Source organism: Oncorhynchus mykiss, chromosome 27 (genome assembly GCF_057628025.1).
Source record: "Oncorhynchus mykiss isolate SJ-2025 chromosome 27, ASM5762802v1, whole genome shotgun sequence".
Classification (NCBI taxonomy): Eukaryota; Metazoa; Chordata; class Actinopteri; order Salmoniformes; family Salmonidae; genus Oncorhynchus; species Oncorhynchus mykiss.
The window spans coordinates 38,477,060-38,549,148 of NC_143048.1; the positions used below are offsets into that span (position 1 = coordinate 38,477,060).

Here is a 72,089-nt window from a genome sequence, read left to right on the forward strand (position 1 = left end):
GTTCGAAAGCCATGCGTCCTCCGAAACACAACCCAACCGAGCCTTTTAACTGCTTCTTAACACAGCGCGCATCCAACCCGGAAGCCAGCCGCACCAATGTGTCGGAGGAAACGCCGTGCACCTGGCGACGTTGGTTAGCGTGCACTGCGCCCAGCTCGCCACAGGAGTCGCTAGATGAGACAAGGATATCCCTACTGGCCAAACCTTCCCTAACCAGGACGACGCTAGGCCAATTGTGCGTCGCCCCACGGACCTCCTGGTCGCGGCCGGTTGCGACAGAGCCTGGGCGCGAACCCAGAGTCTCTGGTGGCACAGCTAGCGCTGTGATGCAGTGCCCTAGACCACTGCGCCACCCGGGAGGCCAAAACAACAACCTTTGATGCTTCAGGGATATGATCAAATGGGGTCCTGTACAAATATATCCAAAGTTTAGCCTTTTCTCATTCCCTCCTTGAGTGCAGCACTGACATGGAGGGATTTTCACACTGGCAGGTTTCTTTCACACTTGTATATACTGTTGTGGGGTAATACCAACCTTAGCCCAGGCTTAGATGGCCATGCTCTGGAGAGGGTATTGGGACTGGCCCAATACAAATTGTTCAACATTTCCCGTGTGAAACGGCTATTTCTGGTATGTGTCATTTAAGTGGAACACGTGAAATCATGGCGGAGACCTTGAGCCAACTTTGTCAGAGCAGTGATAGTTCAAGGAAGGACAAAGGTATGTTTATTTAGAGTTGGCCACTTGAACAGACTAACACATGTCCAGTGTCTGGCCCTACAGTGTACAACACAGGTCAAATAAGGTCAGCGTTGTTTTTTCTGTTTCCGTGGTAACATCTTCTGGTTAGGCCTGGTAGTGTACACATGGAAGATCTCAACTGCATACTTCTCGTGTCCCCCCTCGTCTTCTCAAAACCCATTGGACGAGAAAGCCAAAGGTCCCTCCCCTCTGACCTTCTCCGATGGGTTTTAAGGAGACGTGAGAAGTATGCAATTGACTTCCCACTGTGTAGGTAGGCAGACGGACATTGTGTGGCCGACCAGACATCAACCAGGAAACCAGTTGGTCCATGGTGGTGTATATTTTAGATTAACTAACTTCAAAGTAATGACTCGGGATGTTGGGTTTGATACGAAAGCTTCTTTTAGTAATAATACTTGTTCATGTTACATTTAACAACTTTAGATTCTACAGAGCAATGCAGGTAAGATGCTATCGGAAAATCAGCCACAATCACTGCACCTGCACATAATTGGCGCGTTCTCTCTCATTCCTCTCGCAAGGCATTCTGGGACTTGCAGTCAAAAAGCGTAATTCAACACAACCCAATACAATTACATATGCAAATAACTGTAAATAAATATCTTTAGATACAGCTCAATGAATAAACTTAAACAATAACTCTGTAACACATGAAAGTTACAACAGTATAGCTGGTATTGCAGTGTGGGAGTAACCCAAAGATCAGGCACTGCATCCTTCACATCTACACTGTTATGTTCTATTTTTCAGAGTACAAACTCAACGGACACTATGAAAGCTTTAAACCAAGTTTATTCTTCCCAGAGAGTCAATACAGCTGCATTAGACAAAGGCATGGTTTCACCTGTGGTAGTATACATACCACACTTTGGGTGGAGTCTCCTTATCGCTAAACATTGCATCGTTATTGCTAGGCAGGGAGCTGAGTGATCTGGGCCTTAAACGGTTCCTCCCCTTATCAGTACTGCTACATGGGATTGTGTTCCCTGCACTCAGCCCCTCCCAAGCTTTATTATGGCACCCCTCATGTCTCATATCTAATGATGATAATACATAAAGCTCAGAATCCAAACCTATCAAATATGTGGACACCCCTTCAAATTAGTGGATTCTGCTATTTCAGCCACACCCGTTGCTGACGGGTGTATAAAAATCGAGCACACAGCCATGCGATCTCCATAGACAAACCATGGCAGTAGAATGGCTTTTCAATGTGGCACCGCCATAGGATGCCCTGCTAGAGCTGCCCTGGTCAACTGTAAGTGCTATTATTGTGAAATGGAAACGTTTATGAGCAACAACGGCTCAGCTATGAAGGGGTTGGCCAGAACTGGAACGGCGAGTGCTGAAACGCATAGCTCTTAAAAATCGTCTTGTCCTCAGTTGCAACACTCACTACCAACTTCCAAACTGCCTCTGGATAATGGCACCAGAGGAGATGGCTGCCGTTTTACGGTCTCCTAACCAATTGTGCCATTGTGTTTTTTCGCTTCTAAATATCAGGACAGTGATTACGCACCTCGTACTGGAAGAAGGTTTTTCTTTAACGAGTCGGACGTGAAGGATTTACTTCAGTCACCCGACAAGGTCCAAATCCCCGTGATTCGCATGGGGGTGCTTTGTAAGGATCTGACGGCGAGTGGGTAATCTGCCTCTACCATCAGTACTTTTAGCCAACGTGCAATCATCGGACAACAAAATAGACAAACTACGATCACAAATATCCTACCAACGGGACATTAAAAACGAATATCGTATGTTTCACCGAGTCATGGCTGAACGACGACATGAATTACATACAGCTGGCAGGTTTTACGCTGCTTTGGCAAGACGGAACAGCTGCCTCTGGTAAGACAAGGGCTTTGTAAACAACAGCTGGTGCACAAAATCTAATAGTATGGAAGTGTCGAGGTTTTGCTCGCCTGAGGTAGAATATCTCATGATAAGCTGTAGACCACACTATCTACCTAGAGAGTTTTCAACTGTATTTTTCATAGCTGTCAACATACCACCACAGACCGATGCTGGCACCAAAACCTCACTCAATGAGCTGCATACGGCCATTAGCAAACAGGAAACCTGTCATCCAGCGGTGGCGCTCCTAGTGGCCGGGGCCTTTAATGCAGAGAAACTTAAATCACTTTTACCTCATTTATGTCAACACGTTAAATGTGCAACCAGAGGGAAAAAAATCCTCTAGATCACCTGTACTCCACACACAGAGATGCTTACAAAGCTCTCCCTTGCCCTCCATTTAGCAAATCTGATCATAATTCTATCCTCCTGTTTCATGCTAACAAGCAAAAATTCAAGCAGGAAGCACCAATTGACTCGGTCAATAAAAAAGAGGTCTGATGAAGCAGATGCTAAACTACAGGACTGTTTTGCTAGCACAGACTGGAATATGTTCCGGGATTCTTCCGATGGCATTGAGGAGTACACCACATCAGTCACTGGCTTCATCAATAAGTGCATCGATGATGTCATTCCCACAGTGACTGTACGTACATACCCCAACTAGAAGCCATGGATTACAGGCAACATTCACTCTAAGCTAAAGGGTAGAGCTGCCACTTTCAAGGAGCGGGACTGTAACCGGGAAACTTATAAGAAATCCCGCTAAGCCCTGCGACGAACCATCAAACAGGCAAAGTGTCAATACAGGACTAAGATTGAATCGTACTACACCAGCTCCAACCCTCCTCGGATGTGACAGGGCTTGCAAACTATTACAGACTACAAGGAGAAGCACAGCCGAGCGCTGCCCAGTGACACAAGCCTACCAGACGAGCTAAATAACATATACTTGCTTCCACAGGCAAGTAAACACTGAAACATGCATGAGAGGATCAGCTGTTCCAGACGACTGTGTGATCAGGCTCTTCGCAGCCGATGTAAGACCTTGGAACAGGCCGCAGGGCCAGACGGATTACCAGGCCCTGTACTCTGAGCATGCGCCGACCAACTGGCAAGTGTCTTCACTGACATTTTCAACCTCTCCCTGTCTGAGTCTGTAATACCAACATGTTTCAAGCAGACCACCATAGTCCCTGTGCCCAAGAACACTAAGGTAACCTTCCTAAATGACTACCGAAACGTATCACTCATGTCTGTAGCCATGACCAGACTTTGGTCATGGCTCTCATCAACATCATTATCCCAGAAAGCCTAGACCCACTCCAATTTGCATACTGCCCCAACAGATCCACAGATGATGCAATCTCTATTGCACTCCACACTGCCTTTTCCCGCCTGGACAAAAGGAACACCTTTTGTGAGAATGACTACAGCTCAGCGTTTAACACCATAGTGCCGTCAAAGCTCATCACTAAGCTAAGGACCCTGGGACTGAACAACTCCCTCTGCAACTGTATCCTGGACTTCCTGACGGGCCGCCCCCCTCAGGTGGTAAGGGTAGGTAACAACACATCCGCTGATCCTCAACACTGGTTTGTAAAACATTTACTTTTTTACATGTTTGTTTATTAACAGATGCTCTTATGCAGAGCGACTTACAGTTAGTGCGTTCATCTTAAGCTAGCTAGGCGAGACAACCACATATCACTGTGGTATCATTTGGTATAGGGTCAAGGGTTGTAGTTAGCTTTAATCTCTGGAAAGAGTTTCAGTTGTATGTTTTCCTGCATCTTCATTGTGTAATCTCTCTCTGCCATGTATGTACAGGCTACTCGGTCTTGCTTCAGAGTAGCCTATAGTCAAAGTCCCACCATAGAAACGTGGAGGCAATTACTTTTAATAAAGACTTCCTCATTATGCTTTCTCCTGTACTATTGGTTTTCTTTCATCTTCATTGTCTAGCAGCCAAAGGCATTATCATATTATCAACCCGTGATAGTGTAGTTGTTGCATCTTTAAATCCCCTCTCCTTTTACATTTCTAATGGATATTTCCATCTCTATCCATGGAACCTCTCACATGTGCAGTCGGCATTTTAGAAACGTGTTTTGCCGCAAATTGCATTTCAGAACATATACAAGTAGGCCTACTGACGTGCGTACATTGCCGCGCCTAAAATGTGAGTAAATAATAGTTTACCATAATTTTAAATTAAACATTCCTATCTGTTCCATCAGCCTTATTAATTGATACAGCGTATACCTCCACTACACTACTTTGATATGTATCAGTGGGGATTAAGAAGTGAGTATACAAAATGGCCACTGAAAAATAAGTGGGTATTTGGCGTATACCTGCGTATACCCTCCACTACACCACTGATTGAAAGTAATAGGTATTGTGACTTTACTCACCATGAACAGACATCAGCGTTTACCTACCAATGTTTTTTACCACTACATCTCCAGATAACACCAGATCATCAGGGTAGAGGCTAGGTCCAGATAACACCAGATCATCAGGGTAGGGGCTAGGTCCAGATATCACCAGATCATCAGGGTAGGGGCTAGGTCCAGATAACACCAGATCATCAGGGTAGGGGCTAGGTCCAGATATCATCAGGGTAGGGGCTAGGTCCAGTTAACACCAGATCATCAGGGTAGGGGCTAGGTCCAGTTAACACCAGATCATCAGGGTAGGGGCAAGGCCCAGTTAACACCAGATCATCAGGGTAGGGTCTAGGTCCAGTTAACACCAGATCATCAGGGTAGGGGATAGGTCCAGTTAACACCAGATCATCAGGGTAGGGGATAGGTCCAGTTAACACCAGATCATCAGGGTAGGGGAAAGGCCCAGTTAACACCAGATCATCAGGGTAGGGGCTAGGTCCAGATAACACTAGATCAGTAGGGTCAGGGTAGGGGATAGGTCCAGATAACACCAGATCATCAGGGTAGGGGCTAGGTCCAGTTAACACCAGATCAGTAGGGTCAGGGTAGGGGATAGGGGATAGGTCCAGATAACACCAGATCATCAGGGTAGGGGATAGGTCCAGATAACACCAGATCATCAGGGTAGGGGATAGGTCCAGATAACACCAGATCATCAGGGTAGGGGATAGGTCCAGATAACACCAGATCATCAGGGTAGGGGATAGGTCCAGATAACACCAGATCATCAGGGTAGGGGATAGGTCCAGATAACACCAGATCATCAGGGTAGGGGATAGGTCCAGATAACACCAGATCAGTAGGGTCAGGGTAGGGGCTAGGTCCAGTTAACACCAGATCAGTAGGGTCAGGGTAGGGGATAGGTCCAGATAACACTAGATCATCAGGGTAGGGGCTAGGTCCAGTTAACACCAGATCAGTAGGGTCAGGGTAGGGGCTAGGTCCAGATAACACCAGATCAGTAGGGTCAGGGTAGGGGCTAGGTCCAGATAACACCAGATCAGTAGGGTCAGGGTAGGGGCTATGTCCAGTTAACACCAGATCAGTAGGGTAGGGGCTAGGTCCAGATAACACCAGATCAGTAGGGTCAGGGTAGGGGCTAGGTCCAGTTAACACCAGATCACCAGAGTAGGGGCTAGGTCCAGTTAACACCAGATCACCAGAGTAGGGGCTAGGTCCAGTTAACACCAGATCATCAGGGTAGGGGCTAGGTCCAGTTAACACCAGATCAGTAGGGTCAGGGTAGGGGCTAGGTCCAGTTAACACCAGATCATCAGAGTAGGGGCTAGGTTCAGTTAACACCAGATCATCAGAGTAGGGGCTAGGTCCAGTTAACACCAGATCATCAGGGTAGGGGCTAGGTCCAGTTAACACCAGATCATCAGGGTAGGGGCTAGGTCCAGATAACACTAGATCATCAGGGTAGGGGCTAGGTCCAGTTAACACCAGATCAGTAGGGTGAGGGTAGGGGCTAGGTCCAGATAACACCAGATCAGTAGGGTAGGGGATAGGCCCAGTTAACACCAGTTCATCGGGGTAGAGGTTGGCCCAGTTAACACCAGATCGTCAGGGTAGGGGCTAGGTCCAGATAACACCAGATCAGTAGGGTCAGGGTAGGGGCTAGGTCATGATAACACCAGATCATCAGGGTAGGGGCTAGGTCCAGGTAACACCAGATCAGGGTAGGGGCTAGGTCCAGTTAACACCAGATCATCAGGGTAGGGGCTAGGTCCAGTTAACACCAGATCATCAGGGTAGGGGCTAGGTCCAGTTAACACCAGATCAGTAGGGTCAGGGTAGGGGCTAGGTCAAGATCAGTAGAGTAGGGGATAGGCCCAGTTAACACCAGTTCATCGGGGTAGGGGCTAGGTCCAGATAACACCAGATCATCAGGGTAGGGGATAGGCCCAGTTAACACCAGATCATCAGGGTAGGGGCTAGGTCCAGATAACACCATATCAGTAGGGTCAGGGTAGGGGCTAGGCCCAGTTAACACCATATCAGTAGGGTCAGGCTAGGGGCTAGGTCCAGAAAACACCATATAAGTAGGGTCAGGGTAGGGGCTAGGTCCAGATAACACCAGATCAGTAGGGTAGGGGCTAGGCCCAGATAACACCAGATCAGTAGGGTAGGGGCTAGGTCCAGACAACACCAGATCAGTAGGGTCAGGGTAGGGGCTAGGTCCAGATAACACCAGATCAGTAGGGTCAGGGTAGGGGCTAGGTCCAGATAACACCAGATCATTAGGGTAGGGGATAGGTCCAGTTAACACCAGATCAGTAGGGTCAGGGTAGGGGATAGGTCCAGATAACACCAGATCAGTAGGGTCAGGGTAGGGGCTAGGTCCAGTTAACACCAGATCAGTAGGGTCAGGGTAGGGGCTAGGTCCAGTTAACACCAGATCAGTAGGGTCAGGGTAGGGGCTATGTCCAGATAACACCAGATCATCAGGGTAGGGGCTAGGTCCAGATAACACCAGATCAGTGTAGGGGCTAGGTCCAGATAACACTAGATCATCAGGGTAGGGGCTAGGTCCAGTTAACACCATATCAGTAGGGTAGGGCCTAGGTCCAGTTAACACCAGATCATCAGGGTAGGGGCTAAGTCCAGTTAACACCAGATCATCAGGGTAGGGGCTAGGTCCAGATAACACCAGATCATCAGGGTAGGGGCTAGGTCCAGTTAACACCAGATCATCAGGGTAGGGGCTAGGTCCAGTTAACACCAGATCATCAGGGTAGGGGCTAGGTCCAGATAACACCAGTTCATCGGGGTAGGGGCTAGGTCCAGATAACACCAGATCAGTAGGGTAGGGGCTAGGTCCAGATAACACCAGATCAGTAGGGTAGGGGCTAGGTCCAGATAACACCAGATCAGTAGGGTCAGGGTAGGGGCTAGGTCCAGTTAACACCAGATCAGTAGGGTCAGGGTAGGGTCTAGGTCCAGATAACACCAGATCAGTAGGGTCAGGGTAGGGTCTAGGTCCAGATAACACCAGATCAGTAGGGTAGGGGATAGGCCCATTTAACACCAGATCATCAGGGTAGGGGATAGGTCCAGATAACACCAGATCATTAGGGTAGGGGCTAGGCCCAGTTAACACCAGATCATCAGGGTAGAGGATAGGCCCATTTAACACCAGATCATCAGGGTAGGGGATAGGTCCAGATAACACCAGATCATTAGGGTAGGGGCTAGGCCCAGTTAACACCATATCAGTAGGGTCAGGCTAGGGGCTAGGTCCAGAAAACACCATATCAGTAGGGTCAGGGTAGGGGCTAGGTCCAGTAACACCAGATCAGTAGGGTCAGGGTAGGGGCTAGGTCCAGATCAGTTGGGTAGGGGATAGGCCCAGTTAACACCAGTTCATCGGGGTAGGGGCTAGGTCCAGACAACACCAGATCAGTAGGGTAGGGGCTAGGTCCAGATAACACTAGATAATCAGGGTAGGGGCTAGGTCCAGTTAACACCAGATCAGTAGGGTCAGGGTAGGGGCTAGGTCCAGATCAGTTGGGTAGGGGATAGGCCCAGTTAACACCAGTTCATCGGGGTAGGGGCTAGGTCCAGACAACACCAGATCAGTAGGGTCAGGGGATAGGTCCAGTTAACACCAGATCATTAGGGTAGGGGATAGGTCCAGTTAACACCAGATCAGTAGGGTCAGGGTAGGGGCTAGGTCCAGATAACACCAGATCATCAGGGTAGGGGATAGGCCCAGTTAACACCAGATCATCAGGGTAGGGGCTAGGTCCAGATAACACCAGATCATCAGGGTAGGGGCTAGGTCCAGTTAACACCAGATCAGTAGGGTCAGGGTAGGGGATAGGCCCAGTTAACACCAGATCATCAGGGTAGGGGATAGGCCCAGTTTGTGTGTGTGTGTTAATGTGTGTGTGTGTGTGTTAATGTGTGTGTGTGTGTGTTGATGTGTGTGTGCATCGTGTGTAGCTGTGTGTGTCGTGTCTCAAAGGTTATTCTTACTTGTGATGATCTAGTTTAGTATCAAATGTTGTGAATCTAAAAACAGCTGTTTAAAGGAATGACCTTGTAGCCTTACAAACCCCACTGAGCATGTGCTGCAGAAACACTTGAAAGGAGACCACATCAGAAAGCTGTGTGATACCGTAGGTCAGGTAAAAAATGACAATTTAACTGGTGTTAACTGGACCTAGCCCCTACCCTACTGATCTGGTGTTAACTGGACCTAGCCCCTACCCTACTGATCTGGTGTTAACTGGACCTAGCCCCTACCCTACTGAGCTGGTGTTAACTGGACCTAGCCCCTACCCTACTGATCTGGTGTTAACTGGACCTAGCCCCTACCCTGACCCTGCTGATCTGGTGTTAACTGGACCTAGCCCCTACCCTACTGATCTGGTGTTAACTGGACCTAGCCCCTACCCTGACCCTTTTTATCTGGTGTTAACTGGACCTAGCCCCTACCCTGACCTTGATGATCTGGTGGTATCTGGACCTAGCCCCTCCCCTGACCTTGATGATCTGGTGTTAACTGGACCTAGCCCCTCCCCTGACCCTACTGATCTGGTGTTAACTGGACCTAGCCCCTACCCTATTGATCTGGTGTTAACTGGATCATGCAATAAAATGCAAATCAATTACTTAAAAATCATACAATGTGATTTACTGGATTTTTTAGATTCCGTCTCTCACAATTGAAGTGTACCTATGATAAAAATTACAGACCTCTACATGCTTTGTAAGTAGGAAAACCTGCATAATCGGCTGTGTATCAAATACTTGTTTTCCCCACTGTATCAAAGTAGTGTAGTGGAGGTATACGCTGTATCAATTAATAAGGCTGATGGAACAGATAGGAATGTTTAATTTAAAATTATGGTAAACTATTATTTACTCACATTTTAGGTGCGGCAATGTACGCACGTCAGTAGGCCTACTTGTATATGTTCTGAAATGCAATTTGCGGCAAAACACGTTTCTAAAATGCCGACTGCACATGTGAGAGGTTCCATGGATAGAGATGGAAATATCCATTAGAAATGTAAAAGGAGAGGGGATTTAAAGATGCAACAACTACACTATCACGGGTTGATAATATGATAATGCCTTTGGCTGCTAGACAATGAAGATGAAAGAAAACCAATAGTACAGGAGAAAGCATAATGAGGAAGTCTTTATTAAAAGTAATTGCCTCCAAGTTTCTATGGTGGGACTTTGACTATAGGCTACTCTGAAGCAAGACCGAGTAGCCTGTACATACATGGCAGAGAGAGATTACACAATGAAGATGCAGGAAAACATACAACTGAAAATCTTTCCAGAGATTAAAGCTAACTATGACCCTTGACCCTATACCAAATACTCAATGATCACTTAGACCGTCACAATAACAGAGCAGTTATTCAGTACTCATTAGCCCCTCCAAGCAATTACTTCTCCCTTCTTAAGCAGTGTTATTGAAGAGTTTAATTCCAAAATGCTATATCCACCAATTTTTCATGTGTGCTTTTTCATGAGAAAAGATTGCTCATCATGGGTAACACTATATAACCATTTTTTAGCTAGAATGGAATGTTCGTACCCTGTATATTTGACAGTGATATGTGGTTGTCTCGCCTAGCTACCTTAAGATGAACGCACTAACTGTAAGTCGCTCTGCATAAGAGCATCTGTTAATAAACAAAAATGTTAAAAAAGTAAATGTTTTACAAACAGATCTCATATTACTGTATTTAATGACTTTACAAATGTAATATTGATGTATCAATTGTATAATTTATACTGTTCTTTATAAAAAAAACGTTATTATTTATTACTTTTAACTGTGTAAAACCTAGCAGTACTACTTCTTTCTCTTAGAGTGAGGAGGATATATAGCATTTTGCTATAACAACCTGGTTATTTGTCTCTCTAAAATGAAACTGTCAAGCGATAGATTTATTTTAGATACATGTCTGTCACTAAACAACCCCATGGCATGATTAGACAGTGAAGAAACACACAAACACCCCTGCCCATCCTTAGGGGGGAGAAGTTGCTGCTTGACTCCCAGCGTACCCCTCCCTCCCTCTGTTCCTAGCAGCTGGTGCTGGAGATGGCCAGGAGATTTTCGGTGACAGCAGGTTTCCCATCGTCACCATCCTTTCCCCTCTCCTCCTCCCCCAGTGCGGCCAGCAGGTCCCAAGAGCGGGGCAGCAGGCGGTGGCTGAAGGCCAGGGTGGCCAGGCTGGAGGCTAGGGGGATACACACAAGAGATGACAACATCACCAGAGTCCTGAAGGGGAAGTACTGGCGGATGACTCCTCCCTCCTCCCTCCAACCAGGGAACAGGAGGGCCGTTGGAAGCCGGATGAGAGGCTCTCCACTCAGCAGCCTCAGAGTGACTGCCACAAGGTAACCAGAGGTAGCACCGTAGCCATTAGCACAGCGGCAGTGAAGAACACAGATCAGCTGGGGGAAGACCACGCAGTAGATGAGGTCTCCACTGATCAGCCAGAAGGCAAACACACTGTCCTCAGCAAATGCCAGGCCTGTACCAGCCAGTCCCACCAGCAACACACTGATACGGATCACCCACACACACTCCCTGTCCGACGCCTGAGAGAGAGAGAGAGAGAGAGATAGAGAGAGGGGGGGGGGGGGGAGATAGAGAGATAGAGGGTGGGGGGGAGTCACATGCAGGGCATTCGGAAAGTATTCAGACCCATTTACTTTTTCCACATTTTGTTATGTTACAGATTTATTCTAAAATGTATTAAATTCTATTGTTTCCTCATCAATCTCCACACAATACCCCATAATGACAAAGCAAAAACAGGCTTCTAAAATCCCTTATTTACATACATTTTCAGACCCTTTGCTATGAGACTCAAAATTGAGCTCAGGTGCATCCTGTTTCCATTGATCATCCTTGAGATGTTCTACAACTTGATTGGAGTCCACCTGTGGTAAATTCAATTAATTTGACATGATTTGGAAGAGCACTCACCTGTCTATATAACATCCCACAGTTGACAGTGCATGTCAAAGCAAAAACCAAGTCATGAGGTTGAAGGAAATTGTCGTTAGAGGATTGTGTCAAAGGCACAGATCTGGGGAAGGGTACCAAAACATTTCTGCAGCATTGAAGCTGCCCAAGAACACAGTGGCCTCATAATTCTTAAACGGAAGATGTTTGTAACTAGCTTGGAACTAACAAGACTCTTCCTGTGGAGATGGGAGAACCTTCCAGAAGGACAACCATCTCTGCAGCACTCCACCAATCAGGCCTTTATGGTAGAGTCACCAGACGGAAGCCAATCTTCAGTAAAAAGCACACGACAGCCCACTTGGAGTTTACCAAAAGGCACCTAAAGGGCTTTCAGACCATATGAAGCAAGATTATCTGCTCTGATGAAACCAAGATTGAACTCTTTGGCCTGAATGCCAAGCGTCACGTCTGGAGAAAACCTGGCACCATCCCTACGGTGAAGCATGGTGGTGGCAGCATTGTGCTGTGGGTATGTTTTTCAGCGGCAAAAACCGGGAGACTAGTCAGGATCGAGGGAAAGATGAAGGGAGCTAAGGACAGAGAGATCCTTGATGAAAACCTGTTCCAGAGCACTCAGGAACTCAGACTGGGGCAAAGGTTCAACTTCCAACAGGACAACGACCCTAAGCACACAGCCAAGACAATGCAGGAGTGGCTTCGGGACAAGTCTCTGAATGTGCTTGAGTGGTCCAGCCAGAGTCCAGACTTGAAAGGAACAAACAATCCTGGAGAGACCTGAAAATAACTGTGCAGTAATGCTCCAAATCCAACCTGACAGAACTTGAGAGGATCTGCAGAGAAGAATGGAAGAAACTCCCCAAATACAGGTGTGTCCCCCAAATACAAGCTTGTAGCGTCATACCCAAGAAGACTCGAGGCTGTAATCACTGCCAAAGGTGCTTCAACTAAGTACTGAGAAAAGGGTCTGATTACTTATGTAAATGAGATTTTCTGTTTTTGCTTTGTCATTATGGGGTATTGTGCGTAGATTGATGAGGGGGAAAAAACAATTTAATCCATTTTAGAATAAGGCTGTAACGTAACAAAAAGTGGAAAAAGTCAAGGGGTCTGAATACTTTCTGAATGCACTGTAACGTGTATACTTTTCTTGAATGACATAACAGCAATTTTCACAAGTAAATTATTCATACTTTCAGTTAATAGAAAACCCCTGTGTGTGTGTACACACACCTGTGCCTTGAGAGTGCGCTTGTAGATGTTGTGAGTGAACATGGATGCGGAGGAGAGGAGGACCGAGTCCATGGAGGACATGACAGCTGCAGCCACGGCCCCGATGCCCACAACAGACACCCAGGGAGGGGTGAGGTAGTGCAGGGCCAGAGGCAGCACCTTGCCTGCCTCCCCACGGGCAAACGGAGAGGGCAGGCCGTACCCCGTCTGGTTCCAGTCTGTAGGGGTAGAGAAGGGAGAGAGAGGAAGGGGTAAAGAGATGGTTCAGTCGGAAAATGGGATGGCAGGGAGGAGTGACTGACTGGTTTGATAGCTGACTGGGTAACTGATGGACTGATGGACTGACTGGCTGACCGACTGACCAACCAACTGACTTAAGGACTGACTGGTTGACTGAATGACGGACTGACTGGTTGACTGGCTGGTTGACTGACTTACTGATTGATCAACTGACCGACTGCCTGGTTGACCGATCGACTGCCTAGTTGACTGACCGACCGACTGGCTGACTGACTGACTGACTGACTGTCTGTCTGTCTGGGCACCTGTGGAGGCTGCCACTGCTCCTATGATGACCGAGGGTACTCCCATGATGACGACTATTCCGGCTGCAGCGAAGCAGGTGACCTGAGCCTGAGTGGACGATGCTGCAGAGAGGATACGCTGATACAGAGCCTGGTAGGACAGGCCTCCCAATGCCTGCAACACACAGAGATGCACAAACAATACACACACAAGCATCCACATACATACACACTCCACAAATGGAGGTCGTTAGTCTTAAAGCAGCCATGTGATGCATCGTACTGTAGAAATATATAATGTAGTGTAGAGATATGATGTACTGTAGAAATATACAATGTAGTGTAGCGATACAATGTAGTGAGATATGATGTAGTGTAGAGATATAATGTACTGTAGAAATATATAATGTACTGTAGAAATATATAATGTACTGTAGAAATATATAATGTACTGTAGAGATACGATGTAGTGTAGAGATATGATGTAGTGAGATATGATGTAGTGTAGAGATATGATGTACTGTAGAAATATATCATGTAGTGTAGAGATACAATGTAGTGAGATACAATGTAGTGTAGATATACGATGTACTGTAGAGATATGATGTACTGTAGATACATGATGTAGTGTAGATACATGATGTAGTGTAGATATATGATGTAGTGTAGATATATGATGTAGTGTAGAGAGATGATGTAGTGTAGATATACGAAGTAGTGTAGATATATGTAGTGATATATGATGTACTGTAGAGATATGAAGTGATATATGATGTACTGTAGAGATATGATGTAGTATAGAGATATGATGTACTGTAGATATATGATGCAGTGTAGAGATACGATGTAGTGTAGAGATACGATGTAGTGTAAAGATATGATTTAGTAGAGATATGATGTACTATAGAGATATGACGTAGTGTAGAGATATGATGTAGTGTAGAGATACGATGTAGTGTAGAGATACGATGTAGTGTAGAGATACGATGTAGTGTAGAGATACGATGTAGTGTAGAGATACGATGTAGTGTAGAGATGATGTAGTGTAGAGATACGATGTAGTGTAGAGATACGATGTAGTGTAGAGATACCGATGTAGTGTAGAGATATGATGTAGTGTAGAGATACGATGTAGTGTAGAGATACGATGTAGTGTAGAGATACGATGTAGTGTAGAGATACGATGTAGTGTAGAGATACGATGTAGTGTAGAGATGATGTAGTGTAGAGATACGATGTAGTGTAGAGATACGATGTAGTGTAGTGATACCGATGTAGTTTAGAGATATGATGTAGTGTAGAGCTACGATGTAGTGTAGAGCTACGATGTAGTGTAGAGATACGATGTAGTGTAGAGATACGATGTAGTGTAGAGATGATGTAGTGTAGAGATACGATGTAGTGTAGAGATACGATGTAGTGTAGCGATATGATGTAGTGTAAAGATAGGATTTAGTATAGAGATATGATGTACTGTAGAGATATGATGTAGTGTAGAGATATGATTTAGTATAGAGATATGATGTACTGTAGAGATATGATGTAGTGTAGAGAAATGATGTACTGTAGAGATATGATGTACTGTAGAGATATGATGTAGTGTAGAGATATGATGTAGTGTAGAGAAATGATGTAGTGTAGAGATATGATGTAGTGTAGAGATACCGATGTAGTGTAGATATACGATGTAGTGTAGATACATGATGTAGTGTAGAGGTATGATGTAGTGTAGAGGTATGATGTAGTGTAGAGGTATGATGTAGTGTAGAGGTATGATGTAGTGTAGAGGTATGATGTAGTGTAGACATATGATGTAGTGTAGAGATAAGATGTAGTGTAGAGATACGATGTAGTGTAAAGATACGATGTAGTGTAGAGATACGATGTAGTGTAGCGATACGATGTAGTGTAGAGATATGATGTAGTGTAGAGATATGATGTAGTGTAGACATATGATGTAGTGTAGAGATACGATGTAGTGTAGAGATACGATGTAGTGTAGAGATACGATGTAGTGTAGATATATGATGTAGTGTAGATATACGATGTAGTGTAGATATACGATGCACTGTAGAGATATGATGCACTGTAGAGATATGGTGTAGTGTAGAGATATGGTGTAGTATAGAGATATGATGTACTGTAGAGATATGATGTACTGTAGAGATATGATGTACTGTAGATATACGATGTAGTGTAGATATATGATGTAGTGTAGATATACGATGTAGTGTAGATACATGATGTAGTGTAGAGGTATGATGTAGTGTAGAGATATGATGTACTGTAGAGATATGATGTAGTGTAGAGATACGATGTAGTGTAGATATACGATGTAGTGTAGATATACGATGCACTGTAGAGATATGATGCACTGTAGAGATATGGTGTAGTGTAGAGATATGGTGTAGTATAGAGATATGATGTACTGTAGAGATATGATGTACTGTAGAGATATGATGTACTGTAGATATACGATGTAGTGTAGATATATGATGTAGTGTAGATATACGATGTAGTGTAGATACATGATGTAGTGTAGACATATGATGTAGTGTAGAGATACGATGTAGTGTAGAGATACGATGTAGTGTAGAGATACGATGTAGTGTAGATATATGATGTAGTGTAGATATACGATGTAGTGTAGATATACGATGCACTGTAGAGATATGATGCACTGTAGAGATATGGTGTAGTGTAGAGATATGGTGTAGTATAGAGATATGATGTACTGTAGAGATATGATGTACTGTAGAGATATGATGTACTGTAGATATACGATGTAGTGTAGATATATGATGTAGTGTAGATATACGATGTAGTGTAGATACATGATGTAGTGTAGAGGTATGATGTAGTGTAGAGATATGATGTAGTGTAGAGATATGATGTACTGTAGAGATATGATGTACTGTAGAGATATGATGTACTGTAGATATACGATGTAGTGTAGATATATGATGTAGTGTAGATATACGATGTAGTGTAGATACATGATGTAGTGTAGAGGTATGATGTAGTGTAGAGGTATGATGTAGTGTAGAGATATGATCCAGTGTAGATATATGATGCAGTGTAGAGATATGATGTACTGTAGAGATATGATGTAGTGTAGAGATACGATGTAGTGTAGAGATACGATGTAGTGTAGAGATACTGTATATGATGGTGACTTTTCGAAGACTTTGTTGTCTACCACAGGAGGCTGGTGAGGGGAGGGTGGTTCCTAATAATGGCTGGAACGGAGTGAATGGTATCAAACACATAGAAACCATCTGTTTGATTTATTTGATCCCATTCCACCTATTCTAATCCAGCCATTACCACGAGCCTGTCCTCACCAGTTAAGGTGCCAACAACCCTGCGTCGTCTATAGTTGACATGTTAAAGACAGTCCAGGACTTTGGTTGTAAATTCTTTACCTCATGTTCGGACTCAAATTTAAAATGTATGGTTCATAACATACATAATATACCATGAAACAATTTATTTTGCTCCTGTGCACATTTGAGGCCATCTTTCAGGACCCTCTTTTACTCATGAGCACCCCTAGTGGAGGTTCCAGACAAAATGGTGGTGTGAAAAATTAGAACTAAACCATTTCAGAAATGCAGTTTAATCCTCACAACCAATTTCTACCAAAACAAACCCTACACTTACCCTAACTACTTACCCCTAAACTCTACCTAAAGTCCTCATCTACTGGTTTTTCCCTCCACACTGAATCAACAAGCAATCTGATGCACACACACACACACACACACAAACACTACAAAAATCTAACCAATAAAAGCAGCTCATCTATCCATTTCCCAGCATGTTCCAACTTCAGTTCGCCCATCAAGGGCGCCTGCTGTGATTGGTTGAAAAAGGCTGCGAGTGTGACCTCCGAGGATGCTGGGTTGAGAACCAGAAAGGGAACGCAGAGCCACTGAAAAACAAAACCACACTATTCATATTGCACTTTACACTGGGCTTTACATTATACTGCAGAATCCACCTAATATAACCCAGAACTGATGTAATTCATACATCTAATCTACGCTGTGCTTTGACTGAGAAGTGGAAAAACCTCTCTGTTTCTCTCACCAGAGCGATGAACATGAAGAAGAGTTGGATGACGTCTGTGTAGGCCACAGAGTAGAGCCCTCCCATCAGTGTGTAGGTGATGGCTACTGCTGCAGATAGAGCAATGGAATAGTACGAGGACAAGCCCAGAATCACACTCATCGTCCCTCCTGCAACACACGCACGCACACACACACACACACATATTTCAAATACATTGTTTGGATGCAGAGTTAATCAATAGCCAACCATTAGTTTTGAGTGTTAGGGTCAGAGGTCAGGGGTTACTGACCCAGGGCAGCGAGGATGCAGGCCACCCAGAGCACGTCACTAATCAGTGCGGGAAGCAGCAACGCGACGGTGATCGAGTTTCCATAGCGAAGCTGAAACGGGTCCATCATCGTCACGTAGCGCTGTGATCTCATTGGCTTAGCAAAAAATAGCCCTGCTGTTGGACACAAACAGAAAACAGATAAAAGACACAGTAATGAAATCCCACATCTTTCTGTGTATACGTGATGCCAAATAACACTTCCCTAAGGCGATAATCAAGTCAGCATCATCAAGTATGTAAGCCTAAGTAATAAGATGGATGTGTACATCGCTAACTGACATTTTCAACATGTCCCTGATTGAGTCTGCAATATCAACATGTTTCAAGCAGACCACCATAGTCCAGTGTGCCCAAGAACACGAAGGCAACCTGCCTAAATGATTACAGACCCGTAGCACTCACGTCCGTAGCCATAAAGTGCTTTGAAAGTCTGGTCATGGCTCACATCAACACCATTATCCCAGAAACCCTAGACCCACTCCAATTTGCATTATGCCCAAACAGATCCACAGATGATGCAATCTCTATTGCACTCCACACTGCTGTTAAGGGAATTTTTATCAATGATGACTAATTATGTATACATTTCAATCAGGACTGACTGATCCGAATGCTGTTATGTTACTGTACATGTATGAATTTTCTCTCTTGCTCCCAATTATTGAATATAATGTAGTGAATGTAGTCGGGAGTTTAGTACAATGACGGTCTGTTCCTTTGTACAAATCTCCAGATGGTAGGGACGGACTATCTCCAGACTGTCTAGAATGCTAATCCACACTGACTGACCTTGGCTCTAGGCGAGGAGGGAAGGCTTGAGAGCTATAGGGCCTTTCTACCAGTGTCAAGAAGAGATGGAACATTTAGAAAATGCTGACGTCATTTTCAGTTTATAACCTGTGGTAAAATGTGTATGAACTCAGTACTCTCTTGATAAAGGCTGTTACTTATCTTTTAAGACCGGGGCTCTGTCCATTCTTATAAAATAAGGGTCTTACAAACTCTAATGCATTGACAGAGTGTTTAATTTTGATTGGGAATTAAAACAGAAGAATTAAAATCCTTCAACAACTGCCCTTTCCCACCTGGACAAAAGGAACACCTATGTGAGAATGCTATTCATTGACTACAGCTCAGCATTCAACACCATTCAGTACCCTCAAAGCTCATCACTAAGCTAAGGATCCTGGGACTAAACACCTCCCTCTGCAACTGGATACTGGACTTCCTGATGGGCCGCCCCCAGGTGGTGAGGGTAGGTAGAAACACATCTGCCACGCTGATCCTCAACACTGGAGCCCCCCATGGGTGCGTGCTCAGTCCCCTCCTGTACTCTCTGTTCACCAACAACTGCATGGCCAGGCACAACTCCAACACCATCATTAAGTTTGCAGACGACACAACAGTGGTAGGCCTGATCATCGACAACAACAAGACAGCCTATAGGGAGGAGGTCAGAGACCTGGCTAGGTGGTGCCAGAATAACAACCTCTCCCTCAACGTAACCAAGACTAAGGAGATGAATGTGGACTACAGGAAAAGGAGGGCCGAGCACGCCCCATTCTCATCGACGAGGCTGTAGTGGAGCAGGTTGAGGTCTTCAAGTTCCTTGGTGTCCACATCACCAACAAATTAGAATGGTCCGAACACACCAAGACAGTTGTGAAGAGGGCACGACAAAACCTATTCCCTCTCAGGAAACTAAAAAGATTTGACATGGGTCCTTAGATCCTCAAAAGGTTCTACAGCTGCAACATCGAGAGCATCTTGACTGGTTGCATCACTGCCTGGTATGGCAATTGCTTGGCCTCTGACCACAAGGCACTACAGAGGGCAGTGTGTACGGCCCAGTACATCACTGGGGTTAAGCTGCCTGCCATCAAGGACCTCTACACCAGGCGGTGTCAGATGAAGGCCCTAAAAATTGTCAAAGACCCCAGCCACCCCAGTCATAGACTGTTCTCTCTACTACCGCATGGCAAGCGGTACCAGAGTGCCAAGTATAGGACAAAAAGGCTTCTCAACAGTTTTTCCCCCCAAGCCATAAGACTCCTGAACAGGTAACCAAATGGTTACCCAGACTATTTGCATTGTGTGCCTCCCCAACCCCTCTTTTACGCTGCTGCTACTCTCTGTTTATCATATATGCATAGTCACTTTAACTCCACATTCATTTACATACTACCTCAATTGGCCGACCAACCAGTGCCCCCGCACATTGGCTAACCAGGCTATCTGCATTGTGTCCCGCCACCCACCAACCCCTCTTTTACGCTTCTGCTACTCTCTGTTTATCATACATATATGCATAGTCACTTTAACCATATCTACATGTACACACTACCTCAATCAGCCCGACTAACCGGTGCCTGTATATAGCCTCGCTACTATTATAGCCTCGCTACTGTATATAGCATCTCTACTGTATATAGCCTCTACTGTATATAGCCTCGCTACTGTATATAGCCTCTCTACTGTATATAGCCTCTCTACTGTATATAGCCTCTCTACTGTATATAGCCTCGCTACTGTATATAGCCTCTACTGTATATAGCCTCGCTACTGTATATAGCCTCGCTACTGTATGTAGTCTCTCTACTGTATATAGCCTCTACTGTATATAGCCTCGCTACTGTATATAGCCTCGCTACTGTATATAGCCTCGCTACTGTATATAGCCTCGCTACTGTATGTAGTCTCTCTACTGTATATAGCCTCGCTACTGTATGTAGTCTCTCTACTGTATGTAGCCTCTCTACTGTATGTAGCCTCTCTACTGTGTAGCCTCTCTACTGTATGTAGCCTCTCTACTGTTATAGCCCCTCTACTGTATATAGCCCCTCTACTGTATATATCCTCTCTACTGTATATATCCTTTCTACTGTATATAGCCTCGCTACTGTATATAGCCTCGCTACTGTATGTAGCCTCTACTGAATATAGCCTCTCTACTGTATATAGCCCCTCTATTGTATATAGCCCCTCTACTGTATATATCCTCTCTACTGTATATAGACTTTCTACTGTATATAGCCTCGCTACTGTATATAGCCTCGCTACTGTATGTAGCCTCTACTGTATATAGCCCCTCTACTGTATATAGCCTCGCTACTGTATATAGCCTCACTACTGAATATAGCCTCTCTACTGTATATAGCCTCTCTACTGAATATAGCCTCTCTACTGTATATAGCCTCTCTACTGAATATAGCCTCACTACTGTATATAGCCTCTCTACTGTATATAGCCTCTCTACTGTATATAGCCTCTCTACTGTATATAGCCTCTCTACTGTATATAGCCTCACTACTGAATATAGCCTCTCTACTGTATATAGCCTCTCTACTGAATATAGCCTCACTGCTGTATATAGCCCCTCTACTGTATATATCCTCTCTACTGTATGTAGCCTCTACTGTATATAGTCTCAATACTGTTATTTATTTACTGTCTTTTTACTGTTGTTTTTACTTCTTTACTTACCTATTGTTCACATAATACCGTTTTTGCACTGTTGGTTAGAGCCACATTTTAGGGGCTCAAAAGTAATGGGACAAACTAACATAATCATAAATTAAATTGTGAGTTTTAAGACTTGGTTGCAAATCCTTTACGGTCAATGACTGCCTGAAGTCTGGAACCCATAGACATCACCAGATGCTGGGTTTCTTCCCTGGTGATGCTCTGCCAGGCCATTACTGCAGCTGTCTTCAGTTCCTGCTTGTTCATTGGCTGTTTTGCCTTCAGCAAGTGAAATGGAAGCTCAATTGGATTCAGGTCAGGTGATTGACTTGGCCATTGCAGAACATTCCACTTCTTTGCCTCAAAAAAGTATTGGGGTTGCTTTCGCAGTGTACTTCGGGTCATTGTCCATCTGCACTGTGAAGCACTGTCCAATAAATGTTTAAGCATTTGGCTGAATCTGAGCAGATAATATAGCCCTAAACACATCATTCATCCTGCTGCTTTTGTCAGCAGTCACATCATCAATAAATACAAGGAACCAGTTCCATTGACAGCCATACATGCCCACGCCATAACACCACCTCCACCATGCTTCACAGATGAGATGATATGCTTCAGATCATGAGCAGTACCTTCCCTTCTCCATACTCTTCTCTTCCCATCATTCTGGTACAAGTTGATCTTTGTCTCATCTGTCCATAGGATGTTGTTCCAGAACTGTACAGGCTTTTTTTTACATGTTTTTGGCCAACTCTAATCTGGTCTTCCTGTTTTTGAGGTTTACCATCTAGTGATAAACCCTCTGTATTTACTCTGGTGAAGTCTTCTCTTGATTGTTGACTTTGACACAGATAGGCCTCCCTCCTGGAGGGTGTTCTTCATCTGGTCAACTGTTGTGAAGAGGTTTTTCTTCACCAGGGAAAGAATGATTATGTCGTCCACCACAGTTGTTTTCCGTGGTCTTCTGGGCCTTTTGGTGTTCCTAAGCTCTTCGCTGCGATCTTTCTTTTTAAGAATGTACCAAATAGTTGATTTGGCCACACCTAGTGTTTTTTGTTATCTCTCTGATGGGTTTGTTTTGATTTGTCAGCCTAATGATGGCTGGCTTCACTGGCAGTGACAGCTCTTTGGACTTCCAAATGCAAATGCCACACTTGAAATCAACGCTAGACCTTTTCTCTGCTTACTTGTAAATGAACTAATGAGGGAATAACACACACCTGGCCATGGAACAGCTGAGCAGCCAATTGTCCAATTACTTTTGGTCCCTTAAAAAGGGAGGGATCACATTTAAAAAGGGTTGTAATTCCTACACGTTTACCCCATTTGAATGTAAATACCCTCAAATTAAAGCTGAAAGTCTGCCCTTTCAGCTCAGAAACATTCTTTAATTTCAGCTCCAATATGCTGTGGTAGAAATTATAACTTGATCAATGTCCAAATATTTATGGATCTAACTGTATATGTACAATGTGCAGGGATACTGGAGCACCTGTGTACCTGTGTATCTGTGTACCTGTGTATCTGGGTACCTGTGTATCTGGGTACCTGTGTACCTGTGTATCTGTGTACCTGTGTACCTGTGTATCTGGGTACCTGTGTACCTGTGTATCTGTGTATCTGGGTACCTGTGTATCTGGGTACCTGTGTACCTGTGTATCTGTGTACCTGTGTACCTGTGTATCTGGGTACCTGTGTATCTGGGTACCTGTGTACCTGTGTATCTGGGTACCTGTGTACCTGTGTATCTGGGTACCTGTGTATCTGTGTATCTGGGTATCTGGGTACCTGTGTATCTGGGTACCTGTGTATCTGGGTACCTGTGTATCTGGGTACCTGTGTACCTGTGTACCTGTGTATCTGTGTACCTGTGTATCTGGGTACCTGTGTACCTGTGTATCTGGGTACCTGTGTACCTGTGTATCTGGGTACCTGTGTACCTGTGTATCTGGGTACCTGTGTATCTGGGTACCTGTGTATCTGGGTACCTGTGTACCTGTGTATCTGGGTACCTGTGTACCTGTGTATCTGGGTACCTGTGTATCTGGGTACCTGTGTACATGTGTACCTGTGTATCTGGGTACCTGTGTATCTGGGTACCTGTGTATCTGGGTACCTGTGTACATGTGTACCTGTGTATCTGGGTACCTGTGTATCTGGGTACCTGTGTATCTGGGTACCTGTGTATCTGTGTACCTGTGTTAGGGATGAATCTAAATGTACAGAATGGGGACCTGTGTTAGGGATGGATCTAAATGGACAGAATGGGGACCTGTGTTAGGGATGGATCTAAATGGACAGAATGGGGACCTGTGTTAGGGATGGATCTAAATGTACAGAATGGGTACCTGTGTTAGGGATGGATCTAAATGTACAGAATGGGTACCTGTGGTAGGGATGGATCTAAATGGACAGAATGGGGACCTGTGTTAGGGATGGATCTAAATGGACAGAATGGGTACCTGTGTTAGGGATGGATCTAAATGGACAGAATGGGGACCTGTGTATCTGTGTTAGGGATGGATCTAAATGGACAGAATGGGGACCTGTGTTAGGGATGGATCTAAATGGACAGAATGGGGACCTATGTACCTGTGTATCTGTGTTAGGGGTGGATCTAAATGGACAGAATGGGGACCTGTGTACCTGTGTATCTGTGTTAGGGATGGATCTAAATGGACAGAATGGGGACCTGTGTTAGGGATGGATCTAAATGGACAGAATGGGGACCTGTGTTAGGGATGGATCTAAATGGACAGAATGGGGACCTGTGTACCTGTGTATCTGTGTTAGGGATGGATCTAAATGGACAGAATTGGGGACCTGTGTTACGGATGGATCTAAATGGACAGAATGGGGACCTGTGTTAGGGATGGATCTAAATGGACAGAATGGGGACCTGTGTTAGGGATGGATCTAAATGGACAGAATGGGGACCTGTGTTAGGGATGGATCTAAATGGACAGAATGGGGACCTGTGTATCTGTGTTAGGGATGGATCTAAATGGACAGAATGGGGACCTGTGTATCTGTGTATAGGGATGGATCTAAATGGACAGAATGGGGACCTGTGTATCTGTGTACCTGTGTTAGGGATGGATCTAAATGGACAGAATGGGTACCTGTGTACCTGTGTTAGGGATGGATCTAAATGGACAGAATGGGGACCTGTGTTAGGGATGGATCTAAATGGACAGAATGGGTACCTGGGGAAAAATAGGGGAGGGGCATGCTTTTTTCCATTTCAGTCAACGGGAGGGTTCACTATTGTTTTTTTATCTAGTCATTTGTAATTGATGGAATTTCACTATTTCTCAGTGTTTTAGAATTAGTTGCTTATTAGGCTATATATCGATGTGTGCCTGATGCCACCCCTCACCTGATTCTCTGCTGGGTGCGCAATATCAAGTGGCCTATAGGCTATTTAGTGTGGTCTGAGTCACATGATCCATAGGCTATAGGCTATTTAGTGTGGTCTGAGTCACATGATCCATAGGCTATAGGCTATTTAGTGTGGTCTCAATCACATGATCCATAGGCTATAGGCTATTTAGTGTGGTCTAAATCACATGATCCAAACTATTTTTTGTGCTGCCTAACCAATGGCTGTGCTGTGTAGCCCTACAGTGGCAGTTCAGGAGGAGAGACAAGTCATTCTAACCTCTAACAGTTCTTGATTAGGCCTAGTCCCAAAAAATCTATATCTTGTGCACGGACGAGCCTATAGCCTATGTTCTGTTCAGTTTGAGAAGGAGAGCGTGACGATGAGGAGGAGGACCGGAGGTGAACTTTAATAGCTTGCTACTACTATAAATTATTTTATTAAAAACATATCTACTGCCCATGATGAATTTATCAGAGTTATTGACCGAACAATAAGCCCGGTTCGGGTCATTTATATTCTGGTGCTGAATCTTGAAGTAGCAGTCTTGGCACAATCAATCGGAAATGGACTGAAAGTAGATCAATTCAAGTAGGCATAATTCATTTAATTTTAATTAGACATTACTAACAACAAGAGGGCGCTGTGTTGGAGCCTACAGTGCCTTGCGAAAGTTTTCGGCCCCCTTGAACTTTGCGACCTTTTGCCACATTTCAGGCTTCAAACATAAAGATATAAAACTGTATTTTTTTGTGAAGAATCAACAACAAGTGGGACACAATCATGAAGTGGAACGACATTTATTGGATATTTCAAACTTTTTTAACAAATCAAAAACTGAAAAATTGGGCGTGCAAAATTATTCAGCCCCCTTAAGTTAATACTTTGTAGCGCCACCTTTTGCTGCGATTACAGCTGTAAGTCGCTTGGGGTATGTCTCTATCAGTTTTGCACATCGAGAGACTGAAATTTTTTCCCATTCCTCCTTGCAAAACAGCTCGAGCTCAGTGAGGTTGGATAGAGAGCATTTGTGAACAGCAGTTTTCAGTTCTTTCCACAGATTCTCGATTAGATTCAGGTCTGGACTTTGACTTGGCCATTCTAACACCTGGATATGTTTATTTTTGAACCATTCCATTGTAGATTTTGCTTTATGTTTTGGATCATTGTCTTGTTGGATGACAAATCTCCGTCCCAGTCTCAGGTCTTTTGCAGACCTTATCAGGTTTTCTTCCAGAATGGTCCTGTATTTGGCTCCATCCATCTTCCCATCAATTTTAACCATCTTCCCTGTCCCTGCTGAAGAAAAGCAGGCCCAAACCATGATGCTGCCACCACCATGTTTGACAGTGGGGATGGTGTGTTCAGCTGTGTTTCTTTTACGCCAAACATAACGTTTTGCATTGTTGCCAAAAAGTTCAATTTTGGTTTCATCTGACCAGAGCACCTTCTTCCACATGTCTGGTGTGTCTCCCAGGTGGCTTGTGGCAAACTTTAAACGACACTTTTTATGGATATCTTTTAGAAATGGCTTTCTTCTTGCCACTCCTTCCATAAAGGCCAGATTTGTGCAATATACAACTGATTGTTGTCCTATGGACAGAGTCTCCCACCTCAGCTGTAGATCTCTGCAGTTCATCCAGAGTGATCATGGGCCTCTTGGCTGCATCTCTGATCAGTCTTCTCCTTGTATGAGCTGAAAGTTTAGAGGGACGGCCAGGTCTTGGTAGATTTGCAGTGGTCTGATACTCCTTCCATTTCAATATTATCGCTTGCACAGTGCTCCTTGGGATGTTTAAAGCTTGGGAAATCTTTTTGTATTCAAATCCGGCTTTAAACTTCTTCACAACAGTATCTCGGACCTGCCTGGTGTGTTCCTTGTTCTTCATGATGCTCTCTGCGCTTTTCACGGACCTCTGAGACTATCACAGTGCAGGTGCATTTATACGGAGACTTGATTACACACAGGTGGATTGTATTTATCATAATTAGTCATTTAGGTCAACATTGGATCATTCAGAGATCCTCACTGAACTTCTGGAGAGAGTTTGCTGCACTGAAAGTAAAGGGGCTGAATAATTTTGCACGCCCAATTTTTCAGTTTTTGATTTGTTAAAAAAGTTTGAAATGTCGTTCCACTTCATGATGTTGTTGATTCTTCACAAAAAAATACAGTTTTATATGTTTATGTTTGAAGCCTGAAATGTGGCAAAAGGTCGCTAAGTTCAAGGGGGCCGAATACTTTCGCAAGGCACTGTATTTATATCTATTTAAGAAATAATAGGAAGACCTACCTGTTTGACAGACAAAATTAGGCTATAGGCTGCTATATCCATAGATTTGTCAGGTAATTCATCCACCCACCATGCACTCCTTAAATAGTCTGCCTAGGTGTCAGTGAAGAGCTGTTAAGCTAAAACCAGGACTCAAATTGAGGGGTATGAGAGGATATGCCATAGGCCTACCTTTTACCATTAACTACCCATTAACAACGCCATTAACAACCCCATTAACAACCCATCAACAACCCACTAACCATCCATTATCGGTCCATTAGCTGTCCATTAACTGCATATTAACTGAACATTAACTGCATATTAACTGTCCATTAACTGCATATTAAGTCATGCCCCCCTCCGTCCTTGACTTGACCTAAATAAGTCTATACAACACACTGTCGGTGTTAGAATCTTAATATCACAAACCGTTCTAACCAGTTTAAGGAGGGCATGTCATTTTTTAATCGTCTTCCCTCGGTTGTCCCTCTTTCTCCTGACAGTAGGGCCTGCTCCACTCCTTCTCCCGGCAGTAAGGCCTGCTCCACTCCTCCTCCCGGCAATAGGGCCTGCTCCACTCCTCCTCCCGGCAGTAGGGCCTGCTCCACTCCTCCTCCCGGCAGTAGGGCCTGCTCCACTCCTCCTCCCGGCAGTAGGGCCTGCTCCACTCCTCCTCCCGGCAGTAGGGCCTGCTCCACTCCTCCTCCCGGCAGTAGGGCCTGCTCCACTCCTCCTCCCGGCAGTAGGGCCTGCTCCACTCCTCCTCCCGGCAGTAGGGCCTGCTCCACTCCTCCTCCCGGCAGTAGGGCCTGCTCCACTCCTCCTCCCGGCAGTAGGGCCTGCTCCACTCCTCCTCCCGGCAGTAGGGCCTGCTCCACTCCTCCTCCCGGCAGTAGGGCCTGCTCCACTCCTCCTCCCGGCAGTAGGGCCTGCTCCACTCCTCCTCCCGGCAGTAGGGCCTGCTCCACTCCTCCTCCCAGCAGTAGGGCCTGCTCCACTCCTCCTCCCGGCAGTAGGGCCTGCTCCACTCCTCCTCCCGGCAGTAGGGCCTGCTCCACTCCTCCTCCCGGCAGTAGGGCCTGCTCCACTCCTCCTCCCGGCAGTAGGGCCTGCTCCACTCCTCCTCCCGGCAGTAGGGCCTGCTCCACTCCTTCTCCCGGCAGTAGGGCCTGCTCCACTCCTTCTCCCGGCAGTAGGGCCTGCTCCACTCCTTCTCCCGGCAGTAGGGCCTGCTCCACTCCTTCTCCCGGCAGTAGGGCCTGCTCCACTCCTTCTCCCGGCAGTAGGGCCTGCTCCACTCCTTCTCCCGGCAGTAGGGCCTGCTCCACTCCTTCTCCCGGCAGTAGGGCCTGCTCCACTCCTTCTCCCGGCAGTAGGGCCTGCTCCACTCCTTCTCCCGGCAGTAGGGCCTGCTCCACTCCTTCTCCCGGCAGTAGGGCCTGCTCCACTCCTTCTCCAGGCAGTAGGGCCTGCTCCACTCCTTCTCCCGACAGTAGGGCCTGCTCCACTCCTTCTCCCGGCAGTAGGGCCTGCTCCACTCCTTCTCCCGGCAGTAGGGCCTGCTCCACTCCTTCTCCCGGCAGTAGGGCCTGCGCCACTCCTTCTCCCGGCAGTAGGGCCTGCTCCACTCCTTCTCCCGGCAGTAGGGCCTGCTCCACTCCTTCTCCCGGCAGTAGGGCCTGCTCCACTCCTTCTCCCGGCAGTAGGGCCTGCTCCACTCCTTGTCCCGGCAGTAGGGTCTGCTCCACTCCTTCTCCCGGCAGTAGGGCCTGCTCCACTCCTCCCGGCAGTAGGGCCTGCTCCACTCCTTCTCCCGGCAGTAGGGCCTGCTCCACTCCTTCTCCCGGCAGTAGGGCCTGCTCCACTCCTCCTCCCGGCAGTAGGGCCTGCTCCACTCCTCCTCCCGGCAGTAGGGCCTGCTCCACTCCTCCTCCCGGCAGTAGGGCCTGCTCCACTCCTCCTCCCGGCAGTAGGGCCTGCTCCACTCCTCCTCCCGGCAGTAGGGCCTGCTCCACTCCTCCTCCCGGCAGTAGGGCCTGCTCCACTCCTCCTCCCGGCAGTAGGGCCTGCTCCACTCCTCCTCCCGGCAGTAGGGCCTGCTCCACTCCTCCTCCCGGCAGTAGGGCCTGCTCCACTCCTCCTCCCGGCAGTAGGGCCTGCTCCACTCCTTCTCCCGGCAGTAGGGCCTGCTCCACTCCTTCTCCCGGCAGTAGGGCCTGCTCCACTCCTTCTCCCGGCAGTAGGGCCTGCTCCACTCCTTCTCCCGGCAGTAGGGCCTGCTCCACTCCTTCTTCCGGCAGTAGGGTCTGCTCCACTCCTTCTCCCGGCAGTAGGGCCTGCTCCACTCCTCCCGACAGTAGGGCCTGCTCCACTCCTTCTCCCGGCAGTAGGGCCTGCTCCACTCCTTCTCCCGGCAGTAGGGACTGCTCCACTCCTTCTCCCGGCAGTAGGGCCTGCTCCACTCCTTCTCCCGGCAGTAGGGCCTGCTCCACTCCTTCTCCCGGCAGTAGGGCCTGCTCCACTCCTTCTCCTGGCAGTAGGGCCTGCTCCCGCCTGACAGTGGAATGTGCCGTGAGCGGTTGATAATCACTCCCATAATCACCTCGTAACTGAACCTAAACTACACCGAAACGAATTTCACACATCTAACAACAGATGAAATAAATTAAGTAAATATGATGGGGAAGAATGGGTGAGTTAGAACATTTACATAAGAACCCTTTACGCAGTACTTTATTGAAGCACCTTTGGCAGCGATTTTAGCCTCAAGACTTCTTGGGTTCGGTGCTTGGCACACCTGTATTTGGGGAGTTTCTCCCAATCTTCTCTGCAGATCTTCTCAAGCTCTGTCAGGTTGGATGGGGAGTGTCACTGCACAGCTATTTTCAGGTCTCTCCAGAGATGTCAAATCAAATTTTATTGTCACATGGGCCTTCCTCTGACACCGCCTAGTATATAGGTCCTGGATGGCAGGAAGCTTGGTCACAGTGATGTACTGGGCTGTACGCATTACCCTCTGTAGTGCCTTACGGTCGGATGCCGAGCAGTTGCCATACCAGGCGCTGATGCACCTGGCCAGGATGCTCTCGATGGTGCAGCTGTAAAAAAAATTGAGAATCTGGGGACCCATACCAAATCTTTTCAGTCTCTCGACCCGCTCCACTACAGCCCCATGGATGTGAATGGGGGCGTGTTCAGCCCTCCTCTTCCTGTAGCCCACGACCATGCATACCTTCCCACTTTGATGACAGAAGAAACAGACCAATTCGCCATGGTATCCGACGTATAAATAGTATGACTGCTGTCATATCGACACTTATATTCATTATAATGTCATTTTTGCTTTCATTCATTATTTATCAAGCACACTTGGCGCTTATAATGATGTTTAGGCTACTGATGATTCTATCATTTGACTGCGCGTCTTGCTGATCGTGTATCTTGGTGGTTGGTGTATTTGTTTTATTTTGGCGTTATAAAAAGAAAGCTGTTACCGTGTTCCAACACATACATTTTTTTGTTTCATAGTTGTAACAAAAGGCACTCCACAAATAGAAATTGAACACTGGAAATTGTGTTTTTTGTGAGTTTTGTTTTTTACATATAGCCTACAGTAACATAAACCAATGAAAATGCTATTGTGTTATGTGAAATAAAATAAGAATTGTATTCTAATATTACCTTAGACCTTCATAAATACACACAAATTATTATTTTAGCGATAGCATATATGAAATGTATTAATTACACTTTTAGAATGTTGCAGTCAGAATTACTGTTCGTTAGCTTGAAGGGGGGTCCCTTGAGGCCCAGTGGTTTTTGTGTTTTAAAGAAAATGGCAAAGATCACATTCACAGTTTAACATTTTGAAGAAAATAAAATGGATCTGATTTGGTTTGTGATGCTTTATGCGAGAAACAAGCTGTAAAGTACCCGGGAAAGATGTGACGCCGATGCATATGAGGATATCATTGTTTAATGTCTTTGACATTCAAAGGCTGTGCTACAACCTTCTACAGCCGAGGAGACAAAACATGTACTTTGCTTGGGAAGTAATCTAATTCTGTCACTATCAATTGATTAAGCTATTCACTTTCTGTACAATATAAGATCTTTAAACACAGACAGCTTTTAGGGAAACACTCATTATAGCAGTCTCCTGTGGTTCACTCCCTTAGTGTGTTTAGTGGATGGTGTGTTGCTAATACCTAACAACCTGTGTTTAGTGGATGGTGTGTTGCTAATGCTAATGCTATCATGTTGTTAATACTAATACTTGCAACCTGTATGGGTAGATGGTGTGTTGCTAATACTAACTACCAGAGTTAGTGGATGGTGTGTAGTTCCTTCTAATGCTAGCAATGCAGCTGACTGCAGATAAGCTTTCTTCATGCTTCTTACCCAATAGGAAGGTGATAAGATAAGCCAGCGGCCCCAAAGCCCAGATGAGACCTTGAGAGGGGGAGTAGACAGCCTCTGCAGTGCCCATGATGTAGCCCCCTCCAACCCACGTCGCTATGACAACAGATACACAGTCTTGAGCACAAGCATGGGCACACATCTCAATGAACAACACATTACTGGAAAATGTATATCAGTCACAGCATTACTGTTTACTCTAAGGTATAACACACATTTTCCCCGACATCTCCAGGCTGAAGTACTGTTTCTGTTACTTACACACACACAGAGGACTCACCTGTCATAGTGAAAACCCCCACCAAAACGTTGATATTGCGTCCTCCTATCATGTTGACCTCACTCTTGCTGCCCACACATTTCTCCTCCTCCTTCTTGGACTTCCTGGAGGCCCAGATCCCTATGGCCAGGATCAGGACATAGAAGACCACCACTGCCACCAGGCCACCAACATCCAGAGCCATCCTGAGTCTATCACACACACACACATCAAGATATAAGACTTCCACCAGCATCCAGAGCAAAGTCGACAACATGCATGTAGCCAACTCACACACGAGAGGAGAGAGCACAGGAGAGGGGAGTTTGTGTTCTGTCTCTAACTCTCTGGGTTGCTGTGTGGTAGTCTGTGTCTCCTTCGCTCTGTGTGTGTGTGTGTGTGTGTGTGTGTGTGTGTGTGTGTGTGTGTGTGTGTGTGTGTGTGTGTGTGTGTATTTGGCTCCTGCGCTCAACATACAGCAGGTGGATATGACATGCCTACTACAGTTACAGTTAGGTGTGGCAGAAAGTGGTATTATTCTAAGTCCAGAGACACCCCCTGTGTACCAGTACTGCTTCCATCCCTCTCCTTGCCCCAATCTAGGCTTTTACACAAACTCTCAAAACAAGAACTTCAAGGTCTCAGAGCGAGTGACATCACCAATTGAAACCCTACTAGTCTAGCGCGCACCGCTAACTAGCTAGGCATTTCACACAGGTTACACTCACCCCCCTTTGACCTCCAGCAAATCCAGCAGCCTGGCAACTGAGTAATCCGGGTACGGCAACAATGTAACAGTATTGCCCCAACCTATGCTCTTATCAGGGATCATATCAACAACTGCTTCAGAGCATCGTTACCTATTGCTCCTGTCATGACTTGCATGAATTATAGAAACCAGATTCTCTTCTTCTCTTCTTCCAATTAGTTTTATGACCGGTCGTAAAAACTGAAATATTGAGAGTGGAATGTGTGACTGTGGAACACACAGAGAGACTTGGCCAAACCTTAGCATAAAATGGTTTAATAATGAAACAATATTTCTGTATTCCAACAAGTTGGAATGGTCCGTGGGCACTTAAAGAACAATCCTGTTGAATTTGTTAAAGATTTGCAATGTAACTAAAAGGGCAGTAGAACAACATAACTGTATATCTGAATGTGTATAATTCTCAGTGATCAGATTCACATCTAAATGTTGGGGAACTGGTATGATTAAAAATGAAACTATTTGTGAGAAGATGTGATGTTAGCCTTCTAAATGAGAGAATTGTTTTTCATATGAAGTCTTAACCAAGTCAGTGGCCACGCCCATGTGAGCACAGACATTACAACAAAATGCTCCGAGCACTCGTGACAAAATGTACATTTAGTCAAGAAATCGCAGGGATGGGAGTCCCCACGCTTAAAATGGCTACTACTCTATAGACCAGAGAGCATGGAGTTGTAGCTACATGTTCAAATGGCTACTACTCTATAGACCAGAGAGCATGGAGTTGTAGCTAGCTACATGTTGAAATGGCTACTACTCTATAGACCAGAGAGCATGGAGTTGTATCTACATGTTGAAATGGTTGGCAATTTAAATACAGACCAGAGGAGGTGAGGATGCAGTGCCCACGCATGAAATGGTTAAGAAAACTACAAGACTACACATTCACAGTCTGCAGCTGTATATGTTAAATAGTCTAGTAAACTTGACCGAAGACGAGAACACTTCCCTATCGAACGACCGAATGGTACTCTGAAAGATCCATTCTGGAGAACACTTCCCTATCGAACCACCAAATTGTACTCTGAAAGGTCCATTCTGGAGAACACTTCCCTGTCGAACCAAAAATGGTACTCTGAAAGGTCCATTCTGAAGAACACTGTCCTATCGAACCACCAAAGTGTACTCTGAACTTATTCATTCTGGAGAACACTTCCCTATCGAATGATGGTACTCTGAAAGATCCATTCTGGAGGACATTTCCCTACCCAACGACCAAATGGTACTCTGAAAGATCCATTCTGGAGAACACTTCCCTATCGAATGATGGTACTCTGAAAGATCCATTCTGGAGGACATTTCCCTATCCAAGACCAAATGGTACTCTGAAAGATCCATTCTGGAGAACACTTCCCTATCGAACGAATGGTACTCTGAAAGATCCATTCTGGAGAACACTTCCCTATCGAACGAATGGTACTCTGAAAGATCCATTCTGGAGAACACTTCCCTATCGAACCAAAAATGGTACTCTGAAAGGTCCATTCTGGAGAACACTTCCCTATCGAATGACCGAATGGTACTCTGAAAGGTCCATTCTGGAGAACACTTCCCTATTGAATGACCGAATGGTACTCTGAAAGATCCATTCTGGAGAACACTTCCCTATCCAAGACCAAATGGTACTCTGGAAGATCTATTCTGGAGAACATTTCCCTATCGAGGCTTTGCGCACTGCCGGCTATCCAAACACAAGGGACACAATTTTACACAAACTCTCAAAACCTTCAGTTTTAAAAATAGGATGGAGACTATGCAGCTAAGAGACTTTAGCCTGTAGAAAAATGTTCAATAAGTTTAGAATAAGTTTACTGTTCCTTAACAGAATAGAGACAGACTGGCCAAATCAACCTCAAGGTAGCCAGATGCACTACTTGGGGATAGCCTAAACAATGGGTTGTATGTCTTCCAATAAGGCCAACAACAGAGATGGTTTTTGACCTACCAACAAAAAAACATCTTATTTTACCCTCCTCAATGACCCACGAGAGCACATACAGTAGAAGTCGGAAGTTTACATACACCTTAGCCAAATACATTTAAACTCAGTTTTTCACAATTCCTGACTTTTAATCCGAGTAAAAAAATGCTCTGTTTTAGGTCAGTTAGGAACACCACTTTATTTTAAGAATGTGAAATGTCAGCTTTATTTCTTTCGTCACATTCCCAGCGGGTCAGAAGTTTACATACACTCAAAATCGTATTTGGTAGTATTGCCTTTAAATAGTTCAAATTCGGTCAAACATTTTGGGTAGCCTTCCACAAGCTCCCACAATAAGTTGGATGAATGTTGGCCCATTCCTCCTGACACAGCTGGTGTAACAGAATCAAGTTTGTAGGCCTCCTTGCTCGCAAACTCTTTTTCAGTTCTGCCCACAAATCTTCTATAGGATTGAGGTCAGGGCTGTGTGATGGCCACTCCAATACCTTGACTTTGTTGTCCTTAAGCCATTTTGCCATTTATTCTTGGGGTCATTGTCCATTTGGAAGACCCATTTGCGACAAAGGTTTAACTTCCTGACTGATGTCTTGAGATGTTGCTTCAATATATCCACATAATTTTCCTGCCTCATGATGCCATCTATTTTGTGAAGTGCACCAGTCCCTCCTGCAGCAAAGCACCCCCACAACATGATGCTGCCAGCCATGTGCTTCACGGTTGGGATGGTGTTCTTCGGCTTGCAAGCCTCCCCCTTTTTCCTTCAAACATAACGATGGTAATTATGGCCAAACAGTTATATTTTTGTTTCATCAGACCAGAAGACATTTCTCCAAAAAGTACAAACTTTGTCCCCATGTGCAGTTGCAAACCATTGTCTGGCTTTTTTATGGCGGTTTTGGAGCAGTGGCTTCTTCCTTGCTGAGCGGCCTTTCATGTGATGTCACTATAGGACTCGTTTTACTGTGGATATAGATACTTTTGTACCTGTTTCCTCCAGCATCTTCACAAGGTCCTTTGCTGTTGTTCTGGGATTGATTTGTACTTTTCACACCAAAGTACGTTCATCTCTTGGAGACAGAACTCGTCTCCTTCCTGAGCGGTATGACGGCTGCGTGGTCCCATGGTGTTTATACTTGCGTACTATTGTTTGTACAGATGAACGTGGTACCTTCAGGCATTTGGAAATTGCTCCCAGGGATGAACCAGACCTGTGGAGGTCTACAATTGGCTGATTTCTTTTGATTTTCACATGATGTCAAGCAAAGAGGCACTGAGTTTGAAGGTAGGCTTTGAAATACATCCGCAGGAACACCTCCAATTGACTCAAATTATGTCAATTAGCCTATCAGAAGCTTCTAAAGCCATGACATAATTTGGGGGAATTTTCCAAGCTGTTTAAATGCACAGTCAACTTAGTGCATGTAAACGTCTGACCCACAGGAATTGTGATACAGTGAGTTATAAGTGAAATAATCGGTCTGTAACCAATTGTTTGAAAAATGACTTGTGTCATGCACAAAGTAGATGTCCTAACGGACTTGCCAAATCTATAGTTTGTTAACAACAAATTTGTGGAGTGGTTGAGAAACGAGTTTTATTGACTCCAACCTAAGTGTATGTAGACTTCCCTTCAACTGTAGCTGTCACTCACTCACCCACCCACAAACAGGCTCGAACAGGGACTAGATTCAGACGCAGAAAGATTTTCTTCTTGAGTGGGGGGGCCTGAACATAATTATAAATCATTTGTAAACTGCAAATGGACCACAAGAATCCCAAACAGAGATAATATTTGACTAAAACATAATAATTTCAAACCTTGCTTACATTTGTATATGATCACGTGTCTCTCTATTATGCGTGGGAACACTTGGGAACAGGTTACACAAATTAAAATCACCTGGAGCTGATTTCCTGGTGTTTTTTGTCCAATGAAAATGCAAAAATAATAATAATAATAATATATATATATATTTGTTTTTTGCTCATAAAACATGGGGGACAAATAAAATTACATTCGGGCTGCCAGTTGGGGAACCCTGGGCTAGGGAGAGAGAGAACAAACAACATTGGAAATACAACCCATATTTCTTTCTTTATTTTCCCTTTTGTACTTTAACTAGTTGCACATAATTGCAACACTGTATATAGATAGACAATGATATTTGAAAAGTCTGTTTTACTTTGGAACTTTTGTAAGTGTAATGTTAGGCTACAGTTCATTTCTGTTTTTTTATTTCACATCTGTTTATTATCCGTTTCACTTGCTTTGGCAATGTAAACATATGTTCCCCCATGCCAATAAAGTCATTTGAATTGATTTGAAATAGAGCGAGAGGAGTGGGAGAGAGAGAAATAAACCCACTCTGACTCCTGCTCTCGGTAGATGTGACACGTCTCGCTCAGTCAGAAGCGTTTACGGCGCTCGCGCTCCAAATCAAAGCGATGTCAGGCGGATCTATTCTTCCAGCATGATCACTGTATGGCTCTGAAACTTTGTATGACATTCCTTGGAAGGCGACAGCGTGAGTGTGCAGTACGGGCTCGTGGGAGAAGAGAAACAAGGGAACATAGCTGTGTATGTGTGTGACTCGTGCACGCCCCTTGCATGGGTCACACCCATACATCTCACTTCGAATGGCATTTTCCACTCCACAGATGCATGAAGTCGCGGGTATTTTGTGTCGAGAAGAAGTCACCATGGGAACCAAACACACACGGTGGGATAGTTTATAATAAATCAAATCTAACGTTATTGGTCACATACACATATTTAACAGATGTTATTGGTCACATAGACATATTTAACAGATGTTATTGGTCACACACATATTTAACAGATGTTATTGGTCACATACACATATTTAGCAGATGTTATTGGTCACATACACATATTTAGCAGATGTTATTGGTCACATACACATATTTAACAGATGTTATTGGTCACATACACATATTTAACAGATGTTATTGGTCACATACACATATTTAGCAGATGTTATTGGTCACATAGACATATTTAGCAGATGTTATTGGTCACATAGACATATTTAGCAGATGTTATTGGTCACATACACATATTTAACAGATGTTATTGGTCACATACACATATTTAGCAGATGTTATTGGTCACATACACATTTAGCAGATGTTATTGGTCACATACACATATTTAGCAGATGTTATTGGTCACATACACATATTTAACAGATGTTATTGGTCACATACACATATTTAGCAGATGTTATTGGTCACATACACATATTTAGCAGATGTTATTGGTCACATACACATATTTAGCAGATGTTATTGGTCACATACACATATTTAGCAGATGTTATTGGTCACATACACATATTTAACAGATGTTATTGGTCACATACACATATTTAGCTGCTGTTATTGGTCACATACACATATTTAGCAGATGTTATTGGTCACATACACATATTTAGCAGATGTTATTGGTCACATACACATATTTAACAGATGTTATTGGTCACATACACATATTTAGCAGATGTTATTGGTCACATACACATATTTAGCAGATGTTATTGGTCACATACACATATTTAGCAGATGTTATTGCGGGTGTAGCGAAATGCTTGTATTCCTAGATCCACCAGTGCAGGAGTATCTAACAATACACACATCTAAAAGTAAAATAATGGAATTAAGAAATATAAAAATATTAGGATGAGCAATGTCGGAGTCCTGAGTGTGTATATAGCACAAAACACAACCTTGATGAGAAAGTTGTGACACCTGTACAATGAGCAGGAAATTAATATATATATAAATATAAATACATCAATATTTATCACACACAGTGCCATGAAAAGGTATTTGCCCCATTTCTGATTTTCTCTATTTTTGAATGTCAGGCCATCTGTCTGCGCAGCTGGGTCATGCAGGAAGACAAGGATCCAAAACGCACAATCAAGTCTACATAAAAATGTCTAAAAAAGCTCAAATTTGAAGTTTTGGAATGTGGGGGTAACACTAACACACACACCTGGGGTCACACTAATATACACCTGGGGTAACACTAATACACACCTGGGGTAACACTAACACACACACCTGGGGTCACACTAATATACACCTGGGGTAACACTAATACACACCTGGGGTAACACTAACACACACCTGGGGTAACACTAACACACACCTGGGGTAAAACTAACACACCTGGGGTAACACTAACACACACCTGGGGTAACACTAATACACACCTGGGGTAACACTAATACACCTGGGGTAACACTAACACACACCTGGGGTAACACTAATACACACCTGAGGTAACACTAATACACCTGGGGTAACACTAATACACACCTGGGGTAACACTAACACACACCTGGGATAACACTAACGCACACCTGGGCTAACACTAACACACACCTGGGGTAACACTAACACACACCTGGGGTAACACTAACACACTCCTGGGGTAACACTAACACACACACATGGGGTAACACTAACACACACCTGGGCTAACACACACCTGGGGTAACACTAATACACACCTGGGGTAACAATAACACACACCTGGGCTAACACTAATACACTCCTGGGGTAACACTAACATACACCTGGGCTAACACTAACACACTCCTGGGGTAACACTAACATACACCTGGGCTAACACTAACATACACCTGGGCTAACACTAACACACACCTGGGGTAACACTAATACACACCTGGGGTAACACTAACACACACCTGGGGTAACACTAATACACACCTGGGGTAACACTAACACACACCTGGGGTAACACTAACACACACCTGGGAAAACACTAACACACACCTGGGGTAACACTAACACACACCTGGGGTAACACTAACACACCTGGGCTAACACTAACACACACCTGGGCTAACACTAACACACTCCTGGGGTAACACTAACATACACCTGGGCTAACACTAACATACACCTGGGCTAACACTAACACACACCTGGGGTAATACTAACATACACCTGGGCTAACACTAACACACACCTGGGGAACACTAACAGACACTCCTGGGCTAACACTAACACATACCTGGGCTAACACTAACACACACCTGGGGTAAAACTAACACACACCTGGGCTAACACTAACACACACCTGGGGTAACACTAACACACACCTGGGCTAACACTAACACACACCTGGGGTAACACTAACACACACCTGGGCTAACACTAACACACACCTGGGGTAACACTAACACACACCTGGGCTAACACTAACACACACCTGGGCTAACACTAACACACTCCTGGGGTAACACTAACATACACCTGGGCTAACACTAACATACACCTGGGCTAACACTAACACACACCTGGGGTAACACTAACATACACCTGGGCTAACACTAACACACACCTGGGGAACACTAACACACACTCCTGGGCTAACACTAACACACACCTGGGCTAACACTAACACATACCTGGGCTAACACTAACACACACCTGGGGTAAAACTAACACACACCTGGGCTAACACTAACACACACCTGGGGTAACACTAACACACACCTGGGCTAACACTAACACACACCTGGGGTAACACTAACACACACCTGGGCTAACACTAACACACACTCCTGGGGTAACACTAATACACACCTGGGGTAACACTAACACACTCCTGAGGTAACACTAAAACACACCTGGGGTAACACTAATACACACCTGGGGTAACACTAACACACTCCTGGGGTAACACTAAAACACACCTGGGGTAACACTAATACACACCTGGGGTAACACTAACACACACCTGGGGTAACACTAACACACACCTGGGGTAACACTAACACACACCTGGGGTAACACTAACACACTCCTGGGGTAACACTAAAACACACCTGGGGTAACACTAATACACACCTGGGGTAACACTAACACACTCCTGGGGTAACACTAACACACTCCTGGGGTAACACTAACACACACACCTGGGGTCACACTAATATACACCTGGGGTAACACTAATACACACCTGGGGTAACACTAACACACACCTGGGGTAACACTAACACACACCTGGGGTAAAACTAACACACCTGGGGTAACACTAACACACACCTGGGGTAACACTAACACACACCTGGGGTAACACTAATACACACCTGGGGTAACACTAATACACCTGGGGTAACACTAACACACACCTGGGGTAACACTAATACACACCTGAGGTAACACTAATACACCTGGGGTAACACTAATACACACCTGGGGTAACACTAACACACACCTGGGATAACACTAACGCACACCTGGGCTAACACTAACACACACCTGGGGTAACACTAACACACACCTGGGGTAACACTAACACACTCCTGGGGTAACACTAACACACACACATGGGGTAACACTAACACACACCTGGGCTAACACACTCCTGGGGTAACACTAACACACACCTGGGGTAACACTAATACACACCTGGGGTAACACTAACACACACCTGGGCTAACACTAATACACTCCTGGGGTAACACTAACATACACCTGGGCTAACACTAACACACTCCTGGGGTAACACTAACATACACCTGGGCTAACACTAACATACACCTGGGCTAACACTAACACACACCTGGGGTAACACTAATACACACCTGGGGTAACACTAACACACACCTGGGGTAACACTAATACACACCTGGGGTAACACTAACACACACCTGGGGTAACACTAACACACACCTGGGAAAACACTAACACACACCTGGGGTAACACTAACACACACCTGGGGTAACACTAACACACCTGGGCTAACACTAACACACACCTGGGCTAACACTAACACACTCCTGGGGTAACACTAACATACACCTGGGCTAACACTAACATACACCTGGGCTAACACTAACACACACCTGGGGTAATACTAACATACACCTGGGCTAACACTAACACACACCTGGGGAACACTAACAGACACTCCTGGGCTAACACTAACACACACCTGGGCTAACACTAACACATACCTGGGCTAACACTAACACACACCTGGGGTAAAACTAACACACACCTGGGCTAACACTAACACACACCTGGGGTAACACTAACACACACCTGGGCTAACACTAACACACACCTGGGGTAACACTAACACACACCTGGGCTAACACTAACACACACCTGGGGTAACACTAACACACACCTGGGCTAACACTAACACACACCTGGGCTAACACTAACACACTCCTGGGGTAACACTAACATACACCTGGGCTAACACTAACATACACCTGGGCTAACACTAACACACACCTGGGGTAACACTAACATACACCTGGGCTAACACTAACACACACCTGGGGAACACTAACACACACTCCTGGGCTAACACTAACACACACCTGGGCTAACACTAACACATACCTGGGCTAACACTAACACACACCTGGGGTAAAACTAACACACACCTGGGCTAACACTAACACACACCTGGGGTAACACTAACACACACCTGGGCTAACACTAACACACACCTGGGGTAACACTAACACACACCTGGGCTAACACTAACACACACTCCTGGGGTAACACTAATACACACCTGGGGTAACACTAACACACTCCTGAGGTAACACTAAAACACACCTGGGGTAACACTAATACACACCTGGGGTAACACTAACACACTCCTGGGGTAACACTAAAACACACCTGGGGTAACACTAATACACACCTGGGGTAACACTAACACACACCTGGGGTAACACTAACACACACCTGGGGTAACACTAACACACACCTGGGGTAACACTAACACACTCCTGGGGTAACACTAAAACACACCTGGGGTAACACTAATACACACCTGGGGTAACACTAACACACTCCTGGGGTAACACTAACACACTCCTGGGGTAACACTAAAACACACCTGGGGTAACACTAATACACACCTGGGGTAACACTAATACACACCTGGGGTAACACTTTTTGTGGCACCTGAACACACAACTGAACAGTAGTCCAAAACTAGGGCCTGTAGGACCTGCCTTGTTGATAGCGCTGTTAAGAAGGTAGAGCAACACTTTATTCTTCCCATCTTAGCTACTGTGGTATCAATATGTTTTGACCATGACAGTTTACAATCCAAGGTTACTTCAACTTGCTCAATTTCCACATGATGTATTACAAGATTTAATTGAGGTTTAGGATTTAGTGAATTTTCACTAACTTATTCATTGCCACTCATTGTGATAGTAACTGCAGGTCTTCGTTAAGTGTTGCAGTCATTTCAGTCGCTGTAGTAGCTGACGTGTATAAATCAAACCAAATGTTATTTGTCACATGCGCCGAATACAACAGGTGTAGGTAGACCTTACTTATGTCGTGTCTTCACTATCATTAAATTGAAGACTTAGTTTTTTATCAAATATCCTCTGTAATTAGTATTACCGATCAAACTGATTAATCATGTAACTGTAATTAACTAGGAAGTCGGGGCACCAAGGAAAATATTCAGATTACAAAGTTATAATTTCCTAAAACAACTTTTCAGATATTTTATATCTGATCAATTAGTCTTCGATTCAATTAATTATTTATTTTACCTCACGTTAGTCTCATTCCAAACGTCGTAAATTGTTGGTTACCTGTACGAACTCAGTCTTCACTATGAGTCATCCATACATCAATTGTCTTAAATCATTTATTTATTAACTAACTAAACAATCACAGAAGTGCACACACAAACAAACAAAGTAAATATGGTTACAAGAAATGATAAGGGAATGTGCCCTAGTGGGCTAAACTGGCATGGCGGCTTGTAGAAGTGGGGGTCGACTAAGAAGTCACTACAGAGTTAATAATTATAACAATTGAAATGCTATTCCTTTGCAAATGAACGCTCACTCATTCGGGAACAACTGCAATCAATATATATATTTACGCTCAGTGTGTCGTCTTGATCGCTGTTGAAAAGTTAGTTTCTGTTGGAGAGTTTTCGTCCTCTCGCTCTCTCTCTCTCTCTGTCGTGGTTATAGGGGATAGTTCAGAGCGACATTCATGTTGTAGAATGAATGTTTCGGCGGTTGTCGTTCTTCGCGTTCAATGATACCGAATTCCTAGCTGCAGACTAGTAATTAATATCAAAGACTTGTTCTTATTCTGTCGGTATCGATAGTCTAAGAGTTTAACCACGTAGTATGGTTAAAAGATTCAGCAATGGTCTGCAACCTTTGTCCTCCCATGATTGAGAGAAACATGGTCTACTGACAATTTCTCAAAGTTGGGTTTTATTCGGAATTGCAGAAAAGGGGCTGTACCAGGATGCCTGACCCTAACTGGGCTCATGGGCGGTCCTCTGATTTAGTTAAACTCAAAGGGGAATTGGAGTTTCCTTCATTAAACAGTCCAAAATCACATTACACAATTTTAAAAACCGTATCATACTCACTCATTCATCTTATACAACAATTAGATGTAAACCTCATATCTGAGGCTATTATATAAACAGCGTTATGGTAATGTGGCCACACCGTCTCCCATGAGCTTCCCCAAGTTGTAACAAACGGACCAGTTCGTAGCTGGATTCTTCACCGATCTTTTATACTTTCTCCGGAATGTAAACGTTGTTCGGACCTGAAGTTCTGTGAGGTGGAAGAAATTCCTTTGTTCTCTATGAAACTTCACTCCATCTCTATACTGTGTGGCCATGAGGAGATCCTCTCCTCAGGAATTTACGACCTCTCTCTGACCACAGCAGCCTAGTTGAAGGAGGGAGAGGGGGGATGGGGCTTGCTGTACCCAAAGAGGGCAATGTCATGACACTTACTTATTAGCCCTTAATCAACAAAGCAGTTTTAAGAAAATACCTAAAAGAAAAGTAAGAGATAAGAATAACAAATAATTACAGAGCAATAGCGGGGACCGGTACAGAGTCAATGTGGAGGCTATATACAGGGAGTACCAGTACAGAGTCAATGTGGAGGCTATATACAGGGTCTACCAGTACAGAGTCAATGTGGAGGCTATATACAGGGTGTTACGGTACAGAGTCAATGTGGAGGCTATATACAGGGTGTACCGGTACAGAGTCAATGTGGAGGCTATATACAGGGTGTTACGGTACAGAGTCAATGTGGAGGCTATATACAGGGGGTACCAGTACAGAGTCAATGTGGAGGCTATATACAGGGTGTTACGGTACAGAGTCAATGTGGAGGCTATATACAGGGGGTACCAGTACAGAGTCAATGTGGAGACTATATACAGGGGGTACCAGTACAGAGTCAATGTGGAGACTATATACAGGGGGTACCAGTACAGAGTCAATGTGGAGACTATATACAGGGGGTACCAGTACAGAGTCAATGTGGAGACTATATACAGGGGGTACCAGTACAGAGTCAATGTGGAGACTATATACAGGGGGTACCAGTACAGAGTCAATGTGGAGACTATATACAGGGGGTACCAGTACAGAGTCAATGTGGAGACTATATACAGGGGGTACCAGTACAGAGTCAATGTGGAGGCTATATACAGGGGGTACCAGTACAGAGTCAATGTGGAGGCTATATACAGGGTATTACGGTACAATGTGGAGGCTATATACAGGGTCTACCAGTACAGAGTCAATGTGGAGGCTATATACAGGGGTACCGGTACAGAGTCAATGTGGAGGCTATATACAGGGTGTTACGGTACAGAGTCAATGTGGAGGCTATATACAGGGGGTAATGGTACAGAGTCAATGTGGAGACTATATACAGGGGGTACCAGTACAGAGTCAATGTGGAGGCTATATACAGGGGGTACCAGTACAGAGTCAATGTGGAGGCTATATACAGGGGGTACCAGTACAGAGTCAATGTGGAGGCTATATACAGGGGGTAATGGTACAGAGTCAATGTGGAGGCTATATACAGGGGGTACCAGTACAGAGTCAATGTGGAGACTATATACAGGGGGTACCAGTACAGAGTCAATGTGGAGGCTATATACAGGGGGTACCAGTACAGAGTCAATGTGGAGGCTATATACAGGGGGTAATGGTACAGAGTCAATGTGGAGACTATATACAGGGGGTACCAGTACAGAGTCAATGTGGAGACTATATACAGGGGGTACCAGTACAGAGTCAATGTGGAGACTATATACAGGGGGTACCAGTACAGAGTCAATGTGGAGGCTATATACAGGGGGTAATGGTACAGAGTCAACGGGCGGGGCACCGTTGTCAAGGTAATATGTACATGTAGGTGGAGTTATTAAAGTGACTATGCATAGATAACAGAGAGTAGCAGCAGCGTAGAAGGGGGAGATGCAAATAGTCTGTGTAGCCATTTGACTAGATGTTCAGGAGTCTTATGGCTTAGGAGTAGAAGCCGTTTAGAAGCCTCTTGGACCTAGACTTGGGGGTCCAGTACCGCTTGCCGTGCGGTAGCAGAGAGAGCAGTCTACGACTAGGGTGGCTGGAGTCTTTGACAATTTTTAGTGTGCTTGGACCATGTTAGTTTGTTGGTGATGTGGACACCAAGGAACTTAAAGCTCTCAACCTGCTCCACTACAGTCCCGTCGATGAGAATGTTGGCATGCTCGGTCCTCCTTTTCCTGTAGTCCATAATCATATCCTTTGTCTTGATCACGTTGCGGGAGAGATTGTTGTCCTTGCACCACATGCTCAGGTCTCTGATTACCTCCCTATAGGCTCTCATCGTTGTCGGTGATCAGGCTTACCACTGTTGTGTCATCAGCAAACTTAATGATGGTGTTGGAGTCGTGCCTGGCTGTGCAGTCATGAGTGAACAGGGAGTACAGGAGGGGACTGAGCACGCATCGCTGAGGGGCCCCCTGTTGAGGATCAGCGTGGCGGATGTGTTGTTACCTACCCTTACCACCTGGGGGCAGCCCGTCAGGAAGTCCAGGATCCAGTTGCAGAGGGAGGTGCTTAGTCCCAGGGTCCTTAGCTTAGTGATGAGCTTTGAGGGCACTATGTTGAACGCTGAGCTGTAGTCAATGAATAGCATTCTCAAATAGGTGTTCCTTTTGTCCAGGTGTGAAAGGGCAGTGTGGAGTGCAATAGAGATTGCACCATCTGTGGATCTGTTGGTGCGGTGTGCAAATTGGAGTGGGTCTAGTGTTTCTGGGATAATGGTGTGGATGTGAACAATGACCAGCCTTTCAAAGCATTTCATGGCTACAGATGTAAGTGCTACGGGTCGGTAGTCATTTAGGCAGGTTACCTTAGTGTTCTTGGGCACAGGGACTATGGTGGTCTGCTTGAAACATGTTGGTATTACAGACACGGACAGGGAGAGGTTGAAAATGTCAGTGAAAACACTTGCCAGTTGGTCAGCGCATGCTCTGTGTACACGTCCTGGTAATCCATCTGGCCCTGCGGCCTTGTGAATGTTGACCTGTTTAAAGGTCTTACTCACATCGGCTGTGGAGAGTGTCATCCAGAACAGCTGATGCTCTCATGCATGTTTCAGTGTTACTTGCCTCGAAGCGAGCATAGAAGTTATTTGGCTTTTGTACAAAAATGTGTAATTAGATTCTTTCATTTTTACATTGGTAGAAGAGCAGTATATACCCTGTCGCAAACCTCCGCCCATAACTCATCACTGATGGTCAGACCAAGGTCCTTTTCCCAGATTATTTTCAAAGGAGTAAAGGAGGAGCCTCCTTTCTCAGAAAGTATATTTAGCCTTTAATGGATTGTGCTGTGACAAGAAGGGTTTCAACTTCATTCAGCTGCGCTCTAAACCTCCTCTTGGTGGTAAATGAGAAAATTACATGTCTAATTTGAAGATATTTTAAAAAAAAATGGGATCTTGGCACATCGAATTCACTGCAGAGCTCTTGAAAGGATTTCAGTGTAGTGGTTTTCTGATGAAATAGGTCTGAAAAGGTCCTGATTCCTAGAGTATGCCAAAGATTAAAGTTGGCATCCCTCAGGGCTTTTGGCAAGTCTGGGTTGCCTACTATAGGCGAGTGAGAACATATTTGGGAGGAAATGCCCAGGTATTTCTTACAGTCCCTCCACGCTAGTAGGGTGCTGTAAATCACAAAGGTTTTGGCTATGTTGCCCACTTCACTAAAGTTATTAATGAATATAATTGAGCTTAAGGGCAATGAACCACAGGATTGGGCTTCTATCTGAATCCATGTTGACTCTTGGCTGTTTGTGATCCATGTTAGCATGTTGCGGATTTGGGCAGACCAGTAGTACAACTGAAGGGAGGGAAGGGCAAGACCACCCTTAGATTCAGGTTTCGATAGAGTGGAAAACTTGATCCTAGGTTTTTTATTGCCCCATATAAATTTGGTGATGCTTTGGTTAGTTGTTTTGAATAAGGAAACTGGGAGATAGCATGGGAGCATCTGAAATAAGTAGTTCAGTCTAGGGAGGACGTTCATACGGATGACATTAATTCTTCCTACTAAGCTAATTGGGAGGGAGATCCAGGTTTGGAGATCGTTCTTGATTCGATCCAGGAGTGGAAGATAATTTAACTTGAAAAAGCTATTCACATCTGGTGTTATGAAGATCCCAAGGTATTGAAACCCCTGTGTTTTCCATTGGAAAGGACATAGTGTCTTCATAGAGCTGGTGATTGTAATATTGAGAGGGCAGACAGTGGATTTGTTAAAATTGATCTTATAACCTGAAAACTTGCCATACTGAGCAATTGTGTCTAAAATTAGAGGGAGGGATTTCTCAGGGTTGGATATGTAGAGCAAGACATCATCCGCGTAAAGCGAAATCTTGTGCTGCAGGCCGCCTGCAGAAACACCCATAATACTTGGATTGCTTCTTATCAGCTCTGCCAGAGGCTCCGCCCCCAACAAGTAGAGCAGGGGGGACAGCGAGCACCCTTGTCTTGTGACCCGTTCCAGAGGGAATCTGTCAGTTCAGTCCATTAGTAGTCACCATGGCATTTGGATGAGAGTATAGTGATTTGATCCATTTAATAAAATTTGGGCCCGTATTGAACTTTTCTAAGACTGAAAACAGAAAGCTCCACTCCATCCTGTCAAACGCCTTCTCAGCATCCAGTGAAGCCAGCAGGACAGGGGTCTTCTGTGCGTTTACTTGATCAATAATATCAAAAAGACGGCGAATGTTATCAGAAGAGTATCTGTCTCTAATAAATCCAGTTTGGTCCGCTTTTATTATTTTGGGAATAAGAGTGTTTAGTCTTTTGGCGAGCAATTTGGTAATTATTTTATAGTCGAAATCCAACAAGCTTATGGGCCGGAAGGACGAGCAGGATAGAGGGTCCTTGTCCTTTTTGAGCAACACTGTAATGCGAGCTGTGTGCATAGAGTCTGGGAGAACAAAAATCCTCCAGCATTGGCATGAAGATAGGGCGGAGCTGGGGCCAAAAAGCTTTGTAGAACTAACTCTCTGGGGAATCCATCTGGGCCTGGGGACTTATTAGGTGGCATGGAGGTAATTGCCTCCAGGATCTCCTCAGGGGTGAAGGGGGAGTTGAGATCTTCTTGGTCGGTCTCTGATAGTTTACGTAGCGAGATTCCCTCTAGGAAAGAATGGAGTTCTGCCTCCGTGTGTTTTCTCTCAGAGGTGTATAGTTTGCAGTAAAAATCATGAAAAGTTAAATTGATATTTTTTTGGCTCATATGTGACCTCGTCCTCTGCTGTTCGGATAGCCATGATTGTACGCTCTGACTGCTCCTTTTTTAATTGGTAAGCAAGCAATCTACTGGGCCTATTGCTACACTTATGGTATTTCTGTTTAGTAAAGCAAACTTTTTTTTTTATCTCCCGGGTGTAGTCCAAATTCAGTTTGGCTTTGGCTGCTTTAAGATGACTCCAGGAGGTGCTATCTGGGGATTGTTTATGTATTCTTTCAAAGCATTCCTGCTCCCTCTCAAGATCTAGCCTGTGTGCTTCCATTGCTTTTTTCTTAGAGGAAGCATATGCGATTAGATGGCCTCTTAGTGTGGCTTTAGCAGCGTCCCACATTGTGGCTGGAGAAACAGGAGAATCTTTATTGTCTTGTGTGTAGTTGTCTATCCATGTAGTTACCAATGTATGGAACACTTCATTGGATAACATGGAGGTGTTGAATTTCCAGCTCTTTGACCTCGGGATGTTTTTGCAGAGGTCAAAGCGGAGGTGGACAAAGGCGTGATCTGAAAGTGCTATGGGTCCGATTGTACATGTGGCTGAATTTATGAAACTCTTTGGGATAAGAATGTAATCTATACGGGAGTAGGTGTTATGGACATTAGAGTAGTGTGTATAGTCTATAGATGAGCTATTAGTCTCTCTCCATCTCTTTAGTAAGAGAGTTCAACATCTTAGCAGATCTAGGATTTGTGGTGGGGACTTGAGATTATTTGTCTAGGGTTGGGTTAAGGGTACAATTAAAATCTCCGGCCACCACGCCAAAGGAGACACAATGCTCATTGAACAGGGTTATCATTTTTGACATGAAAGCAGGAGTATCTGTGTTAGGGGCATATATGTTTAATATAGTAATTGGTTGCCCATATATCAAAATATATCCCAATATTGCCCATATATCAAAATAAATCTCCCCTCCGGATCAGATATGTTTTTGTCAATTATGAATGGAACATTTTTATGGATAAGTATTGCTGTACCTCTACTGTTTGATTTGAAAGATGAGAAATACACCTGTCCCACCCAAGCTCTGCGGAGTTTAGCATGTTCAGCATCACAGAGGTGTGTCTTGTAATAGCGATGTCTGCTTTTTCCTTTTTTAGAGCACATAGTATCTTTTTCCGTTTTATTGCATGACCTAGACCATGGCAGTTCCATGTCAATAGATTTAAGGTACTAGTCATCGTCATCGAACAGTAATGGAACCTTAGTGCAAGTCATCTCTGGGTAAAGGTGGATAATAGTTCCAGCTGCGTTCACATAAAAGGAAAATAAATGGTGTACATAAAATAATAATCTCTGAACACCCCAGCCGAGTTCCCAAACAACTCGACACATCCCGTTGGATCTATTACAGTGGCATGTTTCCCTCTTCTTTTTCGCCCAGATTGAATAGAACACAATTATTCCTTCGCCCCCTGTTTTCCAGGTCCTCTGTTTTCTCTTCCAGATGCTCGATTTTCTTTTTAGCATATGCTATTGTTTCCATGGCATCTGTCAATAAGTTTTCCATGGATAGGATTCGCCCCTCTGCCTCGTCCAGGTGCCCCGCATTTATTTATCTTGTTGTTGATGTCAGGCAAAGCGTTTTCCAGGATTGTCACCTTGCCCCCTATCGCACTGAGCTGAGAGTTAATGGCATCTAATTTGGTGTTTAGTTCTGTACGTCGGGATCTCAACTCAGAAAGGATGTCTTCGACAGAGTGCGAGGTTGGCATTCGTTGTGCCTCGGGGGGGGAGCGGGTTCTCTTGCTCCTGGCTAATGGCGCTAGTTTTTTCTGAAGCTAGCTTCTTCTTGGAGGCTTTTTCCGTCGCTAATGCTCGAGTCCGGGTAAAAATGTCACCTGTAGTGTCGCCTTTTGTAGCTGCCATGACTTTTTCTTACTAAAGCTAAATGAGTGTGAACTTGGAGTGGAGGTAAGATTAGGAATTGGAAACTACTTGTGCAGAGTTCTTAGTTCATGCGTCCATCTCGTTCAAGGGTCACGTGATCCCCCCCATTTCACATTCTTTAAATAAAGTGGCGATCCTAACTGACTTAAGACAGGGACTTTTTTACTAGGATTAAATGTCAGGAATTGTGAAAAACTGATTTTAAATGTATTTGGCTAAGATGTATGTAAATTTCCCACTTCAACTGTAAGTACAGTCACTGTGGGGACGACGTCCTCGATGCACTTATTGATGAAGCTAGTGACTGATGTGGTGTACTCCTCAATGCCATCGGAAGAATCCCAGAATATATTCCAGTCTGTGCTAGCAAAACAGTCCTGTAGTTTAGCATCGCCTTCATCTCACCACTTTTTTATAGACAGAGTCACTGGTGCTTCCTGCTTTAACTTTTGCTTGTAAGCAGGAATCAGGAGGACAGAATTATGGTCAGATTTTCCAAATGGAAGACCTTAATTGACAACAGATCCACATTCACTTATACATTCTCAGGCCAAAGTCCTCCATCAGTCCAGGACCTGCCTCTCTATGCTGGTGTGGGTCTACTTAACTACAATATCTTGGAGAGAGATTAGTTAACTATAATGTCCTGGAGAGAGATTAGTTAACTATAATGTCCTGGAGAGAGATGATTTAACTATAATGTCCTGGAGAGAGATGATTTAACTATAATATCTTGGAGAGAGATGATTTAACTATAATATCTTGGAGAGAGATGATTTAACTATAATGTCCTGGAGAGAGATGATTTAACTATAATATCTTGGAGAGAGATGATTTAACTATAATGTCCTGGAGAGAGATGATTTAACTATAATGTCCTGGAGAGAGATGATTTAACTATAGTGTCCTGGAGAGAGATGATTTAACTATAATGTCCTAGAGAGAGATTAGTTAACTATAATGTCCTGGAGAGAGATGATTTAACTATAATATCTTGGAGAGAGATGATTTAACTATAATATCTTGGAGTGAGATGATTTAACTATGTCTATGTCTACTGTGAAGAACAAAAAGACAAAAAAAACAGAATTTTTCCATCCGTTTTATTATTGAACATTTTGTACACAATAAATACAAGTATTTTTTTTTTTTTTTTACAGCTAATAATAATATGCAGAAAGGATTTTTCACCTGTTCTCAATGTTGTCACCGTGGCAAGAGTCAGAAGAGAAGGCCTGTTGTTCAACTACACAGATTTAGCAGCTCGGAACCATCTCCAAATCAACACAAAATAGATACCAAAAAAAGGGGACAATAAACTAAACCTACAGGGACACAAGACTGTTCCACAGAGGGAGATTACAGAGCTGTGTTTGGCCAGAGAGATGAACCGTAACATCAGACATATTGTAATATAAAAGTGTTGGCTTGCTCTGTGGGTGAGAACAGCTTTCTGACAAGATGGAGGACGTTGATGTAAACCATAAACTTCTAAACAGGTTTGATAAACATTATAAAGATCTCAGAGAGGGCATGGTTTAGAGCAGACCCAAACTAGCCAAGTACAGATAGGACCGTATCCTAACTCCCTTCGCATTATAATCACTCAAAACTCACACAACACCTGAAACTAACAAATCCACATTATCTCCAAGGCTCATTCAATATTCCTTCAATTGTTTCATAATTCAAATAACTTTTATTTGTATTTTTTAATAACATCATTCTAAAGTAGCACCTCACCCTACAGACCAAATGGTTCCCTGGCTTCTGTAGAACACGATACAGGGTCAGAGGTTAGGGTCAGAGATTAGGGTCAGAGGTTAGGGAGGTGCAGCCAGAATGAGAGAGCAACACTAAAAAACACCAGAATTAGAAACAGGTGAATAAAACAAATCAAGTGCTATGATGTCTCCCTAAGAAGGCCTGCGTGAAGGGGCTGGTAATGGACACTGACCTACGGTGAGGTACAACCCCACGGGGTGTCTACACTGACCTACGGTGAGGTACAACCCCACGGGGTGTCTACACCGACCTACGGTAAGGTACAACCCCACAGGGTGTCTACACCGACCTACGGTGAGGTACAACCCCACGGGGTGTCTACACTGACCTACGGTGAGGTACAACCCCACGGGGTGTCTACATTGACCTACGGTGAGGTACAACCCCACGGGGTGTCTACACCGACCTACGGTGAGGTACAACCCCACAGGGTGTCTACACTGACCTACGGTGAGGTACAACCCCACAGGGTGTCTACACTGACCTACGGTAAGGTACAACCCCACGGGGTGTCTACACTGACCTACGGTGAGGTACAACCCCACGGGGTGTCTACACTGACCTACGGTGAGGTACAACCCCACGGGGTGTCTACACTGACCTACGGTGAGGTACAACCCCACGGGGTGTCTACACTGACCTACGGTGAGGTACAACCCCACGGGGTGTCTACACTGACCTACGGTGAGGTACAACCCCACGGGGTGTCTACACTGACCTACGGTGAGGTACAACCCCACGGGGTGTCTACACTGACCTACGGTGAGGTACAACCCCACAGGGTGTCTACACCGACCTACGGTAAGGTACAACCCCACGGGGTGTCTACACTGACCTACGGTGAGGTACAACCCCACGGGGTGTCTACACTGACCTACGGTGAGGTACAACCCCACAGGGTGTCTACACCAACCTACGGCAAGGTACAACCCCACGGGGTGTCTACACTGACCTACGGTGAGGTACAACCCCACGGGGTGTCTACACTGACCTACGGTGAGGTACAACCCCACGGGGTGTCTACACTGAGGTACAACCCCACAGGGTGTCTACACAAGGGTGTCTACACCAACCTACGGCAAGGTACAACACCACAGGGTGTCTACACCGACCTACGGTGAGGTACAACCCCACAGGGTGTCTACACCGACCTACGGTGAGGTACAACCTCACGGGGTGTCTACACTGACCTACGGTGAGGTACAACCCCACAGGGTGTCTACACCAACCTACGGCAAGGTACAACCCCACAGGGTGTCTACACCCACCTACGGTGAGGTACAACCCCACAGGGGAAATAACAGATCCCAGAAATGTTCTTTACGCACAAAACATTTTTACGCATTTTTCTTCTTCTCACAAATGTGTTGACATCCCTGTTAGTGAGCATTTCTCCTCTGCCAGGAAAATACATTCACCTGACAGGTGTGGCATATCAAGAAGCTGATTAAACAGCACGATCATTACATAGATGCACCTTGTGCAGGGGACAAAAGGCCACTCTAAAATGTGCTGTTGAGGGAGCGTGCAATTGGCATGCTGACTGCAGGAATGTCCACCGGAGCTGTTGCCAGAGAATTGAATGTTCATTTCTCTACCACAAGTCTCCTCCAAAGTCGTTTGTTAGAATTTGGCAGTATGTCCAACTGGCCTCAGTTTATCCAACTGCAGACCAAGGTATCTGTGATCAGATGCATATCTGTATTCCCAGCCATGAAATCCATATATCAGGGCATAACAAATTGATTTAAATTGACTGATTTCTTTATATGAACTGTTACTCAGTAAAATCTTTGAAGTTGTGAATGTTGTGTTTTGTATTTTTGTTCAGTGTAGTTGAATCTTCTATACAGGAGTTTCCTGTGCAGTATTCCCTATCAGTGTGGCAGGTTTGAAATGTACAAGCCACTAGCTGTGCGATATGTTAGTAGCGATATGTGCGATATGAAGGGCTTTCAAAATCTCCAGGACATCATATGTCAAAGTTCAAGGGTCAAACTGAAAGGTTAGAAGTGAGACCGGACACTTTCTGACCTCTACTTCATCAGTAACTTTAGGGGCTCAGTAGAGAGGTGGTCAGCATATCAGTCAAAGTGATTTGATTGGTTAATTGATTGCTAGTTTGAGGTGGTCAGTGGGTAGGACGCGAAAGCAAAATCACAACAAAACAGATGTTATTGAAACTAAATAAACTTCCTGGTTTAAATAACAAAAGCTTGGCTCCAGTCTTCAAATAGGAACGCACAAAAAATATGACAGAAAGCAGCTCCTCTGGTTATGTTGTCCTCTGTGGTGATGATGTTTTCTACTCCCTTCTTTTCGGGTGGACCTCTGGGTTCATTCATTCAGTCGATTAAATACAGTCTCGCCACTCAACATCCCACTGACTCACTCAACCTAAAACATCCCGCTGACTCACTCAACCTAAAACATCCCACTGACTCACTCAACCTAAAACATCCCGCTGACTCACTCAACCTAAAACATCCCACTGACTCACTCATCCTAAAACATCCCGCTGACTCACTCAACCTAAAACATCCCACTGACTCACTCAACCTAAAACATCCCACTGACTCACTCAACCTAAAACATCCCGCTGACTCACTCAACCTAAAACATCCCACTGACACACTCAACCCAAAACATCCCGCTGACTCACTCAACCTAAAACATCCCTCTGACTCACTCAACCTAAAACATCCCACTGACTCAGACTCCAGCAGTGATACACCAGAGAGAGAAAGCTGCCCGGTCCAACACATAACCAGAGGTTGATTCTGACACCAGTAAAGCATGACATGCAGGTATCTAAAGGATGAACAGAAGCCTGACAGAGGATGGTACAGCCAGAGCTGAACAACACCAAGCATCTCTTACAGCACGTCCACTGTCTCCTCTGCACTGCGCTTCCAATTGACTAAATATTAGTGATACAAAACACACGCTGTTCATCAGAGACTGAAGCGGAGAAGACTTGTGTGTGTCAAACTGCAAATAGACAGAACAGGCTGTCTGAGAGAAAAAAAAAGAGAGAGAGAGAGAGAGAGAGGGAACTGGAGAGAGAGAGAGGGAACTGGAGAGAGAGAGAGGGGGGAACTGGAGACAGAGAGAGGGAACTGAAGAGAGAGAGAGGGAACTGGAGAGAGAGAGAGGGAACTGGAGAGAGAGAGAGAGGGAACTGGAGAGAGAGAGGGGGAACTGGAGAGAGAGAGGGAACTGGAGAGAGGGAACTGGAGAGAGAGAGGGAACTGGAGAGAGAGAGGGAACTGGAGAGAGGGAACTGGAGAGAGAGAGAGGGAACTGGAGAGAGAGAGAGGGAACTGAAGAGAGAGAGAGGGAACTGAAGAGAGAGAGAGGGAACTGAAGAGAGAGAGAGGGAACTGGAGAGAGAGAGGGGGGGGAACTGGAGAGAGAGGGAACTGGAGAGAGAGAGGGGGGGGGGGAACTGGAGAGAGAGGGAACTGGAGAGAGAGAGGGGGAACTGGAGAGAGGGAACTGGAGAGAGAGAGGGAACTGGAGAGAGGGAACTGGAGAGAGAGAGGGGGAACTGGAGAGAGAGGGGGAACTGGAGAGAGAGGGGGGGGAACTGGAGAGAGAGAGGGGGGGGAACTGGAGAGAGAGAGGGGGGGAACTGGAGAGAGAGAGGGGGGGAACTGGAGAGAGAGGGGGGGGACTGGAGAGAGAGGGGGGGGGGGGAACTGGAGAGAGAGAGAGGGGGGGAACTGGAGAGAGAGAGGGGGGGGAACTGAAGAGAGAGAGAGGGAACTGGAGAGAGAGAGGGAACTGGAGAGAGAGAGGGAACTGGAGAGATAGAGAGGGAACTGGAGAGAGAGAGGGGGGGAACTGGAGAGAGAGAGAGGGAACTGAAGAGAGAGAGAGGGAACTGGAGAGAGAGAGAGGGAACTGGAGAGAGAGAGAGGGAACTGAAGAGAGAGAGAGGGAACTGGAGAGAGAGGGGGGGGGACTGGAGAGAGAGGGAACTGGAGAGAGAGAGGGGGAACTGGAGAGAGAGAGGGAACTGGAGAGAGGGAACTGGAGAGAGAGAGGGAACTGGAGGGAGAGAGGGAACTGGAGAGAGAGAGGGAACTGGAGAGAGAGAGGGAACTGGAGAGAGAGAGGGAACTGGAGAGAGAGAGGGAACTGGAGAGAGAGAGAGGGAACTGAAGAGAGAGAGAGGGAACTGAAGAGAGAGAGAGGGAACTGGAGAGAGAGAGGGGGGGGAACTGGAGAGAGAGGGAACTGGAGAGAGAGAGGGGGAACTGGAGAGAGGGAACTGGAGAGAGAGAGGGAACTGGAGAGAGGGAACTGGAGAGAGAGAGGGAACTGGAGAGAGAGGGGGAACTGGAGAGAGAGAGAGGGAACTGGAGAGAGAGAGGGGGGGAACTGGAGAGAGAGAGGGGGGGAACTGGAGAGAGAGAGGGGGGAACTGGGGAGAGAGGGGGGGGGGGGGAACTGGAGAGAGAGAGAGGGGGGGAACTGAAGAGAGAGAGAGGGAACTGGAGAGAGAGAGGGAACTGGAGAGAGAGAGGGAACTGGAGAGATAGAGGGGGAACTGGAGAGAGAGAGGGGGGGAACTGGAGAGAGAGAGAGGGAACTGGAGAGAGAGAGAGGGAACTGGAGAGAGAGAGAGGGAACTGGAGAGAGAGAGAGGGAACTGAAGAGAGAGAGAGGGAACTGGAGAGAGAGGGGGGGGGGACTGGAGAGAGAGGGAACTGGAGAGAGGGAACTGGAGAGAGAGAGGGAACTGGAGAGAGGGAACTGGAGAGAGAGAGGGAACTGGAGAGAGAGAGGGAACTGGAGAGAGAGAGGGAACTGGAGAGAGGGAACTGGAGAGAGAGATAGGGAACTGGAGAGAGAGAGAGGGAACTGAAGAGAGAGAGAGGGAACTGGAGAGCGAGAGGGGGGGGAACTGGAGAGAGAGGGAACTGGAGAGAGAGAGGGGGGGAACTGGAGAGAGAGGGAACTGGAGAGAGAGAGGGGGAACTGGAGAGAGGGAACTGGAGAGAGGGAACTGGAGAGAGAGAGGGAATTGGAGAGAGGGAACTGGAGAGAGAGAGAGGGAACTGGAGAGAGAGGGGGAACTGGAGAGAGAGAGAGGGAACTGGAGAGAGAGAGGGGGGGGAACTGGAGAGAGAGAGGGGGGGAACTGGAGAGAGAGAGGGAACTGGAGAGAGAGGGAGAACTGGAGAGAGAGAGGGAACTGGAGAGATAGAGAGGGAACTGGAGAGAGAGAGGGGGGGAACTGGAGAGAGAGAGAGGGAACTGAAGAGAGAGAGAGGGAACTGGAGAGAGAGAGAGGGAACTGGAGAGAGAGAGAGGGAACTGAAGAGAGAGAGAGGGAACTGGAGAGAGAGGGGGGGAGGACTGGAGAGAGAGGGAACTGGAGAGAGAGAGGGGGAACTGGAGAGAGAGAGGGAACTGGAGGGAGAGAGGGAACTGGAGAGAGAGAGGGAACTGGAGAGAGAGAGGGAACTGGAGAGAGGGAACTGGAGAGAGAGAGAGGGAACTGAAGAGAGAGAGAGGGAACTGAAGAGAGAGAGAGGGAACTGGAGAGCGAGAGGGGGGGGAACTGGAGAGAGAGGGAACTGGAGAGAGAGAGGGGGAACTGGAGAGAGGGAACTGGAGAGAGAGAGGGAACTGGAGAGAGGGAACTGGAGAGAGAGAGAGGGAACTGGAGAGAGAGGGGGAACTGGAGAGAGAGAGAGGGAACTGGAGAGAGAGAGGGGGGGGGAACTGGAGAGAGAGAGGGGGGGAACTGGAGAGAGAGAGGGGGGGAACTGGGGAGAGAGGGGGGGGGGGAACTGGAGAGAGAGGGGGGGGGGAACTGGAGAGAGAGAGGGGGGGGGAACTGGAGAGAGAGAGAGGGGGGGAACTGAAGAGAGAGAGAGGGAACTGGAGAGAGAGAGGGGGAACTGGAGAGAGAGAGGGAACTGGAGAGAGGGAACTGGAGAGAGAGAGGGAACTGGAGGGAGAGAGGGAACTGGAGAGAGAGAGGGAACTGGAGAGAGAGAGGGAACTGGAGAGAGAGAGGGAACTGGAGAGAGAGAGGGAACTGGAGAGAGAGAGAGGGAACTGAAGAGAGAGAGAGGGAACTGAAGAGAGAGAGAGGGAACTGGAGAGAGAGAGGGGGGGGAACTGGAGAGAGAGGGAACTGGAGAGAGAGAGGGGGAACTGGAGAGAGGGAACTGGAGAGAGAGAGGGAACTGGAGAGAGGGAACTGGAGAGAGAGAGGGAACTGGAGAGAGAGGGGGAACTGGAGAGAGAGAGAGGGAACTGGAGAGAGAGAGGGGGGGAACTGGAGAGAGAGAGGGGGGGAACTGGAGAGAGAGAGGGGGGGAACTGGGGAGAGAGGGGGGGGGGGGGAACTGGAGAGAGAGAGAGGGGGGGAACTGAAGAGAGAGAGAGGGAACTGGAGAGAGAGAGGGAACTGGAGAGAGAGAGGGAACTGGAGAGATAGAGGGGGAACTGGAGAGAGAGAGGGGGGGAACTGGAGAGAGAGAGAGGGAACTGGAGAGAGAGAGAGGGAACTGGAGAGAGAGAGAGGGAACTGGAGAGAGAGAGAGGGAACTGAAGAGAGAGAGAGGGAACTGGAGAGAGAGGGGGGGGGGACTGGAGAGAGAGGGAACTGGAGAGAGGGAACTGGAGAGAGAGAGGGAACTGGAGAGAGGGAACTGGAGAGAGAGAGGGAACTGGAGAGAGAGAGGGAACTGGAGAGAGAGAGGGAACTGGAGAGAGGGAACTGGAGAGAGAGATAGGGAACTGGAGAGAGAGAGAGGGAACTGAAGAGAGAGAGAGGGAACTGGAGAGCGAGAGGGGGGGGAACTGGAGAGAGAGGGAACTGGAGAGAGAGAGGGGGGGAACTGGAGAGAGAGGGAACTGGAGAGAGAGAGGGGGAACTGGAGAGAGGGAACTGGAGAGAGGGAACTGGAGAGAGAGAGGGAATTGGAGAGAGGGAACTGGAGAGAGAGAGAGGGAACTGGAGAGAGAGGGGGAACTGGAGAGAGAGAGAGGGAACTGGAGAGAGAGAGGGGGGGGAACTGGAGAGAGAGAGGGGGGGAACTGGAGAGAGAGAGGGAACTGGAGAGAGAGGGAGAACTGGAGAGAGAGAGGGAACTGGAGAGATAGAGAGGGAACTGGAGAGAGAGAGGGGGGGAACTGGAGAGAGAGAGAGGGAACTGAAGAGAGAGAGAGGGAACTGGAGAGAGAGAGAGGGAACTGGAGAGAGAGAGAGGGAACTGAAGAGAGAGAGAGGGAACTGGAGAGAGAGGGGGGGAGGACTGGAGAGAGAGGGAACTGGAGAGAGAGAGGGGGAACTGGAGAGAGAGAGGGAACTGGAGAGAGGGAACTGGAGAGAGAGAGGGAACTGGAGGGAGAGAGGGAACTGGAGAGAGAGAGGGAACTGGAGAGAGAGAGGGAACTGGAGAGAGGGAACTGGAGAGAGAGAGAGGGAACTGAAGAGAGAGAGAGGGAACTGAAGAGAGAGAGAGGGAACTGGAGAGCGAGAGGGGGGGGAACTGGAGAGAGAGGGAACTGGAGAGAGAGAGGGGGAACTGGAGAGAGGGAACTGGAGAGAGAGAGGGAACTGGAGAGAGGGAACTGGAGAGAGAGAGAGGGAACTGGAGAGAGAGGGGGAACTGGAGAGAGAGAGAGGGAACTGGAGAGAGAGAGGGGGGGGGAACTGGAGAGAGAGAGGGGGGGAACTGGAGAGAGAGAGGGGGGGAACTGGGGAGAGAGGGGGGGGGGGAACTGGAGAGAGAGAGGGGGGGGGAACTGGAGAGAGAGAGGGGGGGGGAACTGGAGAGAGAGAGAGGGGGGGAACTGAAGAGAGAGAGAGGGAACTGGAGAGAGAGAGGGAACTGGAGAGAGAGAGGGAACTGGAGAGATAGAGAGGGAACTGGAGAGAGAGAGGGGGGGAACTGGAGAGAGAGAGAGGGAACTGGAGAGAGAGAGAGGGAACTGGAGAGAGAGAGAGGGAACTGGAGAGAGAGAGAGGGAACTGAAGAGAGAGAGAGGGAACTGGAGAGAGAGGGGGGGGGACTGGAGAGAGAGGGAACTGGAGAGAGAGAGGGGGAACTGGAGAGAGAGAGGGAACTGGAGAGAGGGAACTGGAGAGAGAGAGGGAACTGGAGAGAGAGAGGGAACTGGAGAGAGAGAGGGAACTGGAGAGAGGGAACTGGAGAGAGAGAGAGGGAACTGGAGAGAGAGAGAGGGAACTGAAGAGAGAGAGAGGGAACTGGAGAGAGAGAGGGGGGGAACTGGAGAGAGAGGGAACTGGAGAGAGAGGGGGGGGGGAACTGGAGAGAGAGGGAACTGGAGAGAGAGAGGGGGAACTGGAGAGAGGGAACTGGAGAGAGAGAGGGAACTTGAGAGAGGGAACTGGAGAGAGAGAGAGGGAACTGGAGAGAGAGGGGGAACTGGAGAGAGAGAGAGGGAACTGGAGAGAGAGAGGGGGGGGGAACTGGAGAGAGAGAGGGGGGGAACTGGAGAGAGAGGGAACTAGAGAGAGAGGGAGAACTGGAGAGAGAGAGGGAACTGGAGAGAGAGAGAGAGGGAACTGGAGAGAGAGAGAGGGGGGGAGGGAACTGGAGAGAGAGAGAGGGGGGGGGAACTGGAGGGAGAGAGAGAGGGAACTGGTGAGAGAGAGGGGGAACTGGAGAGAGAGAAGGGGAACTGGAGAGAGAGAGGTGGAGGCAGGTGTTAGAGAACATTCAGGGAGGATAGAGCCCCCTCTCTCTCTCCATCTCCCCTTCTCTCTCTCCATCTCCCCCTATATCTCTCTCCATCTCCCCCCTCTCTCTCTCCATCTCCCTTCTCTCTCTCTCCATCTCCCCCCTCTCTCTCCCCATCTCCCCCTCTCCATCTCTCTTTCTCCATCTCTCCCCCTCTCTTTCACTCTTCATCTCTCTCTCTCCATCTTCCCCCTCTCTCTCTCATCTCCCCCCTCTCTCTCATCTCCCCCCTCTTCATCTCCCCCCTCTCTCATCTCCCCCCTCTCCATTCCTCTTTCTCCTATCTCTCCCCTCTCTTTCTCTATTTCTCCCCCTCTCTTCCATCTCTCTTCCTCCATCTCCCCTCTCTCTCTCCATCTCCCCCTCTCTCTCCATCTCCCCCCTTCCATCGCCCCCCCCTCCATCTCCCCCCTCTCTCCATCTCCCCTTCTCTCTCTCTCCCCCTTTATCTCTCTCCCATCCTCGTCCTTCCATCTCCCCTCTCTCCATCTCCCCTTCTCTCTCTCATCTCCCCCCTCTTCTCCATCTCTCCCCTCCATCTCTCTCCATCTCTGCCCCTCTTTCTCCATCTCTCTCTCCATCTCCCCCCTCCATTTCCCCTCTCTCTCTATCTCCCCCTCCATCTCCCTCCCATCCCTCCCCCTCTCTCCCTCCCATCTCCCCCCTCTCTCTCATCTCCCCCCTCTCTCTCATCTCCCCCTCCCCCATCTCCCCCTCTCTCTCCATCTCCCCCCTCTCATCTCCCCCCTCTCTCTCCATCTCCCCCTCTCTCCCCATCTCCCCCTTCCTCATCTCCCCCTCTCTCCCTATTTCCCCCTCTCTCCCCATCTCCCCCTCTTCTCATCTCCCCCCTCTCTCTCCATCTCCACCTTCTTCTTAATGGACTACTTGTATGCTCTTCCAGGTTGACATATGGATAAACTTCTACTACATATAAATATAATCCACATTCAGCGGGTTAGGCTAATATGAAATGTTGTGCATAATTCATATATTCATCAGCAACAGTAATGTACTGTACTAATACACATTAAATACGTATGATATGACTATATATGGCAAGGACAGGGGAAACTCTGCTCACATAGCAGATAAAACTCATTTCAACTCTCCACCTCAGCATTTCTCCTCTTCCTCCTCCTCCCGTTGAATTCCTTTCATTCAAAATGATGAGAGCAAAGTTAAGGCAACAGACAGACAGTCTGACACAGAGGGAGAGGAGGGGTGAGGGGCTTGTTGCTTGGAGACAGAACCATCTTCCTTCACTTGTTTCTTCCCAGTGGAGGGAGGTAGGGGGGAGTGAAGGGGGGGGTTCCAGGGTTCAAAAGCTTAGAGGTGAAGCCCAGTTCAAAGTTCAGTCATCCAGGTCTGTGCTCTGCTGTCCCTCTGTCTGTCTGTCACACCAGTGTGATCTCCACCTCCTCAGTCTTTTCTGTCTGTCTGTCACACCAGTGTGATCTCCACCTCCTCAGTCTTCTCTGTCTGTCTGTCACACCAGTGTGATCTCCACCTCCTCAGTCTTCTCTGTCTGTCTGTCACACCAGTGTGATCTCCACCTCCTCAGTCTTCTCTGTCTGTCTGTCACACCAGTGTGATCTCCACTTCCTCAGTCTTCTCCATCTGTCTGTCACACCAGTGTGATCTCCACCTCCTCAGTCTTCTCTGTCTGTCTGTCACACCAGTGTGATCTCCACCTCCTCAAGCTTCTCTGTCTGTCTGTCTGTCACACCATATGATCTCCACCTCCTCAGTCTTCTCTGTCTATCTGTCACACCAGTGTGATCTCCACTTCCTCAGTCTTCTCCATTCTGTCTGTCACACCAGTGTGATCTCCACCTCCTCAGTCTTCTCTGTCTATCCTGTCACACCAGTGTGATCTCCACTTCCTCAAGCTTCTCTGTCTGTCTGTCACACCAGTGTGATCTCCACCTCCTCAGTCTTCTCTGTCTTGTCTGTCTGTCACACCAGTATGATCTCCACCTCCTCAGTCTTCTCTGTCTTATCTGTCACACCAGTGTGATCTCCACTTCCTCAGTCTTCTCTGTCTGTCTGTCACACCAGTGTGATCTCCACCTCCTCAGTCTTCTCTGTCTGTCTGTCACACCAGTGTGATCTCCACCTCCTCAAGCTCTGTCTGTCTGTCTGTCACACCAGTATGATCTCCACCTCCTCCTGCTTCTCCATCTGTCTGTCACACCAGTGTGATCTCCACTTCCTCAGCTGTCATCTGTCTGTCACACCAGTGTGATCTCCACCTCCAGCTTCTCTGTCTGTCTGTCACACCAGTGTGATCTCCACCTCCTCAGTCTTCTCCGTCTGTCTGTCACACCAGTGTGATCTCCACCTCCTCAGTCTTCTCTGTCTGTTTGCGAGGTTTCTGCTTGGGGGCGGAGGTGCTGACACTGGGACTGATGAGGGGAGAGAGAAGGGGGGGGGTCATTTAACATTTAACACACATGCAGCACTGTTGCCTCAATGATTTTGGATTCACTCTGCTTCTCTCAATACTGTGCTTGATCTAGGCTGCGGTCTTGGCTCAGCAGGTCGGAGTGTGCTGATGCCCTCCGTCGGGGGTGAACCGGGAGGGCTGGGGGAACTTGGGAGCATGGACTATGATCTGAGAGAGACAGAGACAGAGAGACAGAGAAAGAGAGAGAGAAAGAGAGAGACAGACAGAGAAGAAGAGACAGAGAGACAGAGACAGACAGAGAAAGAGAGAGACAGAGAGAGAGAGAGAAAAAGAGAGACAGAGAAAGAGAGAGAGACAGACAGACAGAGAGAGAAAGAGAGAGAGACAGAGACAGACAGAAAGAGAAAGAGAGAGAGAAAGAGAGAGAAAGAGAGAGAGAGAGACAGACAGACAAAGAAAAGAGAGAGAGACAGACAGACAAAGAAAAAGAGAGAGAGACAGACAGACAGACAAAGAGAGAGAGAGAGAGAGAGACATAGAATAGAATTATACTTATCTATTTTTACAGTCTTACCCAGTGTATGTAACTGTTACTCCTCTTACATGTTTAAAAACTATAAACCCAGCTTTGGTCACTCTTACTGCGAGTGGGTCCTGTACATGTGTAAAAACTATAAACCCAGCTCTGGTCAATCTCTTACTGTGAGTGGGTCCCTTGTACATTGTGGGAGGTGGCTTGTGTTCCCCATTGACAGAGGGAGATCGAGGGAGGGGGCGGAGGGTGGGGGTGTCTGGGGTGGAGTAGGGGCTGCAGGGGGGTGATCATACAGAGGGAGGGGCGGCAACGAGGAGGGCAGCCTCGAAGATGGAGAGATCTGGAGGAGAAAGAGGGAAACAAAGTCAAAATTAGGGGTTGGAGGACAATGTCAATCATCTTTCACAGATTCTGCATATTGTGACTTATTCCTAATCATTGAAAACACTATCAATATAACTGGTCCTTCCAATCATTTTTTACATTTACATGTGAGTCAATAAGCAGACACTCTTATCCAGAGACGTACAGTAGTGAGTCATTTAACAGACTCTCTTATCCAGAGAGACTTACAGTAGTGAGTAATTTAGCATAATTCTTATCAGAGAGACGTACAGTAGTGAGTCATTTAGCAGACTCTCTTATCCAGAGAGTCTTACAGTAGTGAGTCATTTACAGACTCTCTTATCCAGAGAGACGTACAGTAGTGAGTCATTTAACAGACTCTCTATCCAGAGAGAATTACAGTAGTGAGTCAATAAGCAGACACTCTTATCCAGAGACTTACAGTAGTGAGTCATTTAGCAGTATCTTATCCAGAGAGACGTACAGTAGTGAGTCATTTACAGACTTCTTATCCAGAGAGACGTACAAGAGTGAGTCATTTAACAGACTCCTGATCCAGAGAGAATTACAGTAGTGAGTCATTCACAGACTCTCTTATCCAGAGAGAATTACAGTAGTGAGTCAATAAGCAGACACTCTTATCCAGAGATAAGATAGTAGTGAGTCATTTAACAGACGGTCTTATCCAGAGAGACTTACAGTAGTGAGTCATTTAGCAGACTCTCGTATCCAGAGAGACTTACAGTAGTGAGTAATTTAGCAGACTCTGATCCAGAGAGACTTACAGTAGTGAGTAATTTAGAGACTCCTTATCCAGAGACTTACAGTAGTGAGTCATTTAGACAGACTTATCCAGAGAGAATTACAGTAGTGAGTAATTTAGCAGACTCTCTTATCCAGAGAGACTTACAGTAGTGAGTCATATAACAGACACTCTTATCCAGAGAGACTTACAGTAGTGGGTCATTTGAGCAGACGGTCTTATCCAGAGAGACTTACAGTAGTGAGTCATTTAGCAGACTCTCTTATCCAGAGAGACTTACAGTAGTGAGTCATTTAACAGACACTCTTATCCAGAGAGACTTACAGTAGTGAGTCATTTAGCAGACTCTCGTATCCAGAGAGACTTACAGTAGTGAGTCATTTAACATACTTGTATCCAGAGACTTACAGTAGGGAGTCATTTACAGATCTTATCCAGAGAGACGTACAGTAGTGAGTCATTTAGCATACTTGGTATCCAGAGAGACTTACAGTAGTGGAGTCATTTAACATACTTATCCAGAGAGACCTACAGTAGTAAGTCATTTAACATACTTCTTATCCAGAGAGACTTACAGTAGTGAGTCATTTAGCAGACTCTCTTATCCAGAGAGAATTACAGTAGTGAGTCAATAAACAGAAGCACTCTATCCAGAGAGACTTACAGTAGTGAGTCATTTAGCAGACTCTCTTATCCAGAGACTTACAGTAGTGAGTCATTTAGCAGACCTCTTCATTCAGAGACTTACAGTAGTGAGTCATTTAGCAGACACCCTTATCCCGAGAGAATTACAGTAGTGAGTCAATAAGAGAGCACTCTTATCCAGAGAGACTTACAGTAGTGAGTAATTTAGCAGACTCTCTTATCCAGAGACTTACAGTAGTGAGTCATTTAGCAGACACCCTTATCCAGAGAGAATTACAGTAGTGAGTCAATAAGCAGACACTCTTATCCAGAGAGACTTACAGTAGTGAGTAATTTAGACTCTCTTATCCAGAGACTTACAGTAGTGAGTCATTTAGCAGACACCCTTATCCAGAGAGAATTACAGTAGTGAGTCAATAACAGACTCTATCCAGAGATAAGATAGTGAGTCATTTAGCAGACTCTCGTATCCAGAGAGACTTACAGTAGTGAGTCATTTAGCAGACACTCTTATCCAGAGAGAATTACAGTAGTGAGTAATTTAGCAGACTCTCTTATCCAGAGAGACTTACAGTAGTGAGTCATTTAGCAGACTCCTTATCCAGAGAGATGTACAGTAGTGAGTCATTTACAGATTCTTATCCAGAGAGACTTACAGTAGTGAGTCATTTAACAGACTCTCTTATCCAGAGACTTACAGTAGGGAGTCATTTAGACAGACTCTCATCCAGAGACTTACAGTAGTGAGTAATTTAGAGACTCTCTTATCCAGAGACTTACAGTAGTGAGTCATTTAACAGACACTCTTATCCAGAGAGACTTACAGTAGTGAGTCATTTAACAGACACTCTTATCCAGAAGAAAGATGACAGAGTGGAGTCATTTAGCAGACCTCATCCAGAGAGACTTACAGTAGTGAGTCATTTAACAGACTCTCGTATCCAGAGAGACTTACAGTAGTGAGTCATTTAGCAGACTCTCTATCCAGAGAGACTTACAGTAGTGAGTCATTTAACAGACACTCTTATCCAGAGAGACTTACAGTAGTGAGTCATTTAGCAGACTCTCTTATCCAGAGATATTTACAGTAGTGAGTCATTTAGCAGACACTCTTATCCAGAGAGACTTACAGTAGGGAGTCATTTAACAGACTCTCTTATCCAGAGAGACTTACAGTAGTGAGTCATTTAGCAGACTCTCTTATCCAGAGACTTACAGTAGTGAGTCATTTAGCAGACTCTCTTATCCAGAGACTTACAGTAGTGAGTCATTTAGCAGACACTCTTATCCAGAGACTTACAGTAGTGAGTCATTTAACAGACTCTCTTATCCAAAGAGACTTACAGTAGTGAGTCATTTACAGACTCATCCAGAGACTTACAGTAGTGAGTCATTTAACAGACTCGTATTGAGAGACTTACAGTAGTGAGTCATTTAGCACTCTCTTATCCAGAGACTTACAGTAGTGAGTCATTTAGCAGACTCTCTTATCCAGAAGCCTTACAGTAGTGAGTCATTTAACAGACTCTCTTATCCAGAGAGACTTACAGTAGTGAGTCATTTAGCATACTTATCCAGAGAGACTTACAGTAGTGAGTCATTTAGCAGAGACTGGATCCAGAGAGACTTACAGTAGTGAGTCATTTAGCAGACCTGTATTGAGAGACTTACAGTAGTGAGTCATTTAGCAGACTCTCTTATCCAGAGAGATGTACAGTAGTGAGTCATTTAGCATACTTGATCCAGAGAGACTTACAGTAGTGAGTCATTTGACAGAGACTCATCCAGAGAGACTTACAGTAGTGAGTCATTTAGCAGACTCTCTTATCCAGAGACTTACAGTAGTGAGTCATTTAGCATACTTCTTATCCAGAGACTTACAGTAGTGAGTCATTTAGCAGACTCTCTTATCCAGAGACTTACAGTAGTGAGTCATTTAACAGACTCTCTTATCCAGAGACTTACAGTAGTGAGTCATTTAGCAGACTCTCTTATCCAGAGACTTACAGTAGTGAGTCATTTAGCAGACTCTCTTATCCAGAGACTTACAGTAGTGAGTCATTTACAGATTCTTATCCAGAGACTTACAGTAGTGAGTAATTTAACAGACTTCTTATCCAGAGACTTACAGTAGTGAGTCATTTAGCAGACTCTCTTATCCAGAGAGATGTACAGTAGTGAATCATTTACAGACTCTCTATCCAGAGAGATGTACAGTAGTGAGTCATTTAGCAGACTCTCTTATCCAGAGAGACTTACAGTAGTGAGTCATTTAACATACTTCTTATCCAGAGAGACTTACAGTAGTGAGTCATTTAACATACTTGGATCCAGAGAGACTTACAGTAGTGAGTCATTTAGCAGACTCTGATCCAGATAGACTTACAGTAGTGAGTTATTTAACAGACTCTCTTATCCAGAGAGACTTACAGTAGTGAGTGCATATATTTTTCATACTGTTGGAAACAACATCGCACAGTTCCGGCTGGATCTGATTCTATCGCTAGAGAAACTGTGCAATGTGCTGAAGGGAAAAAAAAAAAAGGAAATGGAATTCAAATAATTGAACCTACTTCAGTCAATTAGTTGTTTAAAAAACGTAAAATACCCGCAATGTTGATTAATCGCTCAGCACTAGCGTACATGCATGCATTTGTGTGTGTGTGCTTGTGTGCTCTCAAGTGTGTGTGTGTAAGTGTGTACCAGTGTGTGTGTGTGTGTAAGTGTGTACCAGTGTGTCTGCTCCCCAGTGTGTGTGTGTGTGTGTGTGTGTACCAGTGTGTCTGCTCCCCAGTGTGTGTGTGTGTGTGTGTACCAGTGTGTCTGCTCCCCAGTGTGTGTGTGTGTGTGTGTGTACCAGTGTGTCTGCTCCCCAGTGTGTGTGTGTGTGTGTGTGTGTGTGTACCAGTGTGTCTGCTCCCCAGTGTGTGTGTGTGTACCAGTTTGTCTGCTCCCCAGTGTGTCTGTGTGTGTGTGTGTACCAGTTTGTCTACACTGTTCTCTCTGCTCTCAGTCAGGTCCTCCACCAGTACAGAAGGGAAGACTCCCACTCGTCCGTTTGAACTCTCCCTCCCAGAAGCCATCGTCTGTTTGGGTGTCTCAGTAGACGGATGACAGCCCCCTCTGGGAAGGACAGCTCCTCATCCGCCTGACCATCGTAGTCATACAGCGCCCTCACAACTCACTGGGGAGAGGAGGAGAGAGGAGGGGGGAGAGAGGAGAGGGAAGAGGGGGAGAGGGGAGGGAGGAGAGGGAGGGAGGGGGAGGAAGGAGGGAGGAGGGGGAGAGAGGAGGGGGGAGAGAGGAGAGGGGAGGGCGGAGAGAGGAGGGGGAGAGAGGAGGGGGGAGAGAGGAGAGGGAAGAGGGGGAGAGGAGAGGGAAAGGGGAGAGGGAGGGAGGAGAGGGAGAGGGAAGAGGGAAGAGGGGGGAGGGAGGAGGGAGGAGAGGGAAGAGGGGAGGAGGAGAGAGGAGGGGAGAGGGGGGAGAAGAGGGAGAGGGAGGGAGGAGAGGAGGGGGAGGAGGAGAGGAGGGGGAGAGAGGGGGAGAGAGGAGAGGGGAGGGAGGAGCGAAGGAGGGGGAGAGAGGAGAGGGAAGAGGGGGGAGAGGAGAGGGGACAGAGGAGGGGAGAGAGGAGAGGGGAGAGGAGGAGAGAGGGGGAGAGTGATAGGGGGAGAGAGGGGAGGGAGGAGAGAGAGAGGATCGGGGAGAGGAGGAGGGAGAGAGGGGAGTGAGAGGGGGAGAGAGGATAGGGGAGAGGAGGAGAGAGGGGGGAGAGTGAGAGGGGGAGAGAGGAGAGGGGAGAGGAGGAGAGAGGGGGGAGAGTGAGAGGGGGGAGAGAGGAGAGGGGAGAGGAGGAGAGAGGGGGAGAGTGAGAGGGGGAGAGAGGAGAGGGAGAGGGGGAGAGAGGAGAGGGGAAAGGAGGAGAGAGGGGGAGGGGGAGAGGGAGAGGGGGAGAGAGGGAGAGGGAGGGAGGGAGAGGGAGGAGGGAGAGGAGAGTGGGAGAGGAGGAGAGAGGGGGAGAGAGGGGAGGGAGGAGAGAGGAGGAGGGAGAGAGGAGAGGGGAGAGGAGGAGAGAGGGGGAGAGTGAGAGGGGAGAGAGGATAGGGAGAGGAGGAGAGAGGGAAGAGTGAGAGGGGGGAGAGAGGAGGGGAGAGGAGGGAGAGAGGGGGGAGGGTGAGAGGGGGGAGAGAGGATAGGGGAGAGGAGGAGAGAGGGGGAGAGTGAGAGGGGGAGAGGAGAGGGGAGAGGAGGAGAGATGGGGAGAGTGAGAGGGGGGAGAGAGGAGAGGGAGAGGGGTGAGAGAGGAGAGGGAGAGGAGGAGAGAGGGGGAGAGAGAGAGGGGGAGAGAGGAGGGGAGAGGGGAGGGAGGAGAGAGGAGGGGGGAGAGAGGAGAGGGAGAGGGGGAGAGGAGAGGGGAGGGAGGAGAGAGGAGGGGGAGAGAGGAGGGGGAGAGAGGAGAGGGAGGGCGGAGAGAGGAGGGGGAGAGAGGAGGGGGAGAGAGGAGAGGGAAGAGGGGGAGAGGAGAGGGGAAGGGGGAGAGGGGAGGGAGGAGAGGGAGAGAGGGAAGAGGGAAGAGGGGGGAGGGGAGGAGGGAGGAGAGGGAAGAGGGGGAGAGGGGAGGGAGGAGAGAGGAGGGGAGAGGGGAGAGAGGAGAGGGAGGGAGGAGAGGAGGGGGGGAGAGAGGGGGGAGAGAGGAGAGGGGAGGAGGAGAGAGGAGGGGGGAGAGAGGAGAGGGAAGAGGGGGAGAGGAGAGGGGACAGAGGAGGGGGAGAGGAGAGGGAGAGGAGGAGAGAGGGGGAGAGTGATAGGGAGAGAGGGAGGGAGGAGAGAGAGAGGATCGGGGAGAGGAGGAGGGAGAGAGGGGAGTGAGAGGGGAGAGAGGATAGGGGAGAGGAGGGAGAGAGGGGGGAGAGTGAGAGGGGGAGAGAGGAGAGGGGAGAGGGGGGAGAGAGGAGAGGGGAAAGGAGGAGAGAGGGGGAGAGGGAAGAGGGAAGAGGGGGGAGAGAGGAGAGGGGAGGGAGGAGAGAGGAGGAGGGAGAGGAGAGTGGAGAGGAGGAGAGAGGGGGAGAGAGGGGAGGGAGGAGAGAGGAGGAGGGAGAGAGGAGAGGGGAGAGGAGGAGAGAGGGGGAGAGTGAGAGGGGGAGAGAGGATAGGGGAGAGGAGGAGAGAGGGGAAGAGTGAGAGGGGGAGAGAGGAGAGGGGAGAGGAGGAGAGAGGGGGAGGGTGAGAGGGGGAGAGAGGATAGGGAGAGGAGGAGAGAGGGGGAGAGTGAGAGGGAGAGGAGAGGGGAGAGGAGGGAGAGATGGGGAGAGTGAGAGGGGGGAGAGAGGAGAGGGAGAGGGGGGCGAGAGAGGAGAGGGGAGAGGAGGAGAGAGGGGAGAGAGAGAGGGGGAGAGTGAGAGGGGGGAGAGAGGAGGGGGAGGGGAGGGGAGGAGAGAGGAGGGGAGAGAGGAGAGGGAAGAGGGGAGAGGAGAGGGAGGGAGGAGAGAGGAGGGGGAGAGAGGAGAGGGGAGAGGAGGAGAGAGGGGGGAGAGTGATAGGGGGAGAGAGGAGGAGGGAGAGAGGATCGGGGAGAGGAGGAGGGGAGAGAGGGAGTGAGAGGGGGAGAGAGGATAGGGA

At 46.6% G+C, this 72,089-nt stretch overlaps 2 protein-coding genes across 5 annotated transcripts in view; both read right to left on the bottom strand.

Annotated features, from left to right (window-relative positions):
• Positions 1 to 10,209: 10,209 nt before the first annotated feature.
• Positions 10,210 to 32,893, bottom strand: LOC110508027 (high affinity choline transporter 1-like). 4 transcript variants are annotated; one of them, XM_090223981.1, is made up of 9 exons: positions 32,732 to 32,893; positions 32,025 to 32,215; positions 31,727 to 31,840; positions 18,161 to 18,316; positions 17,890 to 18,038; positions 17,585 to 17,731; positions 13,819 to 13,972; positions 13,274 to 13,491; positions 10,210 to 11,649 (listed from the first exon to the last, which is right to left on the bottom strand). In XM_090223981.1, the coding sequence occupies exons 1-9, from the start codon at positions 32,833 to 32,835 to the stop codon at positions 11,128 to 11,130; spliced, it is 1,755 nt and encodes a 584-aa protein (XP_090080107.1). In that variant the 5' UTR covers positions 32,836 to 32,893; the 3' UTR covers positions 10,210 to 11,127. The 4 variants fall into 4 exon arrangements, with proteins under 4 accessions (XP_090080107.1, XP_090080108.1, XP_090080109.1 ...); XM_090223982.1 differs by lacking the exon at positions 32,732 to 32,893 and adding an exon at positions 32,298 to 32,616; XM_090223983.1 differs by lacking the exons at positions 13,274 to 13,491; positions 13,819 to 13,972.
• Positions 32,894 to 63,670: 30,777 nt separating this feature from the next.
• Positions 63,671 to 72,089, bottom strand: part of LOC110512371 (F-BAR and double SH3 domains protein 2) — a 117,818-nt gene continuing 109,399 nt past the window's right edge. The window contains 6 exon segments of the mRNA XM_090223895.1: positions 63,671 to 64,180; positions 64,757 to 65,003; positions 65,006 to 65,057; positions 69,452 to 69,529; positions 69,531 to 69,570; positions 69,572 to 69,650. Coding sequence (XP_090080021.1) covers positions 64,096 to 64,180; positions 64,757 to 65,003; positions 65,006 to 65,057; positions 69,452 to 69,529; positions 69,531 to 69,570; positions 69,572 to 69,650 — 581 coding nt within the window. The 3' untranslated portion in view covers positions 63,671 to 64,095.

Coding starts and splice junctions, on each gene's coding strand:
- LOC110508027 (XM_090223981.1), bottom strand. CDS start 32,835: ATGATCCCTGATAAGAGCATAGGTTGGGGCAATACTGTTACATTGTTG. Junction 18,317..31,726: donor TCTTATCACCTTCCTATTGG/GTAAGAAGCATG, acceptor TGTGTCCAACAG/CAGGGCTATTTTTTGCTAAG. Junction 13,492..13,818: donor AGCAGTGGCAGCCTCCACAG/GTGCCCAGACAG, acceptor CTACCCCTACAG/ACTGGAACCAGACGGGGTAC.